This window comes from Pseudorasbora parva, chromosome 18 (assembly GCF_024679245.1).
Source record: "Pseudorasbora parva isolate DD20220531a chromosome 18, ASM2467924v1, whole genome shotgun sequence".
NCBI classification, from domain to species: domain Eukaryota; kingdom Metazoa; phylum Chordata; class Actinopteri; order Cypriniformes; family Gobionidae; genus Pseudorasbora; species Pseudorasbora parva.
The window spans coordinates 11,524,238-11,596,326 of NC_090189.1; the positions used below are offsets into that span (position 1 = coordinate 11,524,238).

Genomic DNA, 72,089 nt, shown 5'->3' on the forward strand with positions numbered 1-72,089 from the left:
ATAAATATTTGTGTGGAGGTGTATAAGTTGTGTGTAAGGGGGGAAGAAAATGGATGGAAAGAAAGAACAGTTTTAACTTATCACACCCCCAATGTCTGAAACGCAAACTCTTTACAGCTCTGAACGCCCTGAAGCACATTATGTGCAATGTTTTCTGTCAAACACACACACATACCAACCCATTCTCTCTCTCTCTCTCTCTCTCTCTCTCTCTCTCTCTCTCTCTCTCTCTCTCTCTCTCTCTCTCTCTCTCTCTCTCTCTCATGTGTTGGTCCCCCTTTTGCTGCTCTGACCCATTAAGGCATGGACTCCACTAGTCCCCTGAAGGTGTACTGTGGTATCTGGCATCAAGATGTTAGCAGCAGGTCCTTTAAGGCCTGTAAGTTGTGAGGTGGGGCCTCCATGGATCGGACTTGTTTGTTCAGCAAATCCCACAGATCCTCAATTGGATTGAGATCTGGGGAATTTGGAGATCTCAACTACATCAAACTCGTTCTTGTTCTCCTCAAACCATTCCTGAACCAGTTTTGCTTTGTCGCAGGGCACATTATCCTGCTGAAAGAGGCCACATACACCAGGAAATACCATGTTCATGAATGGGTGTACATGGTCTGCAACAATGCTTAGGTAGATGATACGTGTCCAAGTAACATCTACATGGATGACAGGAACCAAGGTTTCCCAGCAGAACATTGCCCAAAGCATCACACTGCTTCCGCCAGCTTGCCTTTTTCCCATAGTGCCCCAGGTTAGCAACTTGCCTGGTCATCCATGTGATGTAAAAGAAAACATTATTAATCAGACCAGGCCACCTTCTTCCATTGCTTCGTGGTCCAGTTCTGATGCTCACGTGCATTTTAGGCGGTGGACAGGGGTCAGCATGACTGGTCTACGTCTATGAAACCCCATATGCAACAAACTGAGATGCACTGTGTATTCTGACACTAACTTCTGACATGACTTCTTGAGCAATCTGAGCTACAGCAGCTTGTCTGTTTGATCGGACCACATGGGCCAGCCTTTGCTCCCCATGTGCATCAATGAGTTCACTAATGGAATTTGTGAAATAAATATACTTTTTATACTATATTCTATATAACTAGAATATAATTATTTATTATTTATTTCACTAATTCCCTTCAAAAAGTGGAACTTGTATACAATATTCATTCATTACAAACAGAATGATATATTTAAAATAATTTTTAAAAAATCACAAAGAGTGGACTGCAGCTGGAGTCAGTACTTCAAGAACCACTGCGCGGCAGTGGCTCAGTGGCTCATGTAGGTTGGCTACAAACCAGAAGGTTGGTGGTTCACTCCCCGGTTCCACCTGACCAAGTGTCGAGGTGTCCATGAGGAAGATGCCTAACCCCAGCTGCTCCCGACGAGCTGGATGACGCCTTACATGGCTGACACCGCCGTCGGTGTATGAATGGGTGAATGTGAAGCAAAAATGTAAAGCGCTTTGGCGTGTGTTGTTCATCTCATTAACAAAAGTGGCCTTGCTCAGCTCCACAACACTCGGCCTTGCTCTGCTTCATACTACAGTAACGTTAATAACAGCATCCATGAACATGATTTCTGCCATGAGTCCTATCTCGATTATTTTCCACCGGCTGTGAGGTGAAGACCACATGTCCCAAGATCCTGAGCTCAAACTTGGCGTCATCAAACTACGCCTTTGTTTTGAATAGGCGAACTCTAGCGGACAGAAAAGTTGCATAGTGCACTTTTAAAGGTCCCATGACATGACATTTTAATTTTATGAGGTTTTTCAACATGAATATGAGTTCCCCTAGCTTGAATATTGCCCCCAAGTGGCTAGAAATTTTGACAATTTCGGTGTAAACTGAGTTTACCGCGGTAAAGTAGCCCCTCACAGACGACTGCCTGCAAATAAACGTAAACAAAACATAACATAAAGTCCAGGCCTGGTCCTCTCTCGTCTTCCGCTGCCTTGGCTCCTACTTTTATGCTCCCGTCCCTTGGCCGCGAGACGAGACCGGTGTGTCACGCAGCTGGTACTCATTACTGCTCGTCACCAGGCGCTCTCGCGGTCCCTCGCCACATTGCTTGCCACACCACAGATGTCATACCAGGGAAGGTCACCTTCCCCTTCTCTGCTTTTCAGTAGAGAAATGGACTTTTAGTTTATCAGTCGCGATGTCAGCAGCATGGAGACACAGGACTGATTTTACAGTCTATATGGTCTTAGCCAATCACGTTGACAGGAAAAAGAACTAAACATAATGTAGCAACAGCAGATTTTGGGAAAATAGCGCAGTAAAAGTACCGATACAGCGCTTAAAATGTACTCAAGTAAAAGTAAAAGTACACTGTTTTTAAACTAGGCCTACTTAAAAAGGTACAATTCCTGAGAAAAACTACTCAACTACAGTAACGAGAGTATTTGTAATTCGTTACTTTACACCTCTGCTCTCATTAGAGTATTAGTAGACTGTCAGTAGACTGGTAGGTTACGGTTAGGTGTTAGGGTTCGGGTTAGTAGAATAAGTTGAATTGTAGATGCCAATTTACTTTATAGTCAGTAGAATGTCTGTTGGGGGACCGACAAAATAAAGTTTTAGTAAATATTAATCAGACAGTCTACAAATACTCTAATGACAGTTATTTGACATGTATTTGCAAAGTTATTTATAGCTAGTAGAATGTCTAAAGTGGACTATCAAAATAAAGAGTTACTATATATATATACATACATACATACACACACACACACACACACACACACACACACTATACACAGTACCACACGTATATAATGTAAACACACTTTTATTTTGGATGCATTTGACAGCATTATTAGTTGTATGTGTATATTTATAATACTTTAATTTCAGTCTTTATGATAACATTAAAAATGGTTAGGTGAAATTGTGCCATTATATGAATCTGCTCCAGTGAGATTGTCTTTGTAATGTTCTCTGCCACAGGAAGTGGCTCATGGAGCTGAAAATCTCTTTAGAACAGCACTTTCGAATCAAGAGGGAGGATGTGAAAATAGAAAACATGGGGGAAAACACAAAATGATGTATGTGCCTTTACATACACTATAATAAAACAACATGTACCTAACCACAATGTACTGGGATTATTTATGTACCTTTGTAATACTTACAGTATAAAAGAAATTACATTTTCATATACTGTATAAGTACATTTCCACAAATAACCTCTGAATCATAAGCGCAACAACCCAGATTTGATTAAAATAAAATAACAGGCTGCAAAACCCTGAGAATCATGGGATTTCACACCTTCCTTTTACTTTATTTTTACACATACAAGGCTTTGTATTAACGCACCCTACGGAGTGATCATATGTTCCCTACCATGGGGTTCCATGAGGGATTGAGAGAGTGAGAGACAGGAGGAGAAAAATTGGCCTAAATTTTGGCAAACAGTTTTTCTTTAGAAATAACATTTTGTGTATAACAGTTCTTCTTTCAATATAACTGATGTATTATTTACCATAATGCCTAAAACTTATAATAAAGGAATATTCTGGCTGCAAATTTAGCCCAATTAAAAGCACTTTATGTTGATTACCATAAAGAAGGAAAATAGGACTCACCTTTTTTTTGTTTTTTTAATAAGCAAATCTGGGTTAGAGTAAAAAAAAAAAAAACATCAGTTCTCTCTGTTTCAATAGGCTTTGAATCCTGGTTCTGGAAAAACTATTATTTTATTTAAATTGAAAAAAAAAAAAAAGACCCTCATGTCATGCATCTGTTATCTCATAGTCCGAGTGGCGCTCAAAACCTAGCATTGTAACACAGCATAACAAGCCACCCTTTAAGATAAATCATGGAGTTTATTATAGGCTTTAGACACGTAAAACAGTTCATTTTTAGTCCATCTCCTATCCTGAAGTCCGTTTTGCAGAGATGGACTAAAAATGAACTCCCAAAACCTACTGCCCAGATTCTGGAAGATGAATTCTTCAAACAGTGGCACAAGAGGATGTGGTGCTGGTCCTTCAAGAGTCCTTCACTGTGGTACTGGTCCTTTAACCTATCTGTCTATAAAGCCTTCCTGATGGTAAACAGAGGTGGTAAAAGTACTCAAAAGTTATACTCGAGTGAAAGTATATATACCTAAATAAAAAAATACTCCAGTAAAAGTAGAAAGTCCTCCATTCAAACATCACTTGAGTAAAAGTACAAAAGTATCAGATTTAAAAGGTACTCAAGTACCGAAAGTAAAAAGTAAATATTCAAATTAACTGTAAATATCAATAAGCAGATACAATCTTTTGGGACTGATATGCAATGCTTTAATTGAACAAATGTTAAGATTAGATACTGCAAATAAGAATTTGTTAGATTTGCAATTAATAGGAAACAATGAAGCACCTTAACGCAGTATAGGGGTTAAACTTAAAATAGACATGTTCCATAACATTAGCTCCATAAAACAGATGAGGAGCAAGATACTATTAACTAATTCAAAATTAATTCAAAAGCCATAACCACAATGACATATTACGTAACAATTAGTTAATAGTCATGTGCCTCAACAAAAAAGTTATCATATAATTTTGCCAATTGTTATGATTAATGATGAATTAAACAGACAACTGAGAGTTGGAATGCATGGCTTTGAATGCATGAATTTACATTATTAGTTAATGTAATATGTTATTAGGGAATTAATGATGTCATTTAATTAATAGCAATTCATATATTACTTAATCTATTAATCATATAGAATGTTCATTAGTTGCTGATGCAGTAATCATTAATAAATGGTTTAGTTCTTCATTAGTAATACATTAACTCATGGTTATCTGTGCATTAGTTAGGCATGAATTATAATAGTGCACCTGTATTGTAAAATGTTACCGATGTTTTCATAGTAAATAGTGTGCCGCAAAATAAAAAAGTTGGGGAAACACTGAGCTAACGTTAGTGTGGCAAACCTGACTTGTCAGCTTTTCTAAGTCTATACCCGACTGGATCATCCATGACCGACCAGACCGGTTTGGAAATCAAGTGTAATAAATACTTAATACTTGGAGCGGGCATGGGGAAATGTATTGGAGTAAAAAGTACACTTTGCCTTTAATATTGTAGTGGAGTAAGAGTAAAAGTAGATGCAAATAAAATATACTCAAGTAAAGTACAGATCCCCGAAAAAAATACTTAAGTAAAGTATCAAAGTATTTTTACTTGAGTACTTACCACCCCTGATGGTAAAGGGTTATATAAAGTGTCCCTGATGGCTTCACACTTAATTCTTCACCTTAAAGCAGCACTAGGTAACTTTTCAACCTTCGTAATATATTTTTTAAGACTCTTGTGATGATAAATCGACTTACAATAGGTTGAATGACACATCTGCCATAGCCTGATGGGGTCTGTATCGTTTTTAATCGTACTTTTAAACTTCGGGTTTCGGGTAGTTACTCGAGAACAAAAAGAACTACAAAATTTGACTGCTTTACGGCATATACGTCACTTCCACCAACACCCACACTTCCTTACATTCGGACATGCGAGCCCAACTTTGTTCGTCGGATAATATAGTCATGTCCGAAGCAGCACAGACACATAAGAAAGAAAAGGTTTTGTTGGAGGAAAGCAATAAGAGGAAACGAAAAAGTGATGGGATTAAGGGCAGGACGAGGATCAACATTGGACCAGCGTTTGCTCGTCGGCGTGAGCTGAAGGAGGCGTGCCCGACCGATGCTGTCATGCTTGTTACGGTGAGCTACCACTCAAACATTGAACTGAAGTATCATATAGATTCTGTAAAACGGTAACCAATAGACCACTATAATGACGCTGGCTTGTAAACGTGAGCATCGTGATTATTGTATTAAAAAATAAAACCCATGAAATGATATTCATATGACATGCTGAAACATATGCCACTGACTGTAACGTTACCTGGGATGAAGACATTTCACACGCGCCGCCAGAAGAACTCAAACTCCTCCTGCAGTGTTCAGGTTAACTGTTAGCGCTGCACCAACCCGTGGCGCCACTTTTATGAAGTTATTTGGCCCGCACCGCATCACTGTATATATTTTTACAACCCGCCGCGCACCCGCGACCATTAAATAGACATACAGGGTCCGCGGGTTATGAGAGGACCCACGCATCACTAGTTCATGGCTATCAGGGTTGTCATGTCAACAAATGCACGCGCGATGGCATCCCCTGTTGTAGGATTACAGAGCTTACGACAGTAGTTGAGGACATTATTTTTTCCAAACTGTAGGGGGACCCCAAAAGAAAAAATAGCCAAGTGCGGCTTTAAAGGGATAGTGATTGATGTTTTGATCTGCTTACCCCCAGGTTATCCAAGATATATAGGTGACTTTGTATCTTCAGGTAGCCTGACTTGGTCATACTGAATTCTAGTCAGAATATGAGTCTGAAACTGCTCCATTGGGCTGTGATTATGGGGCGTTTCAACCGAACCAGAAAAGACCTCAATTGGATAGACCTACAACCAATCAGAGCAACGGAGTGACGTACAACGTTAATTGTCAAATGTCAACAGAACTCAACTGCACTGTGTTGCCAAGGCTGTATTTTTTTTCCCTGCGGGTTGTTTTCCATGTCGAATGGTTGAAGCGACCTCAGTTTTGTGACATTTTAGACCCAAGAATGCGAATTTTAGCAGGCAACCATGCCAAAATAACACATTTTACCCCCCAAATGCCCTTTTTTCAGGAGAATCCCCCTAGAAGCTAGTGTTTAGGGCTAGTAGTTGGCGGGTTTTGTTATAAAAACTTGGCAACTCTGTCTGCACGCACGCTGGAATAAACTATCTTTGCCGGTGTTGTAAAAAAAGAAAATAATTTAAGGATGCACAGTTACTTACCAACACAATCATTATTTCAGAGAGAAATTTTGAAGGTACAAACACGCTCTCCTTTGAACAAATTAAATCCAAGGCAAGCCCCTTTGATGACGTGGATGATTACGTTACTGTTGATCATCTGTCCGTCATCGTCTAAAGCCCACCCTGATGATTTCATTGGTCCGAACAGTTTCTGTTCAACATAATTACTCCTCTATGGATCAAGTCCAGACCGAACCGCCCGAGCTCAAATGTTGTGGGCGGGGCTAAGTTCGGCTGGCATCCAGGCTAATCTTCAGTGAGACACAAATGAAGAATTTTAACTCCAACCATTGCAGTCTGCCATTCGTATAATGCATGTCAATGGTATATAATTATTAGCATATCTAAAATATCTAGACAATGCATAATTATTAGGTATGGGTTTTTACAGATAAAATGAGCCAAAAAAGAGATTGAACTAAAAAGTAACAAAATTATGAAATGCCCACGAGAAGGATGCAATACTAATGCAATGCTAAAAACATTGCAGTTAAGGCATGACCATTGAAAAGTTAAAGGTATATTATAGGCATAATTCTTAATTTTTTTTGCAGATTTTTTAAAAATTATTTAACATTTTACTCAACAAACGCTCTTGATTAGGCTAAACTTGCACTGAACATACTGTAGAACATAATTTTGATTTCTCAAATAAAATCCACTGACTTCTCTTGTTAATTAATACACTCATGTTTAAATTATTCTTGTGGAATTTTGAAAAACACTCAGATTTAATCAAAGCTGAAGTAATAAAGTGAATCCTTTGATGTTAGGAGGTGGTTGGAGAGAGGTGAAGTTTCCAGCTGCTGGGCATCCACTTGTTCCTCTCATTCTCAGTCTCTCTCTCTCTCTCTCTCTCTCTCTCTCTCTCTCTCTCTCTCTCTCTCTCTCTCTCTCTCTCTCTCTCTCTCTCTCTCTCCCTCCCTCCCCCCCCCCCGATTATATAATGCTGACGTTTTTGCCAAACCCCATACTATCATTTTTTAATGCGTCTCTCTGAGGTTAATCCGTAACACGGCTCTGCTGAAACTCCACACCACACACTGACATGTCTCTAAATTTACCACAGAAAGGCCAGACTGTCAAAAAATGCATATTACGTCTGTAACCATTATAAAGAGGAGCGAGCCTCGGTGTGTGAAAAAGATTTTTAGTGTTGATGTTTGTGAATTCCTTCAAACGTGTCCTCCAGAGCAAAGCAACTTCATTTTGTTCATAGCTGGATGACACTTTAAGGGGAACTTGCTTGTGCAAAAGTGTCTTTAATTTTCAAGTCTCCGTATATGATTTGGTTCGCTATGGTTTCAGTACAAACACTTGTATATAGCGGCAAGACAGGAGTTGGTGATGCAAGAGGTTTGATGATGTAATAATGGCACCAAGTCTGACTGAAGTGAAAAGTTTAGTCTGTCAAAAAAAGTTTCAATCCATACAATTATGTTCAATGAATATAACATGCATCAAAAGATGAAAACAAGAATGACCCATTTAAACAGAGGTTTGGTTTTGTGGTGGAATGTGTCATCCTCTCTGTACAAGATTCAATTTGCTGTCAATGTTTGGTGGGATCTCTTAGTTCATTCACTCTCTTTCAAAGTTGAAATGGTGTTTTTCCTGAAAATGACGTGCACAAGCTTTGTGTTGACCAATACAATTAGCTGCCATGATAGTGAATGGAAAATCCACCATATTTTTTTCAGTGCAGCACTCAAATTAGACGTGACGTCTGTATTGTGTTGAGAGCATTGAAATAGAAACAGTTACATTTTTATTATCATTTACTCACCCACATGTCGTGCATGTTAAGAAAAGCATGAAAAGTATGAATATATGCACCAGCAAATGAGATTTGAGAGCTATTGAAGTTCTTTTTGGTGTAAAATGAAGATGTAGGTCTTATCTCTGTATTAAAGGGTTAGTTCACCCAAAAATGAAATTGATGTCATTAAAGGGTCATGAAACCCCCCTGATGCAGCTGTGTTTTTTCACACCTTCGATTTGAAAAGGCTTGTTAAAAGGGGAATGGTCGACTGTGAAAAGGTGGGATGGTATTGTGTGGAAAGAGGGAATGGTTTGCATAAATAGGGGAGTGTCAGTAGGTGCATTAAGATACCAACAGCAGCACAGCGGTTCTGAGACATGTTCTTGGTTCACGTTGGCATTGTTTACCACAGTGAGATTAAATGAGGGATGAGTACAGCGAATGAGAGAGCTATGAGAGGCGTGCAGCAGAGATCGCAAATCATTCAGCTCTTAAAACCAGCATAATTCAGTGAGAAATGAAAATAAATGTTATTCTGCATGACGAAATATTTTGCAAACGTGATAAAACTATATTTGTCCAAATATGCACGCTGTTTGGCAAGATGAACAACGCGCCGACGTGATAAGAGAACGTGAACCACCCAACATGCGATGCGACAGAGATGTGTAATTCTAGATCGGGGTAAAAGCGAAGGGGTTTGAGGCTTCATAGTCTCGACCGCGCATCTGAAGCACAGAGCGACGCGCGCTGGGTTGCCGTGACGATCCGCGCTGTCTATCACTCGGCAGCCAAATCTATATTTGTCCAAATATGCACACTGTTTAACTAAGAGCCCGAACACATGCGGTTTAGTGCACATACGGTCCTCCCAGGGTACGGTAAGTTCAAGGAGAACGATCTGCTTGACATGCTACTCATCTCAGAGGTCTCTTTCCACAGCTCCACCCATGTGACTTTACGGTCCACTGCATTCTCCCATCTTGTCCAGGCTCCCTGCTGCCGCATTCCAACCATCCTGCTGGCCCGCTCCTCCTCTACTGCTACCCGCACCTCTTGCTGCACCAGTGCTCTCCTGTCCTTCCCCTGTGCCTTATTGTAGCGAGGTGTTGTGCCACTACCCAGCCCAGCTCTTCCATGAGTCACTGCTCCTATCAATGACCTGTGCCGTAGCCGTGACTCAGCCTCATCCACCGCCGCTACTGCCCTCCACTTCCGCCCTGTCCTCACCTCGATCCCAGCCTGGAAGACCATCGGGTCTAGTGACTCTCTGTATTGCAGCACCTCCCTGGCCCGGCCCACCTTAAACTCCTCACTCAGGCCGCTGATGGGGAGCTTCAACTTATTGTTCTGGCCATACAAAGCAATGCTGCTCAGGCTTCGAGGTAGGCCCAGCCACTTCCGTAGAAACCTGCTGACTCTCCTCTCAAAGCCCTCGATGGTGGAGATTGGAACCTCATAAATCAGGAGGGGCCAGAGAATCCGTGGGAGGATGCCATGTTGGTAAATCCAGGCCTTGAACTTGCCAGGTAGGCCTGACTTGTCTACTGCAGCCAGCCAGCCCTCCAGTTCAATGTTGGGTGCATGGATGGCTGCCGTGTCCTTCAGGCTACAGTCGAACACCTTTCCCAAGCTCTTCACTGGTTTATCAGTGATTGATGGTATCTGGGTCTTGCCGAGTGTAAAGCTGAACTTGTTGGAAACCTTTCCTTTCTTCAACACTAGAGCTCTAGACTTTGCTGGCTTGAAGCACATGCGCGCCCAGGATGTCATCTCTTCCAAGCCCTTCAAGATCCACCTGCCCCCTGGTTCGTGTGGTGTCGTCACCATCAGGTCATCCATAAAAGCCCTAATGGGCGGCTGGCGAATACCCGACTTGGTGAGGGGACCTCTGCACTGGACCTCTGCAGACTTTACCAGCATATTCATGGCAAGTGCAAATAATATCACTGAAATTGTACATCCAGTGATAATTCCCTTCTCAAGCCTGTGCCAGTCTGATGTTGTAGATCCTGCAGAGACTCTGAGACTGAAACTGCCATAGTAGTCCAGAACGAGGTCTCTAAACTTGTCTGGGATGTGGTGCCGGCCCAAGGCCTCCTCAACCAGTTTGTGGGGTATGGACCCATAGGCGTTTGTAAGGTCCAACCACAGCACCACCAAGTCTCCCTTATTCTCCCGGGCTTCCCTGATCAGCTGTGTGACCACGCCTGTGTGCTCCAGACACCCCGGCACCTTTGGGATCCCTCCTTTCTGGACCGAGGTATCGATGTACGAGTTCCTCAGGAGGTAGTCGGTCAGCCGCCTAGCAACAATGCTGAAGAATATCTTGCCCTCAACACTGAGCAGTGAGATGTTTCTGAACTGGTCGATGGTCTTTGACTCTTCCTCCTTTGGAATCCACACCCCTTCTGAAAACCACCACTGCTGAGCAACCTTTCCCCTCCTCCATATGACCTTCAGTATCTTCCAGAGTCTGTGGAGTAGCTTCGGGCAGTTCTTATAAACCTTGTAAGGTACCCCACTAGGTCCTGGAGCTGAACTTGCTCTGGCCGTTTTGATCACCTCCTGGATCTCCTTCCAGCTGGGCTCCTTTCCGTCAAAGTCCAGAGTTGGTGCAGGTGGATCAATCAGGTGCTGGCAGTGCCCCAGATCTTGTTCCCTGGATCTGTCACAGAAGGTGTCTCTGAGGTGACGATCGATCTCAACTTTGGAGCAGGTAAGCCGGCCACTCCGCTTCTTGCCAAGTAGCTGCTTTGTGAACCCAAAGGGATTCGCTATAAAGTCAGTGAATCGATCAATGATTCGGGTCACCAATGTCGCGTGATTACAGCAGTTCGAATCGCGTCAAACAGTCAAACTGCTGAAATCACGTGTTTCATCAATTTTTTCATCAATTTGTTGGATTTCGCCATCTCGCCATCTCTTGCTAATGTTTACAAATTCACCATTTCATACATTTCTCAGATCATATGATTTTTTTTACGATCTCACTCTCTTGTACAAATTCATTAGATCTCATCATCACAAAAATTACAACCCTTTTTTCCCCATCTCATATACAAAATAAGATTTTGATTTTGCATATGAATGATTTCCATCTTGCCATTTTGTACAAGTTATTACATTATTGCCCATCTTGAAGGAATTGATTTCACCATCACGTACAAATGTTTACGATTTCGCCATTTCGTACTAACCGTTTTGCCATCTGATTTGAATTTTTCAAATCTCGCCATAAAAAATCCTTAGTTGTCATCTGACACATTTTTACACTATCATATAAAGTTTTACAATTTCACCTTGTATAAATTCTTTTGATACAAATTATGATATTGCCATATTGTAGAAATGATTACTTTCCTCATGTGAGTCTTATGATTTTGTATAAGATTCACTGCAAAGAAGGCAGCTATCCATCATTAAACACTGATGGCAGAGTACAACTAACAGAAGGATAGAAACCACAGTGTTTCTATTTCTGAGTCTTCTGAGTCATTTGCATTCAGTTTGGTAGCTTGGGGTCAAATAATTAAGTCGACTGAACTGGACTGCTTTAGTTACTCAATAGCCTTTGTTATTGGTAGCCAGCTCACTATATTGGAAATCATTGAGTGGAATTTTCTTAAATAGTCTTATAAGAAGGATATACACAGCTTTTTGCCAGATGTTGTTTAGGCTTAAAAAAAAGTGGGAGGATGGTGATTTACTTAAATTCACAAAATCCCATTTGTTATCGGACTTACATTTGTAACCAACTCAGCAAAGCTGAGCGAATACCTTGCTGAGCAAGTCAAACAGCAGGGCTATAAATACAATAGAAAATGACTCATCCCATCCATCCCAAAGGGAAAACGTGAACTGGAACACCCAAGTGACAAACTACCAGAGTCAGTGCCGACATGAATCTCAAATATCGGCTTTCGCTCTGTCGTCTTGTTTCTTCGCTTGCGTGCAGTTATCATCTACACATTGATTTGTTTTTGTTCTGAAAAAGTTTTTTTAGCTGCGAGTTTGTGATGTTTGAAAGTGTTTTGTCTGGAGAACCCCGTCTCACCCCGCCTTCAAATACTGTCGACCAACTGAAAATAAATAAACCATAACATAACCATTACAGTATTTATAAACCAGTATCATTAACCACGTTTTTTATTTTATTTATTTATTTATTTATTTATTTATTTATTTATTTATTTATTTATTTATTTATTTATTTATTTATTTATTAAGTTCTCTCATTTTGTGTGTTTTATTTATAGTAAGATCATGTTTTACTTTTTGGTGTTATCATCATCATCATCATCATTATTGTTATCTTTAAGTTATTTCTTTATTTACATAAATTATTTACAATAAGTTGTTGTTTAACTTAGTTCAATGAATAATAATGTAGTTATTATTTTTATTTAATATAGTTTAATTGATTGATTATTTATTGCATTTATGTCGGACAATAAAGTAGGATAATCTGAATTCACTTTTCAACACTGACTTGAAGTCCCATTCATTTGTGATCAGTTGTAAATTATTCACACAAAGTCAAGTCATTCCTATTAGACCATAATTATATCAAAAAGGACAGAATATTTAGTTTTCATTCATTTTGGAATGAGTTTAATGGCTGTGCGTTTTACTGTATATTTAATGAAGGACGTTAAATAATGCAAAAGATTAAATAAAATGAAACATCATTGAAATAGATGAGGTCTTTTTGGCTGAAGTGCTTCTATCTCTGTTTTCCAGTTATTTAATATCACAATTCTGACCGAAATGCAGGGCCGTAGCATTTCAGAAGTGAGGGGGACAGAAATGCCAGGTGTAATAACACTTTTGTCTTGACAGATTATTATAATTTTTTCCTCATCTCATGCTTTTAATTGGGTAAGAAATCAAACACTAATATCCTAATTTTATGATTGGCTTATGTACTACAAACACTTGTGTATTAAAAACGTATGGATGTTATACAACGTAAGACAATTATCACAGAATGTAAGGCAGAAAATGTACAGTACCAAAAGTTTGGAAACATTACAGTTTTTGAAAGTCTTCTGCTCACCAAGGCTGCTTTTATTTAATAAAAAAAATGCAGCAAAAACAGTAATATTGTGGAATAGTGATACAGATTATAATAGCTGGTTTCTATGTGAATATATTGTAAACTGCATTTAATAATGAATAATATCCGCATCATTACTCCTGTCTCTAGTGTAATGTGATCCTTCAGAATTCATTTTGATATGCTGATTTGCTGCTTAATAAACATTTAAGATTTTTATCCGTGTTGAAAACTGTTGTACTGCTTGTTGTGAAAGACTTATTTTAAAAACATATAAAAAAATGTTGATTAGCACGGCCTTATTCGTATACTTTATTGTCAAATACCTTACACTGTAAAAAATTATTGTTGGTTTTTGTTGGTTTAACTTAAAAAAGTAAGTAACCTGGTTGCCTTAAAATTTTGAGTTTATTGAAATAAAAAAATTGAGTTGATACAATGATGGACATTTGTTTAATAAATAGAAACTCAAAATATTATTGCATCTGAACCACATAAAAAATTTGATAAATCATGAAAATATCACAATTTGGGATGTTTCACTGCGTAATCAGAAATAAAACACACAAAATTACCCAATATGCTTACAAAATATTTTAATAATATTTTAATAAAGGTTGTCGAATTTCAATCCGAATCCGACTTTCTGTGAGAGAGAGCGCCCTCCAACTTCGAGTATGAATGAAACATATAACACAAGACTGTTAGCGCTCTATAATATTCAGATTGCCCTGTTTTTGGATAAGAATACAATGACAGACTATGCATAATATCTTGTCTCTTTGAATTTAAATCTAGATTTATTCACAATGGCCTCTACGTGAACACACTTGCCCGAGAAAAGTGCGGGGGACAGGGGAGGACGTATTCTACTACGCGCATGCCGAAATGTCCCAATCGCCTTTTTCTCTTGCCGTTTATTTAGAGGTCCTCAGCTGACTCAGCCGTTTAACCAGCTGCTGTATCAAACCACATGAGTATGATGACGTTACTGGTCGACAGAGCATGTGAAGGCATGGGCAAATCCTAAGAACATTACTCATTTTTGTTCCCTGGGAATAAAAAGCATTGCAGATCCTTCTCAGGTCTTGCTTTGAATACATCGGTGCAATGAGAAGTGATGAATTCATGCATTAGTCAGAAAAGTGGCCGTGTTGTCCTCGGCCGAGTTCTCATCTCTAATGTCTTATCTGACCAGGCAGCTGCCTGCTCACAACGATTTGAACAATGAACCTCCTGCAAGGGCTGCATAAATCAGCGCAGCGTCACATGAATACATGCATGCGAACGGACCTTTGAGCACCTGCAGGTTTACCGTGGAGTGCTGAAACTGGACTTGATCAGAAGGGCTTTAAACGTGCTTGGACTGGAAATGAACGCTCAGGGCTTTGCTGACCAGTGCAGGACGCTTTCCCGCGCTCTTTTAGCATTCAGTGTGGTCCTTACTTTATTATCTTTTTGGTCCTTACTTTCAACTCAATCAAAACCATGTTTGCTGGGGTTTTCCACCTGCACTCAGATAGGCTTTCATAAACTGTTAGAGATATAGGTGCTATTACTGACCCCAAAATGATTGACCCAGATTGGCTCTACTCTCTCAGGTATATATTTTGTTCGAGTTCTTAAAATATCCCAAATGTTTCCAACTATTTGTTAATTGTGAGAAAATGGCTATTTTAACCAAGGAGCCGGGACGTCTGAGGGGGTCACCTGTCAATTGCGTCATATCTGCGTTACCCTCGGTTTCCGCTTTTATTTGGTAGAAGCGCTTTAATCTTAGCAGTGTGAACAAGTGTCACAGCAGCCGCTGAGCCGAACGCACATCGTCATAACATCTTTTTTTTTTTTGTTACTTATTTTTAATTTTTATTTTGAATGTTCTTCAGATCTCCTTTTACAACAATTACTTGCGCACAGAAACAATATCCTTTACAGGGGATCATAACATTCACGCATCCTTGCATGTATGATCGATTCCACAAAAGAATATGTCCAAAGGTCCAAGGACAAGAAGAAATAAGAAAATATTTAACCCTAACATCATTTTAAACACACTTAAATGTATCTAATATGATAAACAGAGCTGCTTTACCTCATACTCATGACCGGAAAAAGCAGAAATGCCGAGTCATTGCGCCGGGTGTATGATACGGTCAAATATTTCAGACATTCCACTAGCTATAAGTAACTTTGCAGCTACATGTGAGATGACCAATCGTGGCGATTTCTGTGGTCGTGTCTCCTAAACGCTGTTCCTACATCATACAGTGAGAGGTTCAAAGTCGGCCATTGCCACGGTCTTGCAACCAAAGATAGCCTACAAACTTGGGTACAACATGTATGTAGAGTGTATCATGATGACAGCTACTGAACCGCAGGCTAAATTTAGTTTAGACATTGCTTTGACTTCATGTGATTAACTTGCTTTTATTACTAGTATTGTATAGTGCAAGAATGCATCTGAGGAGTGTTTGTACAGACAGCGATGTGCAACAGCCGACTTTCAATGAGTTTCCAAAAATGTTGGCATGGTGACAAGGTGTACACAGTTTAACTTTATGCAAATTAGCAGTGATACTGTTGGATACTGCAGCCAAAAGCACCAGGACTCTGTGACCTCCAGTGATTTAATAGGTGTCAGTGTGTGAATGCACCTTTACTCTTAACATCGGTGTTAGTACAGGATATTAGTACAATATTGAAGGGCTCAGATTGGGCCACAAGTAACAGTAATTTTTTGCCGATCTTCTGAGTAAATGAAATGGCTCTGGATTATGCAGTGCGCATTAATTTCCATAATTAACAGCATCTATTTGTTCAACATTGCTTTGTTTTGTAAAAATGCATTGTACAAAGGTAAAGGTGGAAACTTGGGTCTATACATAGATAACACATGTAACATTTTACTATAGAATAAAAAAAACAAAAACAAAAAACAGCTGTGTATTTTGTGTTAATATGTGTATATTAGTGGCCAAACAAATACAGTTTTACCATGCTTTAATCCTCTAATGCATGGTATGTATTTGAAATTTTCGACCATGTGGTATTTAAACCACTGTGAACTTCCTTTGTCACGAAACCGCTCAAATGGGCACGAAAACATGCTCACTTGTTGCAAAAGCCAGTGTGAAGCATCCTGGCATTTATACAAGGTGTTTCAGAGTGTTGTCTGCCATTGGTTAATTAAAATGGCAGATTTTCAGCCATTCCTTAAAAAGGATTTCATCATGATGTAATAGTTCTCGGCAAGCAAGAGGAAGCAAATAAACACTTCATGTGAATGTGCAGCATTCTGAGCGCAGCCGTGAGGTCGGCAGCACCGGCTGGAAAAGACAGTACAGGCTAATTTACAGGTTTTATGCTCGAGTAATCTTTTTAATCTTTATCGAATGCATTTATTCTCCCCGCACCCCCACCCCGCAGGTTCTTTTTTTTTATTATTCCAGCCCATGTAAACGTTAGCCTTTAATCCTTGTCAAAACAAGAGCCAGACTCACCGGCTTCCAGCTCAATCCTCCTACTGATCTGAACTGTAATCAAACCACTACAGATCATCTCAATGAAAGCATGACGGACGCAAGAGTGCCCCGTTACGCAATACTCTAAGGTCACTAAAAACTACCTCTTTAGCTAATGCTGAATAACATGGTTCAAATTCAGTCATGACAGAAGTAATATAATCTAGTGTCGTCATAACTCTTTATTCTAAAACATTAAAGGTGCATTCAGTAAATGCAGCAGCATGGCAGCCATCTTGGACTAAGCACAAAAGCGGTGCTTACCAGTGGCATTGAATAAATATGCTCTTTGCAGTCAGCCATGATTCATTTATTCTCTGAGCACAAGTGTCCGATAATATTGAGTGCAACAGTAGGTTTCCGGATCATTTTCTCCATAGGGAAATGGATTTTTAATGATGAATTATAAACCTTTAAAGACAGCCTTACTTTGAGCTACGAGGTTGTTGATTGGTGGTATTTGCTTCCATTGAAGATGTTAGTCCACATTATTTAAAACTTTTTAAATAATCATGTTAAACAGTGGAATTTGTTGTGGAAAAACTACATTACCCATTATACTTTACAGAAAATTCCACCAATCATGGAATTAATCACCTTTGTGAATTATATTTCTACAATGTTTTTAATTTGATTATGCTGTTCGCAATGCTTCATGATATTGTAGTTCTTTCTATCACTAAAACTAAGTCTTGTAAATTTGTATTTCTGAATGATTTTTAAAGAAGTTTATAATGCTGTGATTCAACTCGTAGCTTGTAAGCTGGGGTCATGGCTTATAGCACTTTAACAAATACTTTTTTTGAAATCCCTATTTTAAAAAAGAGAAATTAATGGAAAAAAATACTTATGGAATCGACAGTGGTGAAAAAGTGGGCGGGCTCTGTTGATTTATAAAGAGTGGTGCAGTGATGATGTATTTTTATAAGACATCATTAACCCTGGTGGCCTCACCAGAAGTCCAACCAGATTTTTTTAATTAGCTTTTGGATTATTGCAGAAAATAAACTCTGTGACCAACAAAAGTTTAGGATTCTTACATGTTTCATTCATTATTATAATCTTCACAAATCACAACTTATGAATTTTGAAGCCTAAATACAATCGGCAAAGACTTTGAACTTTGAGACTTTGACAGCACCATTAAGCCTCCAGCAACTCTTTCAGTTTTTGTTTAAAATCATTTTCCCTGAAAGTTAGAATAGCTTGCAAGAGTGCAATTATAAATACAATGAGGCTGTGAAAGCAACTTGTGAATAGATGAGTTGATGATATTTAATGTCCCCAACAACCTCTGTAGATCCCATTTAGTGTTAGCAATTAAGTAAAAAGACAAGTAAAAGCTAAATTTTTTGTGCCATTAAATAAAAAATGAAAATATCTTGGCATTATGTTAACCATAAACCTTATTTCAAGCATTTAACCAGAAACCCATAAAAAACAAAAACAAAAACATTAATTTCAGGATGATGGAACCGGAAGTACTAAAATGCTAACTTGTTTTGGATATATACACTATATTGCCAAAATGTTGGCACAAGAAGGAGAAAATGAGAAAATGAATTTCAAAATGAAATTGTCCAAAATGTCTTAGTATGCTGAAGCATCAGTAGTTCCTTTCACTAGAACTAAGAGGCCAAGTCCAACCCCTCCACCACCAAACTTTACACTCTGCACAATGCAATAAGTACCATTCTCCTGGCAACTGCGATACTTAGATTTGTCCATTGGACTGCCTGACATAGAAGAATGATTCGTCACTCCAGAGAACATGTCTCCACTGCTCTAGAGTCCAGTGGCATAGTGCTTTACACCACTGCATCCGGCGCTTTGCATTGCTCTAGGTCAGGGTTCCTCAAATCTTGCCCTGGAGGGCCAATGCGCTTCATAGTTTAGATTTTCTAATGAACCTGAATACATTGATTAGCATGTTCAGGTGTGTTTGGTTAGGGTTAGATCTAAACTATGCAGGAAAGTGGATCTTGTGGGCCAGATTTGAGGATATATAGGTGATGTAATGCTTGGATGCAGCTGCTTGGCCATGGAAACCCATTCCATGAAGCTCTCTACGCAGTGTTCTTGAGCTAATCTGAAGGCCACACAAAGTTTAGAGGTCTGTAGCTATTGAATCTGCAGAAAGTTGGCGGCTTCTGCACACTGTGTGCCTCAGCATGTGCTGACCCCGCTCTGTGATTTTACGTGGCCTTGCACTTTCGTGGCTTATTTGCTGTTGTTCCCAATTGCTTCCACTTTGTTATAATACCACTAACAGTTGACTGTGGAATATTTAGTAGAGAGAAAAGTTCACGAATGGAGTTATTGCACAGGTGGCAACCTATCACGGCACCCTGCTTGAATTCACTGAGCTCCTGAGAGCAACCAATTCTTTCACAAATGTTTGTAGAAGCGTCTGTATGCCTAGGTGCTTGATGTTATACACCTGTGACCATGGAAGTGATTGGAAGACCTGAATTCAATGATTTGGAGGGGTGTCCCAATATTTTTGGCAATTTAGTGTAGCTTTATACTTTAAGTGACAAAAAATGGTGAGCTTTGTTGCCATTTAAGCCCATCTTGTTTGTAAACCATATTGTACTTAACTCTTTTCCTGCCAAACACAGAATTTTCTGTTATTTGTGAGAAAACGCTTCCCGGCCAAAAACTGAATTTTCCGTGTTTCCTTGTTTTCACTGTCAGACGCTATACGGGGCACTATTACACATCTTCTGAATGAGTACTGAATCTCCTGATCAAAACACACGCGAGGAAGACGCAGTAAAACAAGCAATCGTAAGCAGATGTATATGTAAAATAACGTGATCATCAACATTAAACAGCATATGAATCAAAACTATGTAATGTTACTGAATGAAATCTACAGGACTGTGCAAGCATTAGGAGTGTTGATGGGATCGATCTACTCCATCTGTGTTTGATAATCGTTCTGAATCTGATCTGGATACAGTCTTTCACAAAAATGGGATTTTTCTTAACTTTTTGTTCAAAATTTTGTTGTTTTTTACGAAACTTACCCATATTCAAGTGTTGATGAAAAAGGAATGCAAGAAGCTATAATAAAACAGGTTTTTTTTGCTTAAAAGAAGAGAGTCAGCTCTTTATTTTGATATATTGCATGCTCAAAATCCTGGTGGTGGCTGACAATTTTTTTTTTTTAAACCGCTGGTGGGGAAAGAGTTAAGAACTGCACGTTGTCTTGAGTGTGCAACTTGTTTTGGGAAAAGAAAAACAGCAGTATTGCAGATGTTGGCATGTCATTGAGGTTGGCACAGACCTGGAAACCCTGAACATGTATTTAATAGTGCAGTTAAGGTCACATCGAACAAGCAGTTCCTTTAGCTTTGTACTAATGCCAGCTAAATCCAGACAGATGCTGCAGCTGAAGTCCTCAACACGCAACACACAACCCATTACTTAGTCACCATTTAATTCAAACCTACAGGTCTTTAATTGCTTTAATTATTATGCACAAGCGTCTAATTATTATTTAATTTGTAGCGTTTCTCCTTTTGTCTTTTTCATTACATTTAAATTTCAAAACAAGAAACTGAATTTAGCAGAGATCTTGCTGTTCAGCTGAGCTTGTACATGAACACTTGCTGCAATTGTTCAATGATGCAATTGTCAGTGCATCATGAATTTGATAAGAAATGTGTTTCTGAAGGTCACATTGTAAAATAGAAAAAAGTAAATATTTCTGCTTTTATATTTTACTTACTTAATTATGAAATTACAAGCTATATTATAACAATTTGATGTCTCAGACCCCACTATATTTAGTAGGCTAATTAGTCAATGCTAATGTGTTAGAGACATTGCCTTGAATACTCATGGATTGAGATATTTTACATATCTTACATTTCTTGATTAAAATATTGTGGACAATAAGCTGAAAGGCCTGAGTGTATAAAGCTTTAAATTTGACTCATGTTTTTTTGAGATTAGGGCCCTGGGGATTGACTTGCGGTCTTGAGCAGATGTGTAATCCTCTGTATAGCCCAGACACTGGAGGGAAATTAATCATCATCATCATCATATTTAACAAAAAATAAAACTGCCAGCTGTGGGGAAGCTCTGTTAGGAAGCAACCAAATTATAGGATCACCGATGTGGTCAAAGAAACCAAAACAAACCCCATGAAGCCCATGTGCTTATAAAGCTATAATCTCAGGGCACTTAAAACTCTGGATTACTCCCCATTATGCAGCTGCCGTTCAATATCATGTCCTCTAAAAAGTGATATATGACAGCAATTGAGCATTAACTATGACATTTACATTTTTAAATAGTAAAAAGTTTATCGCAGAATGACTGAATGGTGATATTATCGGTATTGTGAGTCATATATCATTGTATTAACCTGTGATTCCCACCCCTATATAATAATTCCCTTTAAACTGAAAGTCTACTAATATTCTACTTATACTCTAATTAGAGTTAGTTGACATGTAGGTGAAACATTTTTTATAGTCAATATAATGTCTAAAGGGGATTAAACCATCAAAATAAAGTGTTACCTATTTTTCCTTCTTTCATTGTTTTTATTATCATCATCATTATATTAACAAACAACAGGGCCATCCCAAGCATAGGGGGTGGTCCATTCGTCACAAGATCCCCTCAAAGTGTGGGCCCAGTGGGGTCGCACCAGGTGCACCACCCTAAAGACGGCATTCACCAATTCAGTATTCAAGCATGGTGTTCTTAATCTTTAACCCTAAAATAAGCTATGTATCCTGAGGGGTTACAGACATTTAAGATGCTGTAGCCTGTGGGGAGAGGCAGGAAAAGTGTAGGTCTCTTGTCTGGCTATCACCAGACCAAGCTCAATCTTTTAAGGTTGAACATTGGTCTGGGGAGTCTGCTGTGTATTTTCTACTGCCCAAGAGGCATGATAAACGGTCATAGTTCAAACGACTCGGTACGCAATCGGATAGTCCTTCAGCCAATCAGACCACAAAAGCGTGACCAACAGAAATCGATCGCTGGCAGATCAGGCCGGGTTTATCCAGTCAGTAGGTCTCATTTATTGGTTTATTATTGAATGGTGTTTGTTGTGAATATTTAGATCTGGCGACTTTGTTCATAGATTCTTTGTTTAGCTCAAGGGCAGCATTTAAAAACAAAATGGCCACCTGTAGTTTTTAGTTGTTTTAAAAAACGGTTGTTTTCCAAGTCCCTTAGAAGTAAACAGTTTACACAGTTCACAGTTTAAACAGTTTAGTTTTACTGTTTTTGAATCCATTCAGCCGATCTCTGTATCTGGCGGTAGCACCTTTTAACATTTCTTAGCATACACCATTGAATCAGATGAGACCATTAGCATCACGCTCAGAAATGACCAAATACTTTTTTTTCAAAGATAATATTTTTCCTATTTAAAACTTGACTCTTCTGTAGTTACATCGTGTACTAAGACCAGCGGAAAATTAAAAGTTGCAATTTTTAGACCGATATAGATAGGAACTATTTTCTCATTCCGGCGTAATAATCATGGAGCTTTGCTGCCGTATCATGGGTGCAGCTACGCAATGATATTACGCAGTGCCTGAAAGTAGTCCTCAGATTGGTAACTTCCAATGTGACCGGTACTAAGTTTGTGGTTGCAGAGAATGCACTTTTACGGCAGTAAATCTGTAATTATTACGCAGGGATGAGAAAATAGTTCCTAGTCATATCGGCCTAAAAAATTGCAACTTTTAATTTTTTGTTGGTCTTACTACACAGTGTAACTATAGTAGAGTCAAGTTTTAAATAGGAAAAATATTGAAAGTCTCTGACTTTTTTTTTTTTTTAGCGTGATGCCAGTGATCTAGTCCGATTCAATGGTGTATGCTAAGCTATGCTAAAAGTGCTACCGCCAGATACAGAGATCGGCTGAATGGATTCAAAAACGGTAAAACTCAACTGTTTAACTCTAAGGGACTTGAAAAATGAGCCTATTTCCAAAAAAGTGGAGTGTTCATTTAATACATTTATCTTGAAATTGGATTAATTTCATTTGTACATTTTTCTATCTAAACTTTGGCTAAAATTTTGTAACACACATTGCCAAACAAGCATTATTTTTTGCAATGATTTTATACCGCCAGCGGATCCTGGGAGATACAAACATTAAAATTAAAATAAAAAAATCATGAAATTGTAATTTTGGTCCTAATAAGATGGAAAATAGCGATACGTTCATTTTCTGATGTTTAATGGTCTTGCTGTTTTGTTGGACTACCATGAATATTAATGTCAACATTTTTTTTTTTACTGTGCTAGTACCATCTCTGTACCATGGTACATTCCCAGTTTATTTTTTATTTTTTGTTTATTTGTAAAGGCGTTTAAGAGTAGTCGGTGTGGTGCATGCATTTATGTCTAGATTGTAAAAAATACAGTGATTTTATAGGCTAGACTCAAGTTTTACTTTTTATTTATTATATTTTAAGGAGCGAAATTGGCTTGATATTTCATGGACTGGAAAAGATGCTACAGATCCTGGTGTATATTTTCCCAGTTTGAGAAAAAAATGCTTCTATGAAACTCGTTGTTTTCCTAAGCATCCATCACTGCCACAAGCAGGAGTCGTGCTGTTATGCAGCCTTTCTAGTTGCATTTGGCTCTGAATGGACTGGAAAATAAATCAATACCAGGCAAAATGGCCCAGCCAGCCCGGAGGGTATTCAGCACGGTTAGCACTGCACCTCCACGCTGGTTCGCTCAGCTGGCTGCTGTTATGAACTGTCACGTTTAGCTCTGCAGCTTCGCATAATGCTGCATACATATGCATACAGCTGTATAGAATGTTAAGAATGATTGCTTTTGGCATATCCTGATGGCAGAGTAATTAAGCATACACCAATTAAAAATGGCTAAAAAGGGGACAGGTTCAAAGACTTGGCAGAATTGACTGCATGGGGAAAGAAAATATGCTTCTTATGCAAAATTTGAAGTTTAATTTTTAAAGGTATAGACCAATTTGGAGCAGACAATTCCGTCGTTGAAGACACCCTTTGAATCTAAATGCTTATGATGCAAGTCACAGACTGGACTGATGAAACCTGCAATGATTAGTCTTTAATGTGATACGTTGTAAAAAAAAAAAAAAAAAAAAAAAAAGTCACAGCCTGACATTTTTAAGTACAATCGACTTCAATGTTTAAGTTATTTCAACTTCGATTATGTTAAACTGGCTTTAAAAATGAGTTACATGTTGTATAACTTATAAAAAAGTTTAGCATATCTTATCTTATTATGATGAGTTAAAACAATGTAAAAACATATGTTGTCATTACTTATTGAACATATTTTTTACAGTGTATGTGGTACATACACTGTAAAAAAAAAAGGTTGGTTTTTGTTGGTTTAACTTAAAAAAGTAAGTAACCTGGTTGCCTTAAAATTGAGTTTATTGAAATTAAAAATCTGAGTTGATACAATGAAGGAAATTTGTTTAATAAATAGAAACTCAAAATATTATTGTATCTGAACCACATAAAAAAAAATGGACAAATCATGAAAATAGCACTATTTGGCTGCGTCATCACAAATAACACACACACAGTTACCCAATATGCTTACAAAATCGTTCAATAATATTTTAATAAAGGTTGTCGAATCTCAAAAAATGTTAATTGAATTAACTCAAAATTTTAATTTCCATGAACTCAAAATTTTAAGGCAACCAGGTAACTTTTTCTAAATATTTTTTCACAGTGTAGCAGCAGCATTAAATAATATTTAAATTATAACATTTTATATAGATAACTTTTAATCATAGCCTATAACTTTTTTTTATCTCACAATTATTGACTTTTTCTTGCATTGGCATGTTTATATCTCCCAGTTTAGACTTTATAACTTGCAATTATTGAAAATAATTAGTTGAAATAGTTGAACATTCTGAGGAAAAAAAAAGTCTGATTTGCGGGATATAAACTAACATTTCTTAGGAAAAAACAAATAACGGATCTCAGAGATGTTTCTAAGAATGTTGAAATAAACTCGGATTTGCAAGAAAAAAGTCATAATTGTGAGATATTAAATTAAAATTAAAAAACAAATAAAAAAATCAATTCCGTGGCTTCCTCAGATTGCTGCTGCAGAACTTTAATGTTCTGCCATCAGGCAGGCTCCGCCCACAGAAAACCTCATCGCTGTTTGCAAACACAAAACAGGTCTATAGCTGCTCACCCGAAAATTCACGTTCAGCCCTTCATGTGGAACACAAAAGGTGAATTTTTAGTAATTGGCCGTTGTTTTTGATATAATTAAAGTGGATGAGAACCAATCAAGCTATTTACGCTATATTCCAATTTTTCTTAAGCTTTGTGTAGAAAACCGACAGCAGTTGAGTTGATATTCGCTTTAAATCTTGATGCGGTACAGGGGTGTGCTTTTTCTCAGGCAAGGGCTTGAGTTTATACAACATGCTCTGATTGCCACACAATTTTGATACAAACATAATTACCGAGAAAGAAGAGATAATGGCTACCGCTGATTAAAATAAGTCCCTGAGCCCCGTGAATCAGAGAAACGGGGTGTGTTTTGACTGAAAGGTGCTAGCAATGTATTTGTGTATATTTTAGGCAACAAGCTAGCATGACTTCTTCATTGGAGACCCTGTGTTCTCCGGGTGACTGGATATATTTTCACTGATTACTCTCTCTTTAAATATCTACCTCCTGCCTGCCTCACTGGAACATATTAATCCAACCTCTTTTACATCAACCGACATGATTTCAATAGCCCGGCAAGCTTTTTAATGTTAGACTCATTTGTTTTTGGTGGTTGCTATTTTTACACATTAATGCGAGACAGGAAAATAGCTTCAGGATGAATGGGATCAGGTCTTTGTGTCAGCATCTGTAAGAGGTTGTTCAGAAAGGCAGATGGGGTAATAACATTAAGTCTTAGTTAAGTGAAAGTGGATACTTTAATGAAAATATGTGACTTTTTCATCCAAGAATCCCAATATTAAAAGCAGATATGACTGAGGTCTCTCTCTCTCTCTCTCTCTCTCTCTCTCTCTCTCTCTCTCTCTCTCTCTCTCTCTCTCTCTCTCTCTCTCTCGTGCAAAGGACTCTGTATATTGTGTGCTATTGTGAGCAAACAGTGGTATATTGTATGTAATGGGTGTTGCTAGTCATTTCACATGCAGAAAGATCAGTCAATAATACTAGTGGACATTTACTTTTAAAGGAATACAGCAAAAAATAAGCCTGTTCAGTTGTAAAGAAACCTTTGGAAAATGGTCATGTTATTTTGGTGCAAAACTATTTGAATTTTTTTTTTAAGTGGAGTTATTGAAAAATAAATTAAATGTGGGATTCATTTCATTTATATGAGACTTATGTGAATCTGCAACCACACAATCAGAGACTCGTGGTCTGTTCAAAACCTATGAGCTGTATCTTTAACCAAAATTAAATGTTCTATTTGACTGAATTTGAACAGACAAAAATTTATCATGGGCAGATTTGAACAAAAATCCCTACATATGTTCATCTTGACTTCATCAACGACCCAAATAACAACAATGTTATTTAAATTTATGCTATATCAGGGCGATCTCACGAAAAATGCGTATAAATAGTATGAGTGTGCAATGTCGTGGAATGTATACGCCAAAACTGATTTTGGCGTGCATATGATACGCATTTTATGGCGTATTATACATACAAACCCCCCACCCCACTACCTTAAACCTACCCAAGCGCGTGTCATATATACGCCATAAAGTGCGTATCATATGCACACAAAAAACATCGTATCATATGCACGCCAAAATGAGTTTTGGCGTATACATTCCATGACATTGCACACTCGTACTATTTTTATGCATTTATGTGTGATCGGATTGGCTATATATATAGGTCCCTGTTAAGTTCTCTTAAGTAATGTTAAGTAATGTTCTCTGAATGTTCAAAATGTCCAGTTAAACTCTTTCTTTTAAATTGCCAGCCACCACCAGCAGTTTTGATATTTTTCACAAAATGTTCATGACGCCCCAAAATATTTTTTTTTTGTATGAATAACTGAACACAAAATAAATTAAAAGAAACAATTCAGGGTCCGCCCTTGAACTGCCTCTACCGCCATGGCCCCTTGAACTGCCTGAACCGCAATGGCCCCTTGAACTGCCTCTACCGCAATGGCCCCTTGAACTGCCTCTACCGCCATGGCCCCTTGAACTGCCTCTACCGCCATGGCCCATTGAACTGCCTCTACCGCCATGGCCCCTTGAACTGCCTCTACCGCCATGGCCCATTGAACTGCCTCTACCGCCATGGCCCCTTGAACTGCCTCTACCGCCATGGCCCCTTGAACTGCCTCTACCGCCATGGCCCCTTGAACTGCCTCTACCGCCATGGCCCCTTGAACTGCCTGAACCGCCATGGCCCCTTGAACTGTCTCTACCGCCATGTCCGTCCACGCCCGAGGGTCCAAGCCTGTCCACGCCCGAGGGTCCAAGCCTGTCCACGCCCGAGGGTCCAAGCCTGTCCACGCCTCACGGTCCGGGACCAAGCCTGTCCATGCCTCACGGTCCGGGTCCGCCCACGCCTCACGGTCCGGGTCCGCCCACGCCTCACGGTCCGGGTCCGCCCACGCCTCACGGACCGGGTCCGCCCACGCCTCACGGTCCGGGTCCGCCCATGCTCCCAGGCCCGTCCCAGCTACGCCAGGGTCCTGGTCCGGTGCCTTGGCACGGGCCTGGCCCACCATCCCTCCCCCAAGTCCGCCCCCCAAGACTTTGTTGATTGCTTTGTTTATGTATGGGCGTCAGGGGCCGCCCATAGAGGGGGGGATCTGTCACAAGGTGTTTTGGTGTAGGTTCATGTTTCATGTTTTAAGGTTTCATGTTCACTGTCATGTTTTGTCATGCACTTCCTGGTCTTGTCATGTGGTCCATTGTCATGTGATTCCATGCCCTCATGTGTTCCTGCCTCGTGTTCCTGTGTCTTGTTGTCATGGGTTTATAGGTTAATCATTGTTCACAGGTGTCCCTCGTTTTGTCAATAGCCCTTGTGTATTTAAGCCCTCATGTTTGCCATAGTCTTGGTCAGTTATTGTTGATGTTGTAACCTACGGTTGGTGAGTGTTTCGTATAGTCAAGTTTATGTCAAGTCTAAGTCAAGTCAAGTAAAGTTTTATTTTGTTTTGCCAAGTCTTTTGTTTATGTTTGTGTTTATGTTAATAAACTGCACTTGGGTTCTTAACCTCGCCTTCAGTGGACTCCCGTGTTACACTAACCCTATTATGCTAGCTTAATGCATTCGTTTTTTATCAACTTTTTTTATCATTGAGTGAAAATTGTGTATGCCAAAGATGGGATTCAGAACGATGATTAAAACACAGATGGAATAGTTCAAATCCATGAAATTTAGGTTTCACTGTCCTGTAGCTCGTCCTGGGTTGAAATTGTTGTTTTATGTTGATGATCATTTTATTTTACATATACATTGGCTTATATGCTATTGCTCGTTTCTGCTGCTTCTTTACCTGTGTTTTGATCTGGAGATTCTGTACTCTTTCAGAAAATGCCTATAATAGTGCCCCCAACCATAACAGTGAAAACACGGATAGATGGAAATTTCCGTCGATGGCGGGGAAAGAGAAACAAAATTCTTGTTTATACCAAGGAAAAATGACCAAGTAAACCATTTCAGGAAAAAGTATAACTTTTTAACAAATGTTTTATTTACATTACTGGAAGAACATTTGTTTAAGAGAACCTAACCAGAATGTTAGCCAATGAATTGAAAAGATTCCCTGTTAGCTGTGTAGCTGGCCTATTGTTACCTTCCAAACCGGTATAAATGTGTCTGGGATAAATGGGCAGATATTTTCACTAAGGAAGCAAGTGCTTCTTCAAAGTACTCTTAGGGGTTCCTATGATGTGAACCAGGTCAATTTAGTAAAGGTGACACGAACACTATCCACTAGAGATGAGAAATTGATTATTACACTTGTAATATAATCAAAGTCTCTGTTCATCTCTTTGAATCATTACACCTTTAGTTAACCTTGCAGCACATTACCCATTTATCAAGTGAATAAAAAAATGTTTACTCGACAAAGATGAAAACGCTCTCCGCTCTTTGAACCTAATTGGAACATTAAAGTGTTTTTCTCTTTGTGTGTGTGTGTGTGTGTGTGTTCCTGTTTGTGTGTGTTCCTGTTTTGTTTAAAATGTACAAATGCAGAAAGTAATATGTGATGGATAGGGTTAGTGTAAGGGAGTATATACAGTTTTTACAGTATAAAAATAATCATGCCTATGGAGAGTTTTTTGAAATATAACTTTCAAAAAAGTTATACAACTTACAAACATTACTGCCACTCTTCAACCGCCGCTGACACAGATACTAAGCGAAAAGAATAATCCTCTGTAAGCTAGACCGTCCCATTTAACAAGGCTCGGTTCACCCTTTGTGGACTTTGAAGGTGTGACCTTTGAAGTCGCTGTCCTTCGAAGAATGCAGTCGCTAAATTGGGACACAGCCATAGTTAATCATCATTTCATTAATTATTATTATGTTCCTCATTTGATCATTGGTGTGTGTATGTGTGTGATGACTTTACAATATTTGCTATTTATTCTATAAGTTGACGTTGTTTTTAAACAATAAAGAAGATAATAATAAAAATATAAAAGTGTAAAAATGTAAAACAAAGTAAGTTAAACAAGAATAAGTATAGACATTTATAAACGTTTACTTATAAGTTCCCTTAGTACCTTGACATATATATCATTCTCGTTTCACGACTTGAGACACTTTACTAGAAACCCCTGAGGGAATCACAAACAAACCTCTCGTTCCTTCTGTGCTCTTTGCCCTGAGAGTTGCTCTTGGCTGGGAGTGCTGAGAGTCTCATGGTTCTAATCTTGATTGACTTATCTCTCTCCTCGGACTTCATTATCAGACAGAGATCAGGGGACCAGGGCTCTCCACATGACCTGCAAATAAGATATTGAACCTGATGCCTCTACCGCCCGAAGAGTTGCATTTTACTGCTGAAGTCAGTAAAGCACATATGATGAGTTGGTTTTACCTCGGTTGGACGCTTGTTAATATTTTTTTGATTCCAACGCGCTCATGAATGCTCCCTGTCTTATTGCATTCAGGTTGCTGGATCTTTGACATAGCCGGGAATATTTTAACCTAAAAACGCATTTCATCTAATTCAAATGATTTTAGTTTACACTTTTTTAGATGGTCTACTCTATTTATGGTGTCCAACCCTGGTCCTGGAGGGCTACCACCCAGCAGATTTGAGCTTCAACCTGAATCAAACACACCTGAACCAGCTAATCATGGTGTTCAGGGCTGCTTGATAATTACAGAAAGGTGTGCTGGAGCAGGGTTGAAACTGAAATCTGCAGGACGGTAGACCTCCAGGAGCAGGGTCGGACACTCCTAACATGGCAACTAACTTTGCAAATACATGTCAACTAACTCTAATTAGAGTATTAGTAGACTGTTAGGTTGGAGTTTGGGTTAGTACAATAAGTTGACATGTAGCTGCAAAGTTATGCTGTTGGGGGTGCATCAAAATAAAGCTTTAGCAGATATTAAGCAGGGAATCTACTAATACTGTAATGAGAGTTAGTACACATGTATATAGTTGCAAAGTTACTTAAGCTGCATTTCCACCGCAGTAACTTTCCCCAGGAACTAGGGCCTTTGGGTTGATATCGCAGGAACCGGGGTCTAAATGAAGTTCTAAATGAAAATGTCCCCCTCGCGGTAGTACTTTTTCAAAGTTCCAGAACTTTCAGAGTGGAACGCTGAACATGCTGATTGGTTGAGTTCACAAAACATTTTTATTGGTTGACTACACACAGCATTCTATTGAATCAACAATGGAGTTTTCTGACCTGTAAGGTTGCTAGAATAATAATCATATATATTTTTTTTTTGATAATAGGCCAGAGGAGAACTGGCAAACCGACTGAGCCAGGTTTCTCCCAAGGTTTATTTTTCTCCATCATGCCCTGATGGAGTTTTGGTTCCTTGCCACTGTCGCCTTTGGCTTGGCTTTCTCAGTTGGGGACACTAAAATTATGATCCAAGTTCTTCAACTAAATATACAAATAAAATTAATTAATTAGGTCTTATTTAATTCTATAAACTATAATACTGATCTGCAAACATTGTCACGCTATGATCAATTAAAATGATACATTTTCTCCAGAACGACTATACAGCCAAATTAAATTCTGTTGCAATATTGTCCTGTTTAACACAGTGAAGCTGCTTTAAAACAATCGTCATCGTAAAAGCGCTATATAAATAAACTTTATTGATTGATTGATTGATTGATTGATTGATTGATTGGTTGATTGGTTGATTGATTGTTTGGACGATTGATTGATCGATTGGTCGATTTGTTGATGGATTGGTTGATAGATTGATTGGTTGATTGATTGATTGGTTGATTGGTTGATTGATTGATTGATTGGTTGATTGATTGATTGATTGATTGATTGATTGATTGATTGATTGATTGATTGATTGATTGATTGATTGATTGATTGATTGATTGATTGATAGATAGATTGATTGATTGATTGATTGATTGATTGATTGATTGATAGGAGTTTAAAAAGTACAACCGATGGACTGATAAAGAGGTTCAGGCTTTATTAAGCTTATACGTGGAGGACGAAATCCAGCAGGAACTGGAAAGTCATGCGTAGTCCTACGTCACCAGACTAATCTTTTTGCAGATCAACTTAAGACCATGATGGAAATTCTTGGTAGAATGTCTGAAGTGGACAATTGAAATAAAGTGTTACCTGTCATGATTCCTGTCTTGTTTTCCCCTGATCTTGTGTGGACTTGTTACTTTCTGTTTTACGTCATGTTTTTCTAACCTTCTACCTGTGAAAGTGCACGGAAACAGCAGTCAAACCCCTGACTTCCCACCTGTGAACTCGTACTAGATCGATGTACTCCCAGTGACGCGCTCTGACGTCCGCGAAACAACAAATGGCAGCCCCTACCGATGCAGTACCAAATGCCAAATACATTTCCAAATATACAAATAACGGAAAATAAAAGGTATAACAGCTTCTCTTGCCTTTTGTGCCGTTTTTTCTCTCTCCTCCGTTTCCCTTGAATAAGCAAGAAGTAAGCACCTTTGGCTATAGAAATAATTGTAAATGAGCATAAGCCCCGTATGGTCCGCCATGCTTTGTTTACACCTAGTTACCGCAATTCCTTGCGCTCAGGCAGCTTGGTGTGACTGCGCGGAACGCTATAAAGTCTTGAGTCGTGGTTTAAAGTCGTAACTTACATGCTCAAAAACCTGTGTAACAGACCCATAGCTGGAGGTGGATTAGAATCCATCTGGCAAAGTTACTTTATTGGGGAAGAACAATAAATGAACAAACAATCCAAGACAACAGGCAAAAAACGTGATCAAAGTCTAGGCTAGGTTCAAGAACAAACAGGGCAGGCAGACAGCAAACAAAATCCTAACAAAAAGAAGATCCAGTAAACAGGCAAAATGGTCAAAACATCTAGCAAAGACTATGGCAAGAGGAAAAGCTTGGTATGGCAGAATAAACTAGCAATAATTCCCAATGTGTTACGAGAAGCACATGACTTATAAAGTCAAAATGAAATTGACGTCATTAATGACTCACCCTAATGTCGTTCAACAGCTGTAAGACCTCCGTTCATCTTCAGAACACAGTTTAAGATATTTTATATTTAGTGTATACACACTATACTGTCCATGTCCAGAAAGGGAATAAAAACATCATCAAACTAGTCTATATGAGACATCAGTTAGTTCATTAGAATCTCTTGAAGCAACGGAAATACATTTTAGTCCAAAAATAACAAAAACTACGACTTTATTCAGCATTGTCTTATCTTCCTCGTCTTATCTTCCTCGTCAAATAAAGATTAAAACGGCGGACTGATTCATGATTCGGATCTCCAATGTCACGTGATTTCAGCAGTTTGGCAGTTTGACACGCGATCCGAATCATGAATCAATACGCTGATTCAAAGAACTAATCAACAAGAAAAACTACAAAGGGCTACAAACCATGACGTTAAACAGAAAGTAACAACTCCACTCAAGATCAGGGGAAAACAAGCAGGAATCATGACATTACCTGATTTTATTCTAGGTAAAAATATAATTCACTCGTCAACATATAATTTTAATTGATTTAACCTGATAACGTCATTTAGTTGTTTTTTATAGGGAAGATCCAGGAGAAATAGCTCTTTTTGCAGCCATTAGTCCTAAATTGCTCCCAAACGGCCCATTTTCACTTTATAAACTGTATGCAGTGTGCTTTTATGCTTTTCATGACTTTGGTAGACACTTTTCTCCAAAGGAACTTCCAGTTGATTTGAAGTATACCATAATCACTAATATAAATTTGCAGTTTAAATTTCATAGTATTTTTTAGAATTGTTTTCTTGGGGGACACATATTCACTATAAACAATGACATTTGCATGCTAATTTACTGCTTATTAATAGTAAAGCAGCTGTTGTAGTTAGTATTAGTTAATTATTCAGTAGGATTAAGGGATGTATATATTCAATATGTGCTTAAAGCTGTGTTATATTTTTAGCAGTGTAAAGGTATATGACCATCCAGTGAATAATAGTTTCTGTTCCTCTCAATTCTGATTTCGTTTTAACTCCTACGGTGGCCGATTTAGTCCAAGATTAACATGGCAATCCCCCTCTTCACATTCGACACAGTGCCATCGAGTGTTAAAACGTGAAAGGCGAAGCTTGACTTTACGGGTATGTCCCTCTTTGGCTAATGTACTTTCAAGATGGAGGGGCAACATGGCGACCGGCATCCGAACCCCTCACCCGTATGTATTTTCAATGGCATATTATAAACTTATGAGAATACTTTATTACTTGAAAGAAGTAAATATACATTAATGAGCACATATATTTTTGAAAGAACTAAGTGTTTTTAGCTAAGAATAAACTAAAAAAGTTACACAGTGTGGCTTTAAGTACTAATAAACAGCCAATATCATAGTACTAAGCAAGCTAACACACAGCTACTTAATAGTGAGCACTGGTCCCCAAACTGCCTGTCTAAAGAGCTTCAATCGTTGCTTAGAGCAGTATAGTAACAGTTTTGCTAGTAGTTTTGCTAGAAGGCTGACAATGTGTTTACTCCCCTAATAGTTCACAGTGGTCATTCTTTTGGAGAACAGGCTATTTATTTTTCTTGCTCTGAGTTGCATTTCAAATCTTTAAATCTTAGAAGACAGGCCAGATTTATCAGGCTTTATTGCGCTACTTTAAAGTGCCTTTGGCCAGAACTTTTAATAACAGAAGTTGTTTGCTCCAGGTCTTCAAGATTCTACAATGACTCTGCAGAGAATAAGATAAATCCCAGAATTCGGTGAAGTAAGAAAAGGACGAGATGGATGGGGAGCACCACACCGTACTCTGGGGAGAGACATGTTCTTTTGTTTACAGGAAATCCGTTTTTGCAATAATAGTATAAAAATCACCGACCTGAAAAAATTGTTTAGGTCTTTCCGAGTAAGAGAGAAGGTTGAGCTTTTAAATAACCACTGGAGCAAATAGCAAAAAACGAAGCACAGTCAATAAATAATGTCTAACACAGGTCAAAATTTTCCTTAAACAGATTTAGCTTTTAGGACATGTCCTAAATTCACATAAAACATAACATGTTTAAATATATTATGAATGAATGAATGAGGCATTTATATATTATTTATTATATTATTTCATATTTTATAAAATGTATATTTTTAAATAATTTATGTCACAGTGGTTTTCTCTCTTTTTTGCTAACATCCATTATCATGGATTACCATGGGGTGAAATTGCTGCTTTATTTACATTTTTTTTTTTTTTTTTTTGATATTCAAATTTTTGGCATTAATTAAATGCATAATTTGGTTGGAATCATAGTCAGTGTGCTACAACTAATTTCCATAGCGAAAGAAGAAACCTGGAGAAGATGTCCAGGTCCATAAAGACATGGATGAGTGAGTTTGGTGTGGAGGAACTTGACTGGCCTGCACAGAGTCCTGACCTCAACCCGATAGCACACCTTTGGGATGAAGTAGAGCGGAGAGCGCGAGCCAGGCCTTCTCGTCCAACATCAGTGCCTGACCTCACAAACGCTCTTCTAGAAGAAGGGTAAAAAAACAACATAAACACACTCCTAAACCTTGTGGAAAGCCTTCCCAGAAGAGTTGAAGCTGTTATAGCTGTAAAGGGTGACCCAACTCCATATTTACACCCACGGATTAAAAATGGGATGTTATTTAAGTTCATGTGCATGTAAAGGCAGGCGTCCCAAAACTTTTGCCAATATCTCTGCTAATTTAGTTTCTGGCTCAGTTTCTCAATAAAATACGAAGATATGAAAAGTGTAACCATGCATTTCATAACCAGAACAAATCTCCAGGCAGAAACTAATGAGTCTGACATATAAAGCAGTGATCACAGAAACATCTTTCCAGCTAATTAAGAGAGCCAGTATGGAGCGGGCATCTTACAGAGCCATGCAGAAAGAAAAGTATGCTTATGAGAGAAATCTCAGTACGGGAGATCAGAACAGGCTTTGCTTTTAGAAGAATCTACTAGAGAATGTCTGATGTTCTGCTGATGTGGAATTTAAAAAAAAAAATCCCTTAAAATCAATGCTGTCTATATCCTTTTAACCTCTCACATCTCATCTAAACTGAGATTGCAACCTAACGCAACAAAAGTAAAACGCTCCCATTGCAATCAATGTGCCTTTTGATCCGCAGCTTTGTCGATGGCGGCTATCTACTTGTACTGCATTGTTCTCTTGCAGTGCAGATGCTGTTGGACGAGAAGGGCACTATTAGCCTGACAAGCCAGACCCACATCAAGATAATTGGTCTGGAAACTCACCATAGACAGGGCTCAATCCGAGGGGCGGGATAAACGGTTGTCTTTCGAACTCCCTCTGCACGCGATAGGATAGCGCTACACCAACCGGAGCAACGACGGTGAAGGGGAGCTCGCTGACTGATTAAACATTCGCCGTATCCGGTCGGCTAAACTCCGAACACATCTTCCCTTTTTAAGAATGACTTCAATGCCGTTCTTTGTTCTTTTCTCAGAGGAAAGCTTAACTCCAAGTCTTCTGGAGGCGCGGGCAGAGCTGATTCGAAAGACCGCCGCCGTTCGCCAGTTTCTGTGTTTACTAGAAGACTGTGTTACTAGAAGCACGCAAACGCAACTCGGCCGTCGTCATTATGGCCCCGCCCGCCGACTCTATAGCCTACACGATGTGATTGGGCCGTCCAGATTCTGAGGAATACAGCTCAGATAGGTATTGAGAGTGCCTAGACGACACTTGCGGGCAAATTAAATTTGCTGCCGCTAGGGTGCGTCTAGATTTCTAGGCTAGGGCACTATAGCACCTTTACAGAAACTGATGGCAGGTCTTTCTGGTGCATCTATTGCTATGTTTGTCATCTTTCAAAGTACATAAACCCTGTAGTCAGTCAGACTGATTATTTGCTAATTAGGTTATCTTTTGAATGGTCATATCTGGCTTTTTCACTGCAAAAAGATACTAGTATTGCATTTTGTATTGCATGAATGCTGGTTGCCGTGAGCAACATCTAAACATATTTTTTTGCAATGGAAGTACTCATTTTTTCCTTAGGAATGAAAATGCAAATCAAGCTTTCCTTTATTGTTTAACTGATCCGTTAACCTTGTCTGTTCTTCATTGGCGTCAGACCCATCCATTTCCCTCATGCACACCCTCTGTGTATCAAGACCCCGCTGCCCGGACAAGAGCCCCCCCAGTGGGGCAGCGGACACAAACTCTGTCAGTGAGCAAACTGGTGTTCACAGCCAGAATGTCACCTTGAGAGCTGCACACATGAGTTCTGCTTTCATACTGTACTAGTATCCGGCTTAAACTGAGATATCAGATATCTGAGATATATTTATCTTTTCCTTTTTTTTTGAAAGCCATGTGTTCACACTGCCTTCAAGATGAAAAATCTCCAAAAACAGAAGTACATCTGGAATTTTGCGATAAAGAATAATGTGTATTTTTATTCTAAATGCATTTAAAAAATAAATAAATTGTATGTCCCCTTAAATAAACACACACAAGTCATGATTTTAGATTTTTAGAACACACTGAATTTGACTGAGGACCTAAGCCAAAAAGTCAAAGGGACAACAGCTGAATGTGAAATCTGATATGTTTGATTTGATCTCTAGATGTGTAATGCTACAGTCTTGCACTGTGATGCTCTTATTTTGTTAATTCTAATAGTTGTTTCCATTTATTATTTTGAATGTATGTATATAATGCAGCTGCTAATAGAGTGGTGCAGGTGTGACGCCATTCTGTAGGTCACACTGGTTCCTTCAATAAAATCCCAATAGGATTTTCCAATAGTCTTTTGGATTATCCAGAAGAAGAAAGATCGGTAATCAACAAAAGTATATTATACTTGCACATTTTGTCCATAAGATAATTATCACAGTTGAACAACTTTTATACATTTTGAAGCCGGAATGTAGTCGCCAGAAGTAAAAAGCGAAAGGCTATAAGCGGACCTCACCAATCATCTAAGCCAAACATATCTCTTTTCCCAGAACGTTGGCGTTAAACTAGTTTATAATAGCACAATAATGAGCATGATGAGGCTGAAAAATTAATTTACCTTTTCGGCGCGATGACGTTTAATCTCCTCGACTGCCTCTGTAGTCCCATTTAGCCACTTTGTTAGCAACCACATTTTTTAAGACGCGTAACAGCAAAAAAATCACGAGTGGGGTAATACTGATGTATTTTATGTCATAGAATAAAACGTGATAGGGTCTTATTTGAGCAATTTTAACAAAATCTCATTCAAAAAAACCTATAGACTTCAGGACGGTGAAAAAAAAAAAAAAAAAAAAACACTGAAAGTGCTAAAACACTCGCGTCCATGATTTGGCCTACAAAGTAATGTCATACCTGCACCACTCTATTAACTTAATTTAATCTAAAACTCCTCTAAATTTTTATATTTCTAAAATGTATTATAATAAAGCATGCATGTCATAAACTACATGGGATTCACTTGAAATGATCTAGTGAAAATCTTTTAAACTTAATATATTAATGCTTTTTTATTTTATTTTGTTGTATTTGTTCTTTGTCTGCATTTGCTGCTTCTAACCAAGGGGGTAATCTAGCACTCGGAAAGCGTTCCACCCCTAGGGGCTGCCATTGCTAACCAAGCCATCACCTGCTGTTAGCATCCCATTGACTCCCATTCATTTTTGAGTCACTTTGACAGTGAATAACTTTACATCTGAGGCGTTTAAAGACTCCATTTATCTACTGTTTATTTCTAAAGAAACACGACAATGCATAAAAGGCTCCATTACCTTGTATCTTACACTATCGCCCCGCAGAAGCTGTTTTTGAAAAAATAGGCTAACTATTGCGTCATAACCAACGCGACTCTGTCGCACAGTTGAGAAATTACCGTATAGACCTGAGGAGACGCTCGCAGGCAATCTTTTACTGTCTATGAGACAGTCAGGGGGACGTGGAGACATAAAGTCTGATAAAGTCAAGGGAGAAGAATGGGGAGAAGCCCATAGTGAGCCAAAAGCAACGGGAGAAAATATTTAAACAACGGGATTCAGATTTCACTTTCCACAACTACTAGAAGACCTACAGCTGTCAGACAGGAGGCTCACGTCATATCTACGTCGTCAAGCTCAGTCTGAGCCTGCGCAGTTCGCTCAGCCATCAGGAAATGAGTGCTCCTATACTGACATCACTTAACGCCGTAGAAGGCAATGGGATAGCTCGGTCCATTTCTTTTACTGTCTATGCTTCTAACTGATCCATGGAACTTGTCTCTGATCACTGTGAAGCTATACATGGAATTATATTACAAAATTGCAATGAAATAAATAAATAATACAAATTTAAATACTGTATTTTGATTTTGATTTTTTTTTTTAACAATTATTGTTTGATATATCATCCCTAAACAATTTCCACAGCAACCTCTTTTATTCAGTAAACTTTAATAATGTGATTGGCTGGAGAAAACTGCATAAATTGATCTCAAGGTCTTGACAGTGCCGTAATGAAATTCCGATAAATAAGCCAATACATCTGGAGATATGAATCTTTTTTTCTAATTTACTTCTATTATCAAAGGCACCTATCTACGAAACACAACCATTATGAAATAATGCAATTACAGAAGTCACCGAAATATTACTGAGGCATCCTCCATACACAAAGGTAACCTTCAGCTGAGCTGGAAACCAATAAATCAAGAGCTTGTTTATCTGGTGAGGGGGGTTCACACGAATTTACGTTCTGCCAGGCTTATAGCAAGTTAGCAACAGTGCAGGACAAGTTATGCATTTCATAATTATAGTTAGGGTTTGAAACAAGCCATTAGCATCCATAATTAGCATCTTAATTTTAAATAAAATGCCAGCATGTTATAACATGCAGTGCCAGCATGTTATCTATCGACAAATTCAGATGACATACTTTAGCATTCCTGTAAATATTCATATTCAACCTGTGTGTGTCTGTAAAACCTTCGCGACCAATTTTACTTCCATGTGAAAGAATGAAATGCTTTATTTTGATAATTAAATTACAAAAATGTTTGGTGGATGAGACTGTTTTGCTTCTGAGGAAAATGTAGACTATTTAAGGTAGGCACTCTTGTTCAAAATTTAATACATAATACAGAGTCAATAGATAACAAATTTAACATATCTTTATTTCACTGATTCACTCGGAGATAGACCAATATAAGTGTAGCTTGAGATGGTTTCCCGGGAATTTGCCATATCACGCATGCGTTTCTCTTTATATCAGAGATGGTTTTATTACTCAACACTTGAGTGCGGTATTTTATTATTATTTTGAACTGATAAATTGCTTGCTAACAGAGTTCGTTGTAAAGCATTATCTAGGTTTATATTCATCCCCACAGTCACGCAGAGCCGAGACATTAATGTTCTCCCACAAAGTTCATGCAGTTTTGTTTTTGTGTAGGCCTACCTTTTTTTTTTTGTGCATTTGGAACAACATAAACCAGTAAACTCTTCACAATAACGTGAGTTAACTTTATTTAATGTTTTTATAAAATACATGTGCAAGCTATATTATGAAGTGTTTCATAACCACTGACTTGAGAGATGCCCAGTTCTTTTGACCTTTTCCAAATCCACAGCTTGGTTTCTTAAATTACTTTTGGAATATATATATATATATATATATATATATATATATATATATATATATATATATATATATATATATATAAAAAAAAATGCTGGATTGGCACAATTGATAGAAATCCTATCTGAATGGTGTCATGTGAAACCCTGCGGTTTTTCCTGATGTTTTGAAGGTCGGGTTGCCTGAACGGATGAGATTAATGGATAAAGGTTTTATCAACCTCCTTAAGTCACGTTTAATAATGAATCAAATTGAAGTGTGTTATTATAATATGAGCTGCTGTTTAATTGTCAAATCATGACTTTCTTTCCTCCGTTATTGACAGATGTGACGCAGTACACCTAATGCTGCCGTATTTGATTTGACAGTTACAGAAGAAGTAAAAATATTTTTACACTTTATGCAGTTTTTTTGCATGTCATATTTCATGTGTTATACAGGGAAATCACGTTTATGAAAAGCTGTCATCTTAACCCTTTTTGAGTTTAGTTTATACCCTTATCCTTAAAACATCTTTTGCTCTGACCATAATATGAACTTTAAATCTGCTGTGTGTGTGTGTGTGTGTGTGTGTGTGTGTGTGTGTGTGTGTGTGTGTGTGTGTGTGTGTGTGTGTGTGTGTGTGTGTGTGTGCTTCTGTAAGGATGTGAATGCACTTCATTATCCTGCTCATCTCCATGTCATGGTCCTCTTTAATGGATTCATCTGTATTCTGCTTTGCATGAATTCCATTAAGAGCCATTTGAAATTCTGAATGGGCGGATTTGGCTCATGTCAAAGGTCTTTCGCCATGGCTGGTTTTGTGGTGACGTTTCATCTCCCCTGTGAGGTAATTAGATTCCGAGTAAAACTTCTGGCTCCTGTCAGCCACTAGATTTGAAAATATTTCTTGGTAAATAAATGAAAATATCTGGTGTGTAGAGATTTGTTACCTTCCATCTGATGGAAAAGATTAGCTGTCTGTGATAATACTTCTGGGAAGTCATGTTATGGTGTTTTTGAGCTGACATGAAATGTGGTTACTGCTTTGCTGATCTCAGTGTTTCAGTTTACCTGTCAGCTTTACTTTTATTCCTGTGTGTGTGTCCTGGTGTCCTGGTCCTGGTCCTGGTGGGACAAAATGTCCCCACAAAGATGGCAATATCAAAAATCCTTGTGCTTGTGGGGACATTTTATGACAAAAAATATCTTTGTTAGGGGATATAATAGACATAAGGTTTTTTGATAATGTACAAACTGTATATGACAAATCTCCATTAAACATGAAAACAGTGTGTGTGTGTGTGTGTGTGTGTGTGTGTGTGTGTGTGTGTGTGTGTGTGTGTGTGTGTGTGTGTGTGTCCTTGTTTACAATACATTGTGGGGACCAAATGTCCCCATAAGGATAACCTGAGATCACCGTCCTACATTGTGGGGACCAGCCAGCGATCCCCACTTTTCAAAAGGCTTATCGTTTTTGTGAGAAAGGCTTAGTATTTTTTGAGAAAGTAAAAATGCAGAATGTTTCCTGTGACGGGTAGGTTTAGGGGCAGGGGCAGTGTAGGGGGATAGAATGCACAGTTTGTAAGGTATAAAAACCATTACGTCTATGGAGTGTCCCCACAAAGATAGTGATCCAGGTGTGTGTGTGTGTGTGTGTGTGTGTGTGTGTGTGTGAGTGCGTGCACATTCATTCATAAGCATCTATTGACTTTGTGTCCTCTGGATGAGTTTCCAGTGGAAATCATTTATGAGCGGTTATCATGATGACACGTACGTATTCAAACAGAATTACTGCGATGTGGATTGATTATTTAAATTAAGATTAGGGATGCTAATGGCTTGTTTTAAACCCTAACTATAAATATAAAATGCATAACTTGTCCTGCACTGCTGCTAACTTGCTATAAACATGAATGATACCCCCTTGAAAGCTAATATTAGCATGTGTCTAAAATACAATTAAATATGTTCACACATGCATAATTAGACTCAATTACAGTTTGATTGGAAATAGTCACAATACAAATAATGTATTATATTTATTATCCTTCCTTTTTTAGAAGACAGTACATAAATATGTGTAAGTGTGCATTCAATAGACACTTTACTATCCCATGAGGCCACGGTAGAGGATTTCTGAATGGAAGTGAATCAAATGACAGATGTAGTTTGTCCGAATTTTATTAATTCTGCCTACTATACAATATGCGATTTTGGACGCGGTGATAGTGTGATGAATATACTTTTACATGTTTGTATTATGAATTAATAACCTAGTTTGGGTTATTAAATCAAACTAGAAGATTTGCATATGAATAGAGATGCAAATGTTTCATTCTATCTCAGACTTATTAAGCATTCAGAAGTCTAATAATCCCTATTGTTGAATGTAAATTATGAATCCCAACTGTGTGTAAGGTGTCCTGGTAATCAGAACCAACTGTGAGAGGGTTCTGTCAGAATGTATGAATACTTCATGACTGATAACTGCAGCGGAGGTAATGAATGGAAATCCTGACCACCCCAAAGAGATGATTTTTCATTTTGCCACAGGAGACACTGACATTCCCTCTCTGTTCCTCCCTCCAAATTTATATTTCACTAAGAAACTGTCAGTCAAAGAGTTAATCTATATTTCTGCACTACATTTAAATAGTTTCTTTGAACATTTAATTGAATTTAACATGACATACAATTCTTTTTTTTAAAGCTATATTAAAACCAATTAATTAATAATAAAACAACATACAAAAACATATATGTATTCTCAACAAACAAAAAAAATTGGTAAAGTGCTGTTTTTATGATTCCTGCGAAACCAGGAAGTGCAGGGGACTTTTAATTATACTTCCCCTAGGCCTACTTTCACCTGTATTTACTTGTACATTCCCCTGTTTTGAGCTTGTTGCCCAGTCTTATGTTTTTTGTATTCCAAATAGACAACATGGATGTGACTTTTCTCCAGTGATCTGGAATTTACAATCATTTTGTGTGGAATAATCATGTATGGATTTAACTTTTGGAAACAAAATGGAGGATTCTAGTACAAGGGAGCAAAAGGTAAGATACATTTTCCTTTTTCTTTAGACTGTCAGAGATTGGACTGATTTTCTGGATTTTTGCGTTGTCAATTGTTTGTAAAGCATAAACCATCTGATTGGTTCAGTGATGAACAGCTAATAACAATGTATGTATTTATTTAATGTCTTTTTATGTGTTATAGTGTTTCAAGAGCATTGCAATGCAGTTCTGAGATATGGAGTGATTGTTTGTATGTTACTAGGTGGTTGCTAGGCTTAGGTGGCTCAATACAATTTTAAGTCAGCCTGTTACTTTTGCTAGCATGTCCGCATTGGTTTTAACAATACCGGATACTTAAGCAATGAATATTTAGCCATTTATTATTATTATTTTCTTCTTGAGGACAGTATTATGCTGTGTTCAAATGCAGGAACGCAGCATAATGCCTGAAGCTTGGTGTTGATACCACCATCTTAGTGACAGCAGCCAATCACATTACTTTTCCGGTGTTTCAGCATGAATGCAATTGACTAGTGTTGGCACTAGTGTATTTGCATAGGTGATATTATTGGCTGATGCCTGCGTTTTTCAACTTCTGCTGCTAGCATCGCCAGTGGCGAAACACAACAGAACCCACAATTTAGTGCAATCTATGAAGTAAATGAGAATTGTTAATGGCGCATTCACATGGACGTCAGCGTTAGCGCTTCCATTTACTTTGAATGGGTGACGTCATTCCTTGCCAAACTGAATTGTGGGTTCTGTTGCGTCACTGCAGGACTGACGACGGTACAGATCCACTTTTGCGATGGGACCGAAGCGTGGTGTTGCGACGCTTCCCATCATTTGCACGTTGATGGGCATTAACATTGTTTAAGTGTACCGCTATTTTATACCTGCGAGAGACTTCCCAAGTCTCCATGTGCTCTACTTCTATTGGATAGTCACGTTGATAGTTCAACTGATTAATTTGCATAATGATGGGCCTCGGGCAGCTTTTTTGACGCACAGCCTTTTTTTCAAATGCACCGCCGCCTTCCTGGGATGCTTTGCGGCCGCGATAAAGTAGTTTGATATCACCCATATATAAAGTGGAGTGCGGCACGACAGAAATATCGCACGGACAAGTGGATCCGTAGGGATACTGCATGGATCCTCTTGTTCGTGCGATACTTCTGTCACGCCACACTACGCTGTATTCCTATGGGTGACGTCAAGTGACTTTAAGGATGTTTTCACAATTGGGTCCTCTTTAAAAGAACTGAACTCAGACTCCTTTAAGTGGACTAAGAGGTAAGTCCAAGTGAAAAAAGACCCTATTCTCTACGTTCACACTGTCCCTGTACCTGAAAGAGGACTCAGATTCTTTTTCACTTTAGTAGTTGCCTGACAAGCCAGACCCACATCAAGGTCTGGAAACTCCCCATTGACAGGGCTTAATCCGAGGGGCGGGATAAACAGTTGTCTTTCAAACTCCCTCTGCACGGCGTGCACGCAATTGGATAGCGCTACAACCAACCAGAGCTAGTTGAAAGATTAAACTTTCACCGTATCCAGTCTGCAAAACTCCGAACACATCTTCCCTTCTTAAGAATGACTTCAGTGCCATTCTTTTCTCAGAGAAAAGCTTAACTCCAAGTCTACCAGATTCGCAGTCAAAGCTGATTCGAAAGACCGCCGTTCGTCAGTTTCTGTGTTTACAAGAAGCACGCAAACGCAATTAGGCCGTCATTACGTTAAGCCCCGCCAACCGACTCTATACACGATGTGATTGGCCCGACCAGAGTTTGGTGTTTACAGCTCAGAAGTGTATTGAGAGTTGCTAGACTACACTCGCGGCAGATTAGATTTGCTGCTGCTAGGGTGCATCTAGATTTCTTGGCTACTTTAGTAGGAATGTGGTCTCAGACCCCTTTGTGTTCAGACTGTTGCTTTTTGGATCTAGTCCAGTTCAGTGTTTGATGGCTGACCCTATGGCCTTCAAAATTTGATCCCATTCACTTACATTATTTGTTCCTCAGTAACCAATATATTTGTTTGTAAAGATTATTATTTTTTATGACATTGCTACAAATGCTGTTGCATTAAGTCTTTTTTTTTTTTTTTACAAAACAAATAATATTTTTTAGCATTACTGCATATTCTTGCTCTAGCTATATCACACATCCACTTTCGTACCCAACATTTATTAGGGCCCAAGCCCTAAGAGGGCTCAGATTCAGCTCTGAATTGTTTTCCTTAACTGATGTTTCTTTTATTTTTTTGCAGAAGGCAATGATAACATCAGCATACAAAAAATAAACAATACAATTATACACTGCTTTAAATTGTCCCAGGTAAAATATAGGTATGCCTAAAAGCATGCATTGAAGTAAGAAATGGAATAAGTACATGAAAAATAAAGCGGCATATTCTTCACTGTATGATGTACTCTACTGATTCTTATATTAGTTGTAATGCAGATGTTTACATTCACTTGAGACTAAACCACCTGTTTATGTGAAACTTGTGTGTTTGTGACATTTTAAAATAAATGCAGTAAGACACTAAAGATTCCGTTTAGCACACGCGCTGTGACAGCTGGCTTCTGAATGCGCTTGAGGTGTGTGCCCTCGTAACACCATTTTAAACTGGCAAGACACGCAGCTGCGTCTCAGTTCGGATGCGGTTGAAATTGCAATAAACAAGTGTATGTTGTGAACGTATATTTTGTAGAGTTTTGCCAGAAGAAGCAGCCATGATGAACAGCCAATTTGTACCGAGGTATCAGGGGACTTAACTACATTGGAATTTGCAAACAGAAAAATCAAGTAAGCCCTGAGCGGTTTGTTTTTTAGCGAACCGTTAGCCTGACAAGCCAGACCCACATCAAGATGTTTGGTCTGGAAACTCACCATTGACAGGGCTCAATCCGAGGGGCGGGATAAACGGTTGTCTTTCAAACTCCCTCTGCACGCGATTGGATAGCGCTACAACCAACCAGAGCAACGAAGGTGAAGCAGAGCTAGTTGATAGATAACATTCGCTGTATCCGGTCTGCAAAACTCAGAACACATCTTCACTTTTTAAGAATGACTTCAGTGCCGTTCTTTGTTCTTTTCTCAGAAAAAAGCTTAACTCTAAGTTTTCCAGAGTCGCGGTCAAAGCTGATTCGAAAGACCGCCGTTCGCCAGCTTCTGTGTTTACTAGTAGCTTGCAAGCGCACCTCGGCCGTCATTATGTTAAGCCCCGCCCACCGACTCTATACACGATGTGATTAGCCTGACCAGAGTTTGGTTTTTACAGCTCAGAAGTGTATTGAGAGTTCCTAGACGACACTCGCGGCAGATTAGATTTGCTGCCGCTAGGGTGCATCTAGATTTCTAGGCTAGCGAACCGTACCATAAGATGAGATTGAACCGTACCCTCCCGAGATCACCCTAACACAAACCGCAAAGCATCCCGGGAAGGCGGCGCTGCATTTGAAAAAAATAAATAAATGCTGTGCGTCAAAAAAGCTGCACGATGCCCATCTTTATGCAAATAAATCTGTTGAACGTGATGCGACTATCTAATAGAAGTAGAGCACATGGAGACTGGGGCAAGTCTCTCACGGGTATAAAACACATTCCCAGCTGGCTCAAAACCACAGCCAAAGCGGTACACTTGAGGAAAGCCCATCAACGTACAAATGAGGGGAAGCTTCGCAACACCACGCTTGCCATGTCGCAAAAGTGGATCCGTACCACTACTAGGTTAGGGTTCAACTTTTTAAGTGCCAATGCAGGCGTCAGCCAATCAGATTGCAGACACTAGCCAATTGTGTTCATGCAACACTGGAAAAGTAATGTGATTTGCTGTTGTCACTACGATGGTCGCATCAACACCAAGCTTCAGACAAGCTTCACCCTCCTTCAAGCGTGGACGCCCCGTGTGAATATAACGTTACAATCTAAACACATTTATAACAGAACAAGTGTCTTGTTGTGAAAAGTAATTGCACAGCTCAACAAGCCACATCATTTCATGTCTGTAGATGTACCACTAAAGCAAACGGTGAACATTTACAAATGGAAACTCATCACAAAAACACACAGAAGCCTGGTGGTAAATGGCAATAGTTCTTTTATTTTTTTCTCTATATTTTAAAGGTTTATTATTTACAAAGAAAAAAAAAAAGTCAAAATAATTTTTTGACAAACGCCGTTTGTCTGCATATAGGTGTAAGAAAGTATACATTTACCTTTCTTTATTCAGGATCAAGTAACTAATTGTTTATGTTTTATTGAATGATTTTTTGTCCCCGTTTTTTTATTTTTTAAACCAAGCGTTGGTGTGCATGTACGAGCATAATGGAGAAAAAAAAATCAGCTGAGATTAAGAGTTTGAGGCCTGTTCTAGAATCTTCCATCATTTGCATCACATCATTAAACATGTCAAACAAAATGATTTCACCTGAATCGTGGAGGCTGCAAACCAAACATTTAGTATTTTCCCTTTATTAAAACATCACTCTTCCCTCTTGATCTTATGCATTGTTCATTTCCCATCACATAAACACAAATATATGATAAAAATAAATACAAAACAAACAAACATACAAAGATATGTGCTGGTTTTCTTAAAACGCCTCCTCAGAAAGTGACAGCATTCTCTCTCTCTCTCTCTCTCTCTCTCTCTCTCTCTCTCTCTCTCTCTCTCTCTCTCTCTCTCTCTCTCTCTCTCTCTCTCTTTATTTTTTTAAGCATATTGTTGTATGAGCATCTCTCCTTCCCATTCCACTCTGGAATTCTAACAGTATTTAAAGCTGAGAGGAAAAAGCACATTAACACGGGAAGCATTCCTCTTCAAAGGCAAGTACAGTATCAAAAAGTAGCAGATACCCAGAGTACCGCTGACCGTCCCATCTAGTTTCTATACACTATGGCATAGCAGGAGTTAAGCACTTTTTGTTGTATTTAACCCCTTTAGTTAACCAACTAATGTACAGTATATGTTTCTGCTTCTAGATTTCTCTCTTTAAACAGAAAGTGCAATTCACAATGAAAGTTTGTATTGAAATGTTTCACTTTGGCCAGTTTCATTCCACACAACATCAGTGGCTATAAAGTCCCACACACATTTCAACATTGCCAGGATCTATCGTGATTCCAGTCGATACTGATTAGTTTGTTAAATGCGATTATACTTGATATTTTCGCTAGTTTGTTAATCGCATATGCCAAGCAAAGATCCTTTTTCTTTGCTCCAATACGTTTGGCCGTTCCCATTGCTTTTTGTTCTCATTGGAAAACATTGAACATACACGTATACACTTGTTTACATACACGTGTGCGAGCGCACGCGCACACACACTCATGAAAGGAACAGGATGAAACATGGCTATAGTTTAGGCACAAATACTTAAGAATGTCCTTTTCGTGAAAACTCAATGTTTCTGATACGCACAGAGAACGTCTAGGCAGACAATAAACAAAAAACATAATCTCACAATACATTTAAACGTCAACATTTTTTAAATAGTTTCTCTTTTTATGTTTTTGTGACAATGCATGCGGTTATGGTCGCTGTATGGGATTTGCACTGGTACAGTACTGACACAAGTGTTCTTTTTTTTCTTTTTCTTTTTTTTTTTTTGGAGTATTGTCATCTTTTAAACATTGTGCAAGGGGGCTTGGAGACTTTGCACAGGTCAGATTAGTTTTTGCTTTATTCTACCGAATTTCGGTAGCAGTATTGTAAGAATAAATTAAAAATAGAAGTCACAGCTGCTAGTTACCCCTTGGTAAATCTGTTACCCCCAATACGGGTGACTGACATGCCATTTCAAAGTCTTAAGCCCCAGACTGGATGAATCGACGAACGGGAGAGATAAAAACCTTAATGCAAAGCAGCTTCTATTTTTCTTTCTTTGAACATCTATATTTGTCCGTCTGTTTTCTCAGATACTTTGTAGGAATCGGATAATTACTCTTGAAAAAATGCAGAATAGTTTCTGCTGCTCACTTGGATGATTGTGTCTGCAGTGCCATCGGTTTACAGATTTTTATGTTGCATAAAGGTTAGACTTAAAGGTTGATGTTTTTGTAGAACTAGCAGAGGATTAGAAGCATTACATACAGTGAAAATAAATACATAAATGTTTTCACAGTTGTTAAATATGAAAAATAATGGAAAATGCATAATCAGAACATTTAGTTCTATGTAATAATATGATGGAGTGGTGTGTATATAATACTGATCCATTAGAAGAACACTATTAATATGCAACTATTATAAAATAAAGCATCTGTTGATGTATAGGCTACCGACAGCTGGAGGCTTCCTTATGTTACGTCAGCTCAGGAAAGGACAAAATAAACACATTTGATTTCCATTTATGGATTGTAAAATGTAAAAGATTATGCAACAAAATTTGCATTAAGCTACTGCTGCTGCTGATGATGATGATACATGACCCATGTTTGACAAGCCAGATATTTTGGAATGCATATGTTGTCTTTAGTGCTACCTACTGTAACGCTACTATTTGCATTAAGGTTTTATTATCTCTACTGATTGTTTCTGATGTTTGTTGCCACATATTACCATTTGAATATATATTTATATATATATATGCATATATAAACATTACCCAGGCGGATGACAGAGATAAGACATTGCCATGTTTGAGAAATGCACCACACATTACTTTTGTAAATACTAGCTCTACAAAACTATGTACAACACACATATAGGTAATCTTCATATCACAGTCTATTGCATAATGGTGATAATCTTTAGTTTTATAAATATTGTAAATGTACAGTCTTTAAGTGACATTTCATAATGTCTGTCTCGTTCTGAAATTCAGATATAGAAAATAAAACCATTCGATATGACCACACATCCTTCGTAAAAATAATTTAAACGAAATAAAAACAACAACATCTATTCCCTTTAATGCACAAAGGCTGTCTTGGAACGCAACGCAATTACTGCACAACACGAAGTATTGCAGATGTCGTAACCACACCTTGATTGGGTGCGCCGAGCTGATATCATCTTTTTTTCTTTCCAGCCGGTAAAAGTTTGTAGATGTGCTTTTTAAACATTTCAGTATTTCCCAGTTTCGATTTGCGCAAACATTTTCCACAGTGATGCCAAAAGCTGCTGAATGCTGGACGTGTTTTGTCATCTTCTCATCGAGAACAAAAATTCAACAAAAACACAATCAAAAACATCATTGCAATCCCGTACCAAAAACGGAAAAAAAAATCGGAAATGTAAAGAAAACGTCAACAGAAACCAGATCTTCAGACACGTTATAGTCACATATGTTAGAGAGGAAGACTTGCGTTTATACTAGAGTTTTTTTTTTCCATATGGTCAATGCCAAATATTCTAGTTGGATTTGCACATATATATATATATATATATATATATATATATATATATATATATATATATATATATATATACTTTGTATAATATACATTCTTAAGTTGAAGGGGAAGTGTGTCTAAAATATAGTACAAGGAAATTCTGTACAGGATAACTATGAGTTTTTTTTTTTTTTTCCAGAGGAAGTTGGAGAAAAAAAATGCAAGTCTTTTCCCCATTTTGTCTCTCCATAAAAATCAATCAAAATATCTTTTAAAAAAATGAATGTGAAAAAAAAAGTAAAATGGGATCATAAATTCGATGCGAACCGCATCTTGTCTTGTTCCGTCTCTGTACTGCTTAAGACTGCCGACTCTCTCCTGGAGCCTGTGGAATCCCTGTGCTGGGCACTAGAAGGCGCCATGCGCACCGGTGGTAATGCACCCGATGACATCTGCCGGAAAAGGGCAACCCTCTGTGGGACGTTGGTGCGGATGCCGCTTTGCAGCACGGAGCCCGGGGCCTGGATGCCTGCCACGGATCCCATGGGTGGCTGAATGGACGCGAGTGATTCGCCAGATGTGGGGTGTGCCCGCGCAGCCAATGAGGTCTCGTGGGGCAGTGACGGCTGCGAGGCAGAGAGGTGGCGTATGTCCTTGCTCAGGCTGCCTGACTGGAGCGCCTGTGTGCTCTTGTGGACATCGCTCCTCTGAGGGGACGCCCCTTGCAATTGCTGCGGCTGTTGTTGCGCCGGTTGTTGTTGTTGTTGTGGTGGTATGGAGCTGGGCGAGGCCTGCTGGGGTAAGGTTTGCTGTACAAGGGACAGTTGGGAGGCCGTCGGCGATCCGTACTGGAATGTTCGGCTGGCTATAGGGGTCTGTACCGGGGGGCTGCAAATGGATGTGGTGAACGAACAAGGGGACATGATCGCCCCTGTCGGTTGCTGCAAAGGCGTAGGGGGATTCTGGGAAGAGGTGCTCAAGTTACCGTAAGAAACGCTCGGCGCCGAGAACGTGACGCCCTGTGAGGGCGGCACGCGGCCTGATGGGGTTATAGTGGCGGAGGTGCTGTAACTTAGTGGGGCGGCCTGCTGCTGTAATTGGTTGTTCCCAAGAATAGCAGTTGCTGTAGAGAACGGTGGCTGAGCAGGAGAGTTAATGATGGAGTTTCCAGACATCGGCGTGGAGTTCATCCCCGTGACCGATTGCTTCCGATCCACCATCATCACCATCTCTCGGTCCTGCCGGATGATCTGCTTCAGCAGCTCGTTCTCCTGAGTGTTGAAGACGCCAGCGTTCAGGTCCTTCTGAAATTTCTGGAGCAGGAGTGAGTTCTTCTTCCCTGTTGGTGGGGTGAAAGCAAAAAATAGTCAATCTTTAGTTTAGGCCGAGCAGATATCAACTAGACCTAATAGGGTAACAAAGAGTGTTGAACAGTGAGAGGAGAAGCACAAAGGTCTCACAAATGTAGATTGGGGAGGCTAGTCACTCCAAAGTAGAGATTTTGAAGTAGGACTAACGCAGGATTCAAACTCTGAGGTGCTTACCTCATATGCTTATTTGTTTTTCACTATATAGTAAGTACACGCACAAAGTCTAAAACATCACAATCTTTGAGCACACCACAGATACTCATTTCGTTACCCTGCTGGAAAGCAAGCCTCAAGACATTTTTAGAGCTTTTTTTCTAAATTGGTTTGAAGGTATTAGCTGGTCTCCTAGTCTGGTCAGGCTGGTCTAGAGGGGTTTTGAGCAATCACAATCTGGTTAGGCTTGAATACCACAATCAGCTTAACTTGAGTTAGTTCACCCAAACATTTAAATTGTCCCACAATTTACTCACCGTCAAGCTTATAGGTCAAGGTGTATATAACTTTCTTCTTTCAGCCAAACACAGAGTTATACATTTCATAATATCAAGCTTTATAATAAGAGTGAAAGGTAACATAGTTACTTTTATGATGAATGCATGTGCTTTTTGGCCTTCAAATTCTAGGGTATATTCACTACTATTATAAAGCTTGGAAGAGCCAGGCCATTTTTTTAATATAACTCCAATTTGACTGAAAGAAGAAAGTCATATATGCCTAGGATGGCTTGAGGGTTAGTAAATCATGGGGTACATATTTACAACCTTTATTTGTGGACAAGTTTGGCCAGGCTAGGAGATGATCTAGATTCGGTATGTCTAAGCTGTTTGTTTTCCAGCAGGGTATCTAGTTCTACTTTAACAGGACAAACACAAAGATAATAGTAATAGAAGGATATTACCATGAATAAATTAACCTTTATGTCAGTAGCCAATGGTCCTAAAAGACTTGAATTTTATATTATTGTGTATAAACTTAGTTGTTGTTGTAACAATTTCATGGCTAATATCTATTAAATACTTGCTAATCTTTATTGTCTGTCTACCCTGAAAGCTAGGCTAAGTTAGTTATCTGTTAGTAATCTACAGTGTGACTGTAGTGTAACTTTGAAAATAAAATGAAGAAAACAATCAATGCATTCATTAAAATAATTTGCAAACAAATAATAATAAAAAAAGTTAAATGTAACAATAAAGTAAAATCAATTGAATGCAATGAAAAAGTAAATTTATGAAAAGTTTTTATGATTATTATTTTTAGACCTCCGTAGCCTACAAATAATGCATCAAAATATAAGTAGAATTATTGATCATTGAAATTAATAGTCATCTATATTTGTGGGTTACTGTGATACCGATGTCGTATTCTATAAAGTCGGAACCAGAAAAATCAACTGATTGATCAGCTAATGTTTGTAAAGAATGCTAGAATATGAGAGGTTAGATATGATGCCATGGTTATTAGGCTTTCCAAATATGAATTTAACTTTACTCCAGTGTGCCAAATAGATTTAGATCTATTCCGTTCTCTTAGTCACTATTTTTGATAAATGAGGGATGTATCGATCTTTCCATAAACCTCTTCTATACTCCCCTTGTGTACACAATAGTTGAGCAGAGCTCTATTGTTACATAATATGACTGAGTAAGACTCTTATGAGCTGAAGGCATAAAGCAGGCTATCAATCTTTCATCCATCGCCTTAACAGCTAATAAGGCAGGAGGCATGCTGGAGTTTTTACCATTAAAAAAGAGAAAAAAGTACAGTTTCATGACCCAGCTGCTGTGTATCAAGCTGTTTGCAGTGACTTGTTATATACAGTATTTAATCATTAAGGAAGGAACATTAAAATATTTATTTGTGAAGAAAATTAATATGAATTTAAGGCTTATGGTTATGGGAACAGTTACTAACAGTTTTGCAATGAGTTTTAATAATGCAATATAAAGCATTAATACTGCATCAGTGCTTCTTGCTTTTTTATTATTATTATTATTTTTTTTTTTTTTTAGAAAAGGATATGCACAAATTGTCACAACTACCTAACAGACCTTAATGAAATAATAGTACTACCATTAAGAAATTACACTTGTATTATATATATGCATTATTTATTTATTCATTCATTCAATTATTTACTAATTTTTAAGTACTTAAAGGGTACGTTCACCCCCAAAAAATTAATTATGTCATCATTTATGTCATAATTCCAAACCTGGAAGACTTCCGTTCATTTTCGGAACATGGATGAATATATCTTTAATCAAGTCTGAGCCAGTTCTGTACTCTTCATTGACAGCTACACAACTGGCAATTTGACGCTTCAACAAGTTTATAAAGTGCTTGTGAAATGAATCCATGCAAATTGAGCGGTTTAGTCCACATTTTCTAAAGAGACTCGATCGCTTTATATGATGAACAGATTGAATTTAGGCTTTTATTCACATAATAACAAACATTGATTAGTGGACGTAAACAGAAGCTCAACCGAACCTGCATGAAATGCACGAGAATGAACCTCAGTGGTTCTCCCCAAAGCTCAAACATGATGCTTAACACAAGAATGAACCTTATTGGTTCTCGCACGTCAAGCAAACATGCTTGAGCTGCTGTTTACCATAAGATTTCTACATGATGTCCGTGAGACATATGTATTGCATTCTTTAATGGTCCACCTGGACACAAATGCAGCGACTCCAAACTTCCTTGTGTAAGAAGAACGCTGTTGTGTTGAACTGTGACCTGTGATTTTGGCTTAGGATCAACTAAACACTGGATTTACAAAATCTGAAGTTCGTGGCTCCATTGTTGCAGTACACTTGAAAAAACATTCATAAATTAACAATTTGTAGATGCGCACTGGTCTGTTATTTAGGGTGGCCCAGTAGTGTAGCCATACTAAATTAAACCACAACACAAAGAATTTGCCACAACACAATGGAAACAAGGCACAACACAACGGAATCGCCACAACACAAAGGAAACGAGCCACAACACAACGGAATCACCACAACACAACGGAATCACCACAGCACGACAGAATCTCCACAACACAACGGCAACCGGCCACAACACAACGGAAATGCTCCCAACCACAAGGGGGCTCTGGGAGTGCAATAAAGTTAGTTTTCATTGGCATTGCTCTATAGATTGGCCAGTCTTACAAAGATATAAACACTACGATCAGTTTTAAGTGTGTAACCATTGTATATCGACATTAAATATAAACTCAAAATCACCTACATGCATTATAGGTGCATATTTCTACTCGAAAAAACGTTTTTTACTCGCGATCACGCTGCTTGATGCCTAAGGGAACGTCTGCCAATTCCCCAAGTGGTTGAAATGTATAATTTTATTAATTAAAATGACATTTTTTTTGGTTTCTTTAAATGTTCAAATTCCAATATTATGCATTGAGTCAGTTTTTTAGAATGTAACAAAGCTGTGGGATTTTAACATGTCTGCTTTTAAATGTGAAAAGTATGAAAAGTAACTTTTAATTCATACAAATAATATGTTAAACTGCATGGTGGAATTGGCAGACGTTCCCTTGGGCATCAAGCACCATGGCAGCGTGTAAAAGCATTTTCAAGTATAAATATGCAGCTATAATGCCTGTAGGTGATTTTGAGTTGATATTTCATGTCGATATACAATGGTTACACACTTAAAACCTGATCGTAGTGTTTAAATCTTTGTACGACTGGCCAATCTATAGAGCAATGGCAAGGAAAACTAACTTTATTGCACTCCCAGAGCCGTGTTGTGGTGATTCCGTTGTGTTGTGGCTAATTTCCGTTGTGTTGTGGCTCGTTTCCGTTGTGTTGTGGTGATTCCGTTGTGTTGTGGCTCGTTTCCCTTGTGTTGATTCCATTGTGTTGTGACTCGTTTCCGTTGTGTTGTGGTGATTCCGTTGTGTTGTGGCTCGTTTCCGTTGTGTTGTGGTGATTCCGTTGTGTTGTGGCTCATTTCCGTTGTGTTGATTCCATTGTGTTGTGACTCGTTTCCGTTGTGTTGTGGTGATTCCGTTGTGTTGTGGTGATTCCGTTGTGTTGTGACTCGTTTCCGTTGTGTTGTGGTGATTCCGTTGTGTTGATTCCGTAGTGTTGTGGCTCGTTTCCGTTGTGTTGTGGCGATTTCATTGTGTTGTGGTGATTCCGTTGTGTTGTGGTAATTCTGTTGTGCCTTGTTTCCGTTGTGTTGTGGCGATTTCATTGTGTTGTGGTGATTCCGTTGTGTTGTGGTGATTCCGTTGTGTTGTGGCGATTTGGTTGTGTTGTGGTGATTTCGTTGTGTTGTGGCAATTTCGTTGTGTTGTGGTTTAATTTAGTACGGCTGCACTACTGGGCCCCTGTAGTTATTACATTGACTTGACTTGAAAAATTAATATACATTTTCATGCCCCTTAACATGACACGGAACAAAACTGTGATTGGTTACATTATATGATAGTCAAACATCCTCTTAAAGGCCCACTGAAGTGCTTTGGAATGCCCCGCATTATTCAATGTGTTGATGTGATTTCCCCTGAAACGGCTCCAGCTGTTAGCAGCTCCTCCCCTTTTTTGAAACGCCAATTTCCTCTAACACTGTTTATCATCATAATCTCCTCCATATCGCTTTGAAATGAAGCATTCTGTGCAGAATTAAAATGGGTCGATATGTTTGTTGTCTGCGCGGACTCGCGCATATAATCCGCGCTGCGCTCTCGTGTTTGTAGTCTAAATTTAGACCAGAGCCTTTGGTGTGTGTGCGCTGCTGCAGTGTGTAAAACTAAGGTGAAAACAGACTTTATTTGCCTCAACTGAAAGCATATTTACACTGAATCGTTTCCTATCACGTATATAGTGTGCTATGTGCCTTTCACCATGTAGAAATAAGTAAATGTATGACCAACTGACCGATTTCAGCCACAGCTTCAGCAGCGTAGGAGGCGGGCTTTAGATTCTAGAGAGCATTTTGATTGGACAGAAGATTTGACAAGAAGTCTGCGATGATGTCATCAAAATCTGAGGTTCGTTTTAACAGAAGTGAGGGACTGTACATTTTGAATGCTTATATCTCCTAAATGCAAATTTTGTCATAGTTTTGGAACATACCAGCTTATTCATAACTTTAAGGCTAACACAGTCATACTAAAAGCTAAAAAAACTTCAATTTTGATTTCAGTGGACCTTTAAGTGGTCCTTGACCAAAGAAAGATCTCCAATGTTTCCACCAATGAAACATCCTCTGGATGGAGTCCAGACCTTCTGCCGTCAGTCTGAAGGTCTGGTTACGTGAGACTTATAAAAGCCTAAATTAAGTCTGCTCAGCGTATAAAGCGGTTGTGTCTCTTTAGAAAATGTTGATTCATCTGTTCAATTCATATGGATTAGTTTTATGATCTCTTTATGAACTTTTTGAAGCTTTTTGACTTTTTGTGATGCTTCATAAAGTTCATAAAGTTCATAAAGCTGTCAATGCAGGGATAGAAATCTCTCAGATTTTGTAAAAAATAACTTAATTTATGTGTTCAGAAGATGAGCAAAAGTCTTACAGGTGTGGAACAACATGAGGGCGAGTAATTAATGACAGAATTCTTTTTTTTTTTTTGTGGTAAACTAACCCTTAAATTCATACTTCTTAAACCATGGGATTGACGTACATTCCCTCATTAAATATGTTGTTATTTTGTACTTGTTCAGATTATTTCAAACTTGAAATCAAAGTTTGTAATGATGTTTTTGTATAAATTAAATTATTTTGGTCTGGTTTGCTTCGTGTCTTAAATCTTTTTTGAAGGTAATTTTTGGTTGGAAAAATGAATGGGAAAAACACTTGCTTAAAAGTGCAGCTTCAATGCAAATGAAAATAATACTTTTATAGAAGTACACTACTTAGCCAAAAGTATGTGGACATAAGCCATCAGCACCAGATGGATGATGGTTTAAACTAAAATAAGAACAATATGATCTGCTTTTAAGAACATAATGTGGTAACACGGAGCCATAACTGCAGGATGAAGGATTTGAAATACTGTCTCCAATAACTTACTGTAATACGTATATTTAATTTGAGACCGTTCCCATGGGGGGAAGCAATCAATAACCAATAACGAAGAGCTTCAGCACTGTCATTTGTAGTTAGCTGAGGCAGAAAATGAGAGGATGTCTTATGTCACTGGAGAAAGAAAGGGGCTCCTGAGGATGAACAAGTCTGGTCTGGACAGGAACACTTATTCAGGGAGACATGAATAACGTGTACATAATCGGGGTAAGGACAAAGGCCTCCCTGGAGTCTTCTTTTAAGTTTTACAGGCCTGTCGTGTCCTTGCATATCCAAATATGCACAATTTCCTTGTTCACAGTGCGTATCGACTAGTCTGCTAGTTGTAAACATGGCTGGGTGCGTTTTGTAGAGGCAGTCAGACCTGTGATGCATTTTGGCATGAGGGGGGAAATATTGACTGTTTGTCCCTGATGTTTGCAACCCACCCTGAGGAAATTGCCTTTGTGCATTTATTCTCAGAAGGCAATGGCCATGATGTGTAATCTACTGGCAACCACAGTGAAATAAATCCAGATGAACATTGAGGAGACTACTACAGTCTACTTCTAAATAAACACGCACTGTACGTCTACAGACTTACGTGATGTCTGTAAAGAAGTTTGGAGGTATCGTGAATACTGTGAATGAGGAGTTGATCAAAAACATGTTATTCATGGGACTCTAAAGGGCCAGTGGAGAAGGGGATCTAGACAAGGTCCATCTAGATCGATGGGTTTAACATGTTTATTTAACCAGGCAAGTCACTTAACAACAAGTTTTTATTTTTAACAACAGCCTAGCATGGTACATGTTCTCTAGCACCCTTGCAGGGACTTGATATGTTATGTTTTATTGACCAGATCTTGCCATCAATCAACAGGGATTTCTGCAGGAAATCATATAATCTTAGGTTAACTGGGCCAAAACCTAAGAATTAGGCATTTAGTGACCCAAAAAGTATTTAGACACTTAAATCACATTTAATATGTATGAAAGTCATAGCATTGCATATCAAAATATGAAAACCACTTGGTATTACTTAGAAAGAAGGCAATCTCAAGCTAATGTGATTTCAGTAATTGAAGGTGTTTTTAAAGTGGTTCGAGGACATACACATTTGCATGTATTTGCTTAGAAACTAAATCACATGCATTACTAACATATTGACAGCATCTAAAACAGTATGCATTTTAGAACTTTAGATATTTACTAATGTTGTTTTCATTGTATTTTATTAATGGCATTAATAAGATATGTTTAGTGCCACCACGTATATACACCAATTAGGCATAACATTGTGACCACCTTCCTAATATTGTGTTTGTCCCCCTTCTGCTGCCTGACTGGTCTGCGGCTATGAAGCTCCATAAGCAAACTGGGATGAACTGTATTCTGACACCTTTCTATCAGAACCAGCATTAACTACTAATAACTAAGTCAGTTTGATCGGACCACACGGGCCAGCCTTCGCTTCCCATGTGCATCAATGAGCCTTGGCCGCCCATGACCCTGTCAACAGATCATCACTGTTCCTTCCTTAGACCACTTTTGATAGATACTGACCACTGCAGACCGGGAACACCCCACAAGAGCTGCCCTTTTGGAGATGCTCAGGCCCAGTGGTCTAGTCATCACAATTTGGCCCTTGTCAAACTCACTCAAATCCTTACGCCCATTTTTCCTGCTCCTAACACATCAACTTTGAGGACAAAATGTTCACTTGCTGCTCAATATATCCCACTCATTTACAGGCAGTGATGAAGAGATAATCAGTGTTATTCACTTCGTCATAATATATATATATATATATATATATATATATATATATATATATATATATATATATATATACTCACCTGAATGATTATTAGGAACACCATACTAACCCCCTTTCTATACAAACCCCTGTTTGACCCCCTTTCGCCTTCAAAACTGCCTTAATTCTACGTGGCATTGATTCAATAAGGTGCTGAAAGCATTCTTTAGAAATGTTGGCCCATATTGATAGGATAGCATCTTGCAGTTGATGGAGATTTGTGGGATGCAGATCCAGGGCACGAAGCTCCCGCTCCACCACATCCCAAAGATGTTCTATTGGGTTGAGATCTGGTGACTGTGGGGGCCATTTTAGTACAGTGAACTCATTGTCATGTTCAAGAAACCAATTTAAAATGATTCGAGCTTTGTGACTGGTGCATTATCCTGCTGGAAGTAGCCATCAGAGGATGGGTACATGGTGGTCATAAAGGGATGGACATGGTCAGAAACAATGCTCAGGTAGGCTGTGGCATTTAAACAATGGCCAATTGGCACTAAGGGGCCTAAAGTTTGACAAAAAAACATCCCCCACACCATTACACCACCACCACCAGCCTGCACAGTGGTAACAAGGCATGATGGATCCATGTTCTCATTCTGTTTAAGCCAAATTCTGACTCTACCATCTGAATGTCTCAACAGAAATCGAGACTCATCAGACCAGGCAACATTTTTCCAGTCTTCAACTGTCCAATTTTGTTGAGCTTGTGCAAATTGTAGCCTCTCTTTCCTATTTTTAGTGGAGATGAGTGGTACCCGGTGGGGACTTCTGCTGTTGTAGCCCATCCGCCTCAAGGTTGTGCATGTTGTGGCTTAACATATTCTTTGCTGCATACCTCGGTTGTAACGAGTGGTTATTTCAGTCAAAGTTGCTCTTCTATCAGCTTGAATCAGTCGGCCCATTCTCCTCTGACCTCTAGCATCAAGAAGGCATTTTCGCCCACAGGACTGCTGCATACTGGATGTTTTTTCCCTTTTCACACCATTCTTTGTAAACCCTATATATATATATATATATATATATATATATATATATATATATATATATATATATATATATATATATATATATATATATAATATATGCGCAAGCACACATATATTTGTGTGTCTGTATGTATGCATTACAATTTTAGCGAAATTAGAAAAAAGCAATTATTTATTTATTTATTATTATATATATAATGTACATTATTACTTTTTTTAAGTGTTATGCTTTAGATGCTGTCAGTATTTGCAAAAGGTATGTTTCACTGTATATGCAACTGGACAAAAATACCTTCTTTTTTTTTACTTCAATTATTGATTTTTTTCCCCTAATATGTCACAGATGCTTTCATAAAGAATTGAATCAGACATTTTAGTTCGTTGTAATCATCTTTGGTATTTTTGCAAATCAAAGCACAGTTCGAGAAATTGTTAGACCAGTGCTCAGTTTTAAGCAAAACTCTCAGTTTCATCTCAGTCTCATAATTGAGATCTCTCATTCCTGTGGGGAGTTTTAGTAAAAATATAATTTTAGAGTGCCACAACATTTGATTGTGAGCAAGAAAAGATTTATAAAAAAGACATTCTGAACATTGAGCATCGATTTCACAGTAACCCACAATCTCTTTCAGAACAAAACCTATTACATGGGGCTTGTACGGAGAAACACGAATTCCCAAAGAATGTTCTTAGACATTCAGTAGAACGGAACATTCCATTTCACCTCTAAGCTTGACGGCCTCCGCTGAGACACATTAGCCCTCTGCCGCATCCTTCTGGGGCTGAATGGGGATATTGGGCTTCATTTCTCTCTATCTGTGTCACTAAAGATGCCTAATAACCTGGAGTCTGCCTCCCATTCTCTAATTAACGAGTGGAACACAGTGAGCCGTGAACGTGGCACACCATTGAGCTCAAGCACTTTGCCAGGTGCCGCCATGACGTTTGGACCGCAGATATAAATAGACTCTTTTAGCTTCTGTTGCAAACAGAAAAAAAAATAACGTTTAACTACTTTTGATATGACTGACACCTAAGTTTGTAAATGGATGTTCCTAAGCTCAACCTGGAAATATCTGAGAATTTCAAAGTTAGGCCAGCTCTAAAATATTTATTTCGTTCTTTGTGAGTGCAAAAGAGTAAAAATAAATAAATAATCGCAAATAACAGAAAGTCATGGACATGCATTGGTCTAAATGTGTGAAAAAAAAAAAAAAAAAAACAGCTCTGGAAAAAATAAGAGACCACTTAACATTAAGAAAGTTTAAAATTAAGAATTTTTTTTTTTTTTTTTTTTTTTTTTTTTTACATTTATCAGTAGCGTAACATCTTCAGCAGTTGATGTGTTTTTTTTTTTTTGTGTGTTTTTTGGTAATCGGGAAGCTTTTTCATTAACAAGTAACCTTTTTAAACTTTTGTATGTAAATGGTCCTTTTCTTTCTATTTCATATTTTTTTTTCTACTTCAGTGTAAGGAAAGTCCAGACTATTCTAGTGAATTAGTTTGTTTGAACTACATAAAAAAAGTACCACTTTCTTTAGGTTATTTTTTATGATTAAATGTATATATTAGGGTGTTTTTTATTAGTTTAATTTAATATTAAATTACATAATTTGATAAATGTAATAACATACTGCCCCTTAGCTGCTTTCCATACCTAAATATTTAAAGTGGCTTGAGTATGAACTATGAACTACCTTAAATCGGCTTAGCAAGCTACAATTTTTAGGCATCTTTCCCACCACTATTAAAAGCACAGACAAATAATAATTAACAACAGAATGAAGCATTTTTGTGTTTAGCAACATCATCATAACAAGCAGCAGCGCTGTTATCATTACGGTTATTTTCTTGCAGTAAAAACCTTAAGTGAAGCACACTTTTTGGAATTTGATCAAATAGTATGCATGCATTGGTTATCATAAAGACAGATATACGATAAATGCCCAAACATGACAGGGAATAGACTATAAAAAGTACTTGCCTTGACTTTAACAGTAACATGCAACCAATTGTTTTTACTTACAATGGCTTTTTATTCATTTGATTTAACCTTCGTTTTGAGGTCCACTGGTGCACTGAACACATGCTGGCTGCCTTAAGCCTGTGGATCGTTTCAGATGTGAGGGGGGGAAAATCTGGATCGTCATGAGGAATTTACCTGCTGCCTACTGGTCGGCCAGGACACTCTTGAAAACGAGATGAGCTCATCTCAAGAGGGGCTCCTGGTCAAATAATTTTTAAATAAAGATAGATACATCAATTGTACAACATGTCATTCTGGTTAATGCATGGTAACTTTTGTTTTCTTTTTTTTTTTTTTTTGGCAAATTCTTTGCTTAGGACGAGACAAGCATTTGCAGTCCAAAAAACAGTACATGGAGCACCAATCATGTCACGGTCCGTATTTTTCCCTTGTATGAGACAAGACCCCTTGTTTTAGTTAGACTAATGTCAAATCAAAAGTGCTGGCAACTTGCAGTGGCAATCTAGTACAAGCCCGTTCTCCACATGAAAGGACAAATGCACGTCTTGACTTTGTTTACACCGGTCATCTCACGGAATGACTGACGTTTAAAGGGTGCAAACGTCAATGCCACCATCAGAGATGGGTGTAGATATAATCCTAGTTTGGAATTCGGACAGTATAGTGCATGCTGTCGAATTGGGGGTTCGTTTAATTTATTTTAACGTGATTTGGTTGGCCTGATCACATCAATTCTTATCTGTTATTGATTAGTTGTGACGTGCATGTCACATAGTGTGGGCATATTGACCAATCCAATCCAATCCAACTTTTAGTGCAAGGCAAGTCAATAGCATCATGCCAGAATTTAGCAAATAAACACAAAAATAAAGCAACTGAACTAAAGAAAAAGGTTGAAATAACACTAGAACCTATATCTAAAATTAACTTTTTTATAAGGTATGGATGCAGGCAAGCAGGTGCTAAAATTTATCGATCACAATGACCATATAATGGAACTTTAAAAAGGGATATTCTGTTTTATATTTCTAGCGTTTTGTTTCATGCACTCAAGTTGTGAAATTATGCAGGGCTTCATGCTATATTAGTGTACGTCATAACCATTTCATATGCTTAAAGGAGAAACATTTACTTTGAGATTTCAGGTCACATCTTAAATTATCTTCTGGTTTTATCTTATGAACTGTGAGATCAAAAGATAAAAAAAGAAAGAAACAAGACACGTTTATACTGGTGAAGTTTATACAATAACCATATCAATCATTTATTTAAAAAAAGTGTTGTGATAGATATCGTCGGAGTTATGTTTGGATGTGACCACTAAATTTAAGATGCATTTGTGCTTCACTTCAAATCTGGTCTGTCACTAACTAGTTAAACATTGTTATTGAGTAAACGATTCATGGAGATGTTGGGTGAAAAGTAACAAGGCTCATGCTCAAGACCCTATTTTAAACCCTAGTGACAGAATTCAATTGAATAGTAAAAAAAGGTCAAAGACCAAACCCGTTGAATGGCGCAGAACATCAAACCGATGTTCTACGAATGTTCAGAATGCACTAGCTCACATTTGAATTCCACACAATTCAAATTGATGATGGACGGTGGCCTGTATCTCAACAATGAGACAAAGACTAAAATATGCAGCGTTACAGAACCTGACGACTCTGTTTTATGACAGCTTGAATAAAATCCCTTTTTTATTTTCCATTGTTCCTTTGAAACTGGTTGAAAGAGAAATCCTTCTTTTCAGTATTTCTATGAAGTAAGTGTGAGTGATAATGGATTTGTGTTTAGTGGGGAAATGTTAAAGTACATCAAGCCTGGTTTTAAAAAAGTGCATTACATATTTTAGCATAGTACAAAATTAATGCTATTTTTAGGATGTTTTCATGGAGAAGAACATTCAGTAGGGGTTGTAAATGTGTTGTAGTGAAAAATGAGGTGGGTGTAAGGTGTTGCTGATTTTCTTTTTTATATGATATTTTAGATGTTAATGTCCTTTAATGAATGTTGATGTGATTCATGCAAATTTTGCACAAATTAACTTTTGAAAAAAAAAAACACATTTGGTAAATAAACATTCGCTGCTTTGCTGCTATGTTTTGTGAAAAGAACACTGTATTGTACAATAAAGTTCATTTTGTTTACATTAGTTAATGCATTGGGTATCATGAACACATTTTTTTATGTTGAATTGATCAATTTAAGGCACAATATGTAATAATTTTGTATTTAAAATCTTCAAAAACCACTAGAACTATGTTATATATTTTGTTGACGTGTGTACTTACGTTATCCCAAATGTTTCCAAGAATGTTTTAGTACAGAAAAATAAGCAATTTTAACCAGGACATGGACCGTGTCCGTGCGTCGCCTATCAATGACATCATACCTGTGTTTACGATTTCTGGTTGAAACCATGGAAACACCAAAGACGCTTTAAGATATTATGAGTGTTATTAGACAGGTGAGCAACTGTTTGGATGAATTAATCATCAGAAAACTAATCATTGTCCTATAGCGCAACACAGTTAGTCTTATTGTTTAAATCTTGTAGTATTGATTTAAGGCGAGTGCCATGTTTTACCATCCCTAACATCGATCTAGCTACCTGCGGTGTGCAACAGTGTCTCATAGTATTTATCGAACGGACACACAGAGTAGCATTATAACAACTTTCAACACACTCAAGTAATGTATCTAATATGATAAAACAGGGTTGCGTATTCATGACCAGAAAAAACAGAAGCGGTCGTCTGCGGCATAATAAAAGATCCGCGAAAATTCAAAGCGTCATCAAGCTACGCCTTTTTGAATAAGCGACCACCCTAGAGGTGAAATTTTTTGTTTTATTTTGATACTTTAATGTTAATTATAAATATACAATTCAAATTACATTAATGTTAAAGGGATAGTTCACCAAAAAAAATGCAATTTTGTAATTTACTCACCCTGATGTTGTTCCAAACCTGTATGAGTTTCTTTCTTCTGTTGAACATAAAAGATGATATTTTGAAGAATTTTGGTGACCAGACAGTTGATGGCCCCCACTGAACACCATAGTATTTTTTTTCCTCCACCATGGAAGTCAGTGTCATCAACTGTTTGATTACCAACATTCTTCTTTTGTGTTTAACAGAAGAAAGAAACTCATATACAGTGCATCTGGAATGTGTTCACAGCGCTTCACTTTTTTATACATTTTGTTATGTTACAGCCTTATTTCAAAACTGATTCAATTAATTATTTTCCTCAAAACTCTAAAATCAATACCCTGTAATTACATTCTTTGCAAATCTTTGCACATTTACTAAAAAAAAAAAAAATTATCTGCAAAAGTATTCACAGCCATTTCCATGATACTCAAAATTGAGCTCAGGTGCTCCTGTTTCCACTGGTCATCCTTGAGATGTTTCTACAACTTGATTGGAGTCCACCTGTGGTAAATTCAACTAAATGTCTGTAGACCTCAGAGACTGGATTGTTTTGAAGAACAGATCTGGGTAAGGGTACATAAAAAATTGTGCAGCATTGAAGGTCCCAATGAGCACAGTGGCCTCCACCATCTGTAAATGGAAGAAGTTTAGAACCACTCTTCCTGGAGCTGGCCGCCCGGCCAAACTGAGCAATCGGGGAGAAGTGCCTTAGTCAGGGAGGTGACCAAGAACCCAATGTTCACTCTGACAGAGCTCCAGCGTTTCTCTGTGGAGAGAGGAGAACCTTCCAGAAGAACAACCATTTCTGCAGCACTCCACCAATCAGGCCTGTATGGTAGTGTGGCCAGATGGAAACCACTCCTCAGTAAAAGGCACATGACAGCCTGCCTGGAGTTTGCCAAAAGGCACCCGAAGGACTCTGAGACCACGAGAAACAAAATTCTCTGGTCTGATGAAACAGATTGAACTCTTTGGCCTGAATGGCAAACGTCTGGAGGAAACCAGGCACCGCTCATCACCTGGCCAATAACATGCCTACAGCCATGGTGGTGGCAGCATCATGATGTGGAGGATGTTTTTCAGTGGCAGGAACTTGGAGACTAGTCAGGATCGAGGAAAAGATGATTGTAACAATGTACAGAGACATCCTTGATGAAAACCTGCTCCAGAGCGCTCTAGGCCTCAGACTAGGGTGAAGGTTCCTCTTCCAACAGGACAACAACCATAAGCACACAGCCAAGATAACAAAGGAGTCTTCATGGGACAACTAAGTGAATGTTCTTGCGTGGCCCAGCCAGAGCCCAGACTTGAACCTGAATGAACATCTCTGAAGAGAACTGAAAATGGCTGTGCACCAATGCTCCCATCCAATCTGATGGAGCTTGAGAGGTCCTGCAAAGAAGAATGGGAGAAACTGCCCAACAATAGGAGTGCCAAGCTTGTACTCAAAAACACGTTGGTGCCAAAGGTGCTTCAACAAAGTATTGAGCTAAAGTTGTGAATACTTATGTACATGTGATATTTTTTTCAAAATAAATTTGCAAAGATTTCAAACAAACTACTTTCACGTTGTCATAATGGGATATTGTTTGAAGAATTTTGAGAACAATAATGAATTTATTCCATTTTTGTAATAAGGCTGTAACATAACAAAATGTGGAGAAAGTGAAGCGCTGTGAATACTTTCTGGATGCACTGTAGGATTGGAACAACTTAAGGGTGTGTGAATAATGACAAATTGTTCATCATCCCTTTAATGTATGCAACTTTACATTTAAATTAAATTATTTAATACACTTTGCTGTAAAAATACTACTCAGTGATAGTTCATGATGCCTAATGCATAAACTAATGTAAAACATTATAAAGTATATGAAGTTACCATAAATTAAATTAAACTGAATTATTATTATTATTATTTTTATTATTAATAAAAAAAATTGTGCTTTGAGGAAAAAAATAAGTAAATAAATAGAATAACTTAAGCACTTTAAATGGGCAGGGACTACACTAACATGTGAAGAACTGGTTCTAATTGATAGTTAATTATTTAAGCCCTTGCCCTTTAGTGCACCAGCTCAAAACCCCTCTAGGGGGCGCTCTGCTGCTGCAAGGGTCAAGAGAGGGGGCGGGGTGGTGCTCATACCCAGGTGTGCGGGGTGGGGGAGTGGAACGGAGGCTCATGCTGGTGAGGGTTTGCCTCCGTCCACCCTCCATGCGTCCATTTGGGGATGACATTGAACCAAAAACCATCAGGGCGAGCGGCCCTGGGCAGGACGGCTACATGCACTGTCGCTTACCGACACACCACTCAGTTACATTTATTTCTTATTAGTTTTAACTGTTTGTAAAGACTATAATACATACGAAACATTTGGACAAAGAAAAGAAAAAAAGAGAAAATAAAGGGAGCATATATACACGTCATGCAACACAATGGTAGATGATTGAGGTGCGATGATGGACAGGACAAACGCGCAACAAACACACACAAGGTTCAGGCATTAGACTAGTAGAGAAGGAGAGGGTTGGGTTTCTGGTCTTACCGATGCGGTCCAATCGGTCGATAGCCACAGTTTCGAAAGCACGCCGCATCATGGGATATTCCTCCAAGACTTCATTGAAATGGTCCACAGACAGTGAGAACAGTCTGCAGTAGGTGTCAGCGCGGACGCTAGCTGTACGACGGCCTTTCGTCAACAGGCAGATCTCTGTGGGAAATAGATGAATCAACCATATTACATGTTTTATATAATAATGGTCAGTTGTCAGACAAGTAGGCAGGCTGAGCAATATTAACTACATGGAGAGCTGACCATGAATAAAAGAAGGTTAGCATAACATAGCATGGAGGTGTGGATTCACATAATGTATTCAGTTTAATATGAGGTGGGTGGTTCTTTTCATTCACTTTAGATATTCTATGATATACAGTATATAAAAAGATCAACTTCACTTGATGGTATCTGCCATACTTTTCATGCGTAGGTCATGTGGCGAATGACTTCAGCATTTAGCTGCGTGTGCCGAAGGTCAGATGAAAGTCATGTGATATTGTTTAATGATGTATCTTGGCGTTCTGATATGAAGTACAGCTTTTAGAAGTTTTGTGTAATTAGAGAATTGACTGAACATCTTGCTTTATTGAGCTTCTCAGAGAGCTGTGTTGTGTAGTTTTAAATTAGTGAGGTTGAGCTGTCCAAAAACACATTCTTTCCCCCAGACTTTTCAAGACTTTTCAACCACTTTTTGCCTTTTAATGTCACATTTCCAGAAGTTGTTCTATTACTACACAAACAAACAAACAAACATAATAATAATAATAATAATAATAATAATAATAATAATAATAATAATAATAATAATAATAATAATAATAATAATAACAACAACAATAATGATAATATATTTATTAATCACATTGATTATTATGATTATTATTATTAAACAAACACTAAATAAACAGTTGTTTGTATATTACACAAACAAACAAAAGCAAACATAATAATAATAATAATAATAATAATAATAATAATAATAATAATAATAATAATAATAATAATAATAATTCACATTTTCAATATAGTATTTATATGTATAGCTATACAATAACAATGTTATTTTTTTATACAAACAAAGAAACAAAATTAAACAAAATAAATTGTGTTTTATTATTATTATTATTATTATTATTATTATTATTATTATTATTATTAATGTAAACAAAAATTCAATATTTTTTATTTCAGCTATTTTTAATTAGACAAAATGTATTACTGTATTTAGGCTGTACATCAGGTTTATATGTTTTTTGTTTTTTTACAGACCTGCATACCTAAAATGCATCTCATCAGCAAGAAGTAAGCTTGTTTTCATTGAATACAGTGCACACAGTGTCTCACAGAGAGATTTGTAATGAACCTTGTCAATAATGTGTCATTAATGACAGTGTAATCTTGTACACAGTTTGGCTTAATCTGCCCTGAGGGGGAAACGTCTTTAGTGCTTAGAGAAGATCTCATGCAAATGGCCCTGTCTTTCACCTTGAAATATGCATGAGTATACGTTATATATCATTTCTGTAAGCTAGAGCTGGAGTAAATAACATATGCCTACTGATTCTTTGAATATACTTGCTGTAAATGTAGGACTGTACGTCCTGCGCTTCAAAATGACAGATTTTAGCCTGGATATTTAGTCTAGGGATGATACCCTTGACACTTTGTCCTGGCCAGGAAAAAATGCTGTGGAAAAAGTCTGTGTAGCCCGCGGGACATGCTAACAACACTCTCCAGCTGTGAGTGGGAACAAGGTGTTGGAGTATTGTGCCATCTCTCTTGCGTCATGCGGTGCAGTATAAAGGTGACGGTGGCAAAAGTGCTTTGCGCTTGCTGTTTTATTTCTAATTGGTTCATTAGCCTCAAATGTCACTGTAATGTACATTTGCACAGCCCAATAACAGCGACCGGAAAAGTCAAGAGTGATGGATAAAATTCTAAAGAAACAAAATGATGAAACATTATGAAATGTCAGATTCCGGTAGTAATTGTTTAACTATGCACGTCTGTGGCTGACTGCCAAGAGTGGATGAGTGCCTGAACGAGTTTGCGTCTATGCTAGCAAATGTGTGAAGGTGTCTCTCTCACCATCACGAAAGAGCATCCAATCAACTTGCCCTCCTCTCGGGCCTCTGCAAATGGAAATGACACTTGACCTCGAAGCCTTGGATGTCCGTCGGTTTGGCATGTGTCCCAGTTGTGAGCTAACAAATGGGGTTTGCCTGATTTATCGTGATCAAACGCCTCACCTTAACTGCCTCACCTTCCGGCACACTGCCAGAACTTCACTTTACTTACACAGATGCTTTAAACCACTGCATGTCTTTTACTAAACTAAATCAGTACCAAGGTTTTGTATTTTATACTTTTTCTATTTTTACCTGGCCGGTTTTAATTTCATTGATGACAATTATAATGTATTTTTATTATTATTATTATTATTATTATTATTATTATTATTATTATTATTATTATTATTATTATTATTATTATTATTATTATTATTATCAGCAGTAGTATTTGTATCAATTTAAATAATAATAATAATAATAATAATAATAATAATAATAATAATAATAATAATAATAATAAAAAATGTTTATTATTATTATAATTATTATTATTAAATACAAATAAAAGTTTATAATAATAATAATAATAATAATAATAATAATAATAATAATAATAATAATAAAAATAATAATAATAATTATTATTAATCATTACATGTATTTGTGTTTATTTAATAATAATAATAATAATAATAATAATAATAATAATAATAATAATAATAATAATAATAATAATAATAATAATACATACAAATAAATACAATTGTTATTATATATAATTTTTTTAGATTTTCCGTAAATAATTAGCATTTTATTTGAGCAATTTTGAATAAGTCAAATTACATTACTGTGTATATATCTGCATTATGCGGGCACTGGCCATCCTTCTCTTTTTAGAGTTCTGTACCAGCATCGGTCACTGAATAAACCACTGGTGGACAACTACACTAGACGCAGTTTGACTTGACACGACTCATGAATAAATGTGTCATTGGGGTTGTCCTGCATGTCCTGCAATTTAGGACCAAGGTCAATATGTGTTCAGTTTCTATCAGAAAGCATCGAGGAGGAAGAGATTTCCTGACACCGCCAGCAGCGTAGACACACGTTTGCCCCCGTGTATCCACACACACATGCCAGCACCATTCCTGCTATGGGCCAAAATACCCGTAGCAGATGGTTTTCCACTGGAGCAGGTGGCTGGCATCGCAGTGTACCCATGCTAGAGCAGGCACAACCTTCATGAATCGTGAGGAATTTTTTTTTCAATTTTTGTTCCCACACTCGTACAGTTTAGGAAATACTCAAGAACATGTGACATCAAGGACATTTGTGACATAATCTCTGAATTATAAAACACTGTATGGCTGTACTCCGCATTGCATTGGTTAAGGTTAGTATTTTTTATTTGATTGTGCTGCAATTGTGTCCTAAAAAAACATTGTTCTACATCGGGATGTCTTTGACTTGTGTAGCTTATTCACCACCTTCTGTGGAATTCA

The 72,089-nt window shown here is 38.0% G+C and overlaps 2 protein-coding genes across 3 annotated transcripts in view; both read right to left on the reverse strand.

Moving 5' to 3' along the window:
* Window positions 1–441: 441 nt before the first annotated feature.
* LOC137047115 (uncharacterized) lies at window positions 442–27,952 on the reverse strand. The gene is made up of 3 exons (XM_067424677.1): window positions 27,323–27,952; window positions 9,506–11,458; window positions 442–555 (listed from the first exon to the last, which is right to left on the reverse strand). Exons 1-3 carry the CDS (start codon window positions 27,950–27,952, stop codon window positions 442–444), a joined length of 2,697 nt encoding a protein of 898 aa, XP_067280778.1.
* Window positions 27,953–50,928: 22,976 nt separating this feature from the next.
* The window catches only part of LOC137046429 (potassium/sodium hyperpolarization-activated cyclic nucleotide-gated channel 1), a 158,681-nt gene continuing 137,520 nt past the window's right edge, over window positions 50,929–72,089 (reverse strand). Inside the window, exons 7-9 of one of the 2 annotated variants that reach the window (XM_067423639.1) lie at window positions 68,504–68,668; window positions 63,193–63,256; window positions 51,833–52,165 (exon numbers count right to left, since the gene is read on the reverse strand). In XM_067423639.1, coding sequence (XP_067279740.1) covers window positions 51,979–52,165; window positions 63,193–63,256; window positions 68,504–68,668 — 416 coding nt within the window. In that variant the 3' untranslated portion in view covers window positions 51,833–51,978. Of the gene's footprint in view, window positions 52,166–63,192; window positions 63,257–68,503; window positions 68,669–72,089 lie in introns of both variants that reach the window. The other variant, XM_067423638.1, reaches the window with a different exon arrangement.

What these genes read in the sequence shown, in the direction of transcription:
- LOC137047115 (XM_067424677.1), bottom strand. Translation starts at nt 27,952, where the DNA reads ATGGTGGGCCAGGCCCGTGCCAAGGCACCGGACCAGGACCCTGGCGTA. An exon ending in CAGTTCAAGGGGCCATGGCG is followed by an intron (nt 11,459 to 27,322) that starts GTAGAGGCAGTT and finishes AATCACGCGACA; the next exon opens with TTGGTGACCCGAATCATTGA. An exon ending in TACCGTACCCTGGGAGGACC is followed by an intron (nt 556 to 9,505) that starts GTATGTGCACTA and finishes GGCCTCTTTCAG; the next exon opens with CAGGATAATGTGCCCTGCGA.